The 71,222-nt window shown below is 52.0% G+C and overlaps 2 protein-coding genes across 6 annotated transcripts in view; both read right to left on the reverse strand.

Moving 5' to 3' along the window:
• Positions 1-8,163: 8,163 nt before the first annotated feature.
• Positions 8,164-47,372, reverse strand: smpd1 (sphingomyelin phosphodiesterase 1). Its single transcript, XM_085999851.1, has 6 exons — positions 47,183-47,372; positions 31,641-32,410; positions 20,329-20,500; positions 13,547-13,623; positions 13,294-13,439; positions 8,164-9,918 (listed from the first exon to the last, which is right to left on the reverse strand). Exons 1-6 carry the CDS (start codon positions 47,348-47,350, stop codon positions 9,515-9,517), a joined length of 1,737 nt encoding a protein of 578 aa, XP_085855977.1. The 5' UTR covers positions 47,351-47,372; the 3' UTR covers positions 8,164-9,514.
• Positions 47,373-68,345: 20,973 nt separating this feature from the next.
• ilk (integrin-linked kinase) overlaps positions 68,346-71,222 on the reverse strand; it is a 122,382-nt gene continuing 119,505 nt past the window's right edge. For all 5 annotated transcript variants that reach the window (XM_085999863.1, XM_085999859.1, XM_085999860.1 and 2 more), the window contains one exon: positions 68,346-71,222. This exon is cut by the window's right edge and continues 622 nt beyond it. The gene's annotated coding sequence lies outside the window, so the exon portion shown is untranslated.

Below are 71,222 nucleotides of genomic sequence, written 5' to 3' on the forward strand. Positions count from 1 at the left end.
GTAAACCTATCATATATTTCCTAGTTGCAGGGTTTGTGACCAACAGTTTAAAACTGCGACAAAATTAATCAACTAGGGCAGTGCAAGAAAGCGGAGTCAGGAATCGAGACACAAGCCTGTTTATTGCAGCCATCCGTGAACCACGAGGCTGTGATAACGTTGAATCATTACACGGAGACACAGCTTCCGTGCTCACCGAGTGCAAACCAGCAAAGGAGCTCAAAGCAATGCTCTCAGCTCCCAGACACACACAGTGCAATAGGACGCTGTTATTATTTGTGCAAATTTTCAAGTTCATCAAAGTGAAGGACATCAGTGCAGGGATAACAGAAAATATTTCAAACACTCCCTGGGCAGGTACAGCACGGATTAGATACAGAGTAAAGCTCCCTCTACCCTGTCCCATCAAACACTCCCAGGGCAGGTACAGCACGGGTTAGATACAGAGTAAAGCTCCCTCTACACTGTCCCATCAAACACTCCCAGGGCAGGTACAGCACGGGTTAGACACAGAGTAAAGCTCCCTCTACACTGTCCCATCAAACACTCCCAGGGCAGGTACAGCACGGATTAGATACAGAGTAAAGCTCCCTCTACACTGTCCCATCAAACACTCCCAGGGCAGGTACAGCACGGGTTAGACACAGAGTAAAGCTCCCTCTACACTGTCCCATCAAACACTTCCAGGGCAGGTACAGCACGGGTTAGATACAGAGTAAAGCTCCCTCTACACTGTCCCATCAAACACTTCCAGGGCAGGTACAGCACGGGTTAGATACAGAGTAAAGCTCCCTCTACACTGTCCCATCAAACACTCCCAGGGCAGGTACAGCACGGGTTAGATACAGAGTAAAGCTCCCTCTACACTGTCCCATCAAACACTCCCTGGGCAGGTACAGCACGGGTTAGATACAGAGTAAAGCTCCCTCTACACTGTCCCATCAAACACTCCCAGGGCAGGTACAGCACGGGTTAGATACAGAGTAAAGCTCTCTCTACACTGTCCCATCAATCGCTCCCAGGGCAGATACAGCACGGATTAGATACAGAGTAAAGCTCCCTCTACACTGTCCCATCAATCGCTCCCAGGGCAGATACAGCACGGATTAGATACAGAGTAAAGCTCGCTCTACACTGTCCCATCAATCGCTCCCAGGGCAGATACAGCACGGATTAGATACAGAGTAAAGCTCCCTCTACACTGTCCCATCAATCGCTCCCAGGGCAGATACAGCACGGATTAGATACAGAGTAAAGCTCGCTCTACACTGTCCCATCAATCGCTCCCAGGGCAGATACAGCACGGATTAGATACAGAGTAAAGCTCCCTCTACACTGTCCCATCAAACACTCCCGGGGCAGGTACAGCACGGGTTAGATACAGAGTAAAGCTCCCTCTACACTGTCCCATCAAACACTCCCAGGGCAGATACAGCACGGATTAGATACAGAGTAATGCTCCCTCTACACTGTCCCATCAAACACTCCCAGGGCAGGTACAGCACGGATTAGATACAGAGTAAAGCTCGCTCTACACTGTCCCATCAAACACTCCCAGGGCAGGTACAGCACGGATTAGATACAGAGTAAAGCTCCCTCTACACTGTCCCATCAAACACTCCCAGGGTAGGTACAGCACGGGTTAGATACAGAGTAAAGCTCCCTCTACACTGTCCCATCAAACACTCCCAGGGCAGGTACAGCATGGGTTAGATACACAGTAAAGCTCCCTCTACACTGTCCCATCAAACACTCCCAGGGTAGGTACAGCACGGGTTAGATACAGAGTAAAGCTCCCTCTACACTGTCCCATCAAACACTCCCAGGGCAGGTACAGCACGGGTTAGATACAGAGTAAAGCTCCCTCTACACTGTCCCATCAAACACTCCCAGGGCAGGTACAGCACGGATTAGATACAGAGTAAAGCTCCCTCTACACTGTCCCATCAAACACTCCCAGGGCAGATACAGCACGGATTAGATACAGAGTAATGCTCCCTCTACACTGTCCCATCAAACACTCCCAGGGCAGGTACAGCACGGATTAGATACAGAGTAAAGCTCCCACTACACTGTCCCATCAAACACTCCCAGGGCAGGTATAGCACGGGTTAGATACAGAGTAAAGCTCCCTCTACACTGTCCCATCAAACACTCCCAGGGCAGGTATAGCACGGGTTAGATACAGAGTAAAGCTCCCTCTACACTGTCCCATCAAACACTCCCAGGGCAGGTACAGCACAGGTTAGATACAGAGTAAAGCTCCCTCTGCACTGTCCCATCAAACACTCCCAGGGCAGGTATAGCACGGGTTAGATACAGAGTAAAGCTCCCACTACACTGTCCCATCAAACACTCCCAGGGTAGGTACAGCACGGGTTAGATACAGAGTAAAGCTCCCTCTACACTGTCCCATCACACACTCCCAGGGCAGGTACAGCACGGATTAGATACAGAGTAAAGCTCCCTCTACACTGCCCCATCACACACTCCCAGGGCAGGTACAGCACGGATTAGATACAGAGTAAAGCTCGCTCTACACTGTCCCATCAAACACTCCCAGGGCAGGTACAGCACGGGGTTAGATACAGAGTAAAGCTCCCTCTACACTGTCCCATCAAACACTCCCAGGGCAGGTACAGCACGGATTAGATACAGAGTAAAGCTCGCTCTACACTGTCCCATCAAACACTCCCAGGGCAGGTACAGCATGGGTTAGACACAGAGTAAAGCTCGCTCTACACTGTCCCATCAAACACTCCCAGGGCAGGTACAGCATGGGTTAGATACAGAGTAAAGCTCCCTCTACACTGTCCCATCAAACACTCCCAGGGTAGGTACAGCACGGGTTAGATACAGAGTAAAGCTCCCTCTACACTGTCCCATCAAACACTCCCAGGGCAGGTACAGCACGGGTTAGATACAGAGTAAAGCTCCCTCTACACTGTCCCATCAAACACTCCCAGGGCAGATACAGCACGCATTAGACACAGAGTAAAGCTCCCTCTACACTGTCCCATCAAACACTCCCAGGGCAGGTACAGCATGGGTTAGATACAGAGTAAAGCTCCCTCGACACTGTCCCATCAAACACTCCCAGGGCAGGTACAGCACGGATTAGATACAGAGTAAAGCTCCCTCTGCACTGTCCCATCAAACACTCCCAGGGCAGGTACAGCACGGGTTAGATACAGAGTAAAGCTCCCTCTGCAGTTGTACAGGGCCTTGGTGAGACCACAGCTTGAGTATTGTCTGCAGTTTTGGTCGCCTTATCTGAGGAAGGATGTTCTTGCCATGGAAGGAGTGCAGCAAAGATTCACTAGGCTGATACCTGGGATGGCAGGAATGACGTATGAGGAGAGATTGGGTCGATTGGGCTTGTACTTGCTGGAGTTTAGAAGAATGAGAGGGGATCTCATCGAAACTTATAAAATTCTAACAGGACTAGACAGACTGGATGCTGGAAGGATGTTCCCGATGGTCGGGGAGTCCAGAACCAGGGGTTACAGTCTAAGGATAAGGGGTAAGCCATTTAGGACAGAGATGAGGAGGAATTTCTTCACCCAGAGAGTGGTGAACCTGTGGAATTCTCTACCACAGAAGGCAGTAGAGGCCAATTCATTAAATATATTCAAGAAAGAGTTGGATATATTTCTTAAGGCTGAAGGGATCAAGGGATATGGGGAGAAGGCAGGGACAGGGTACTGAATTTGGATGATCAGCCATGATCTCATTGAATGGCGGAGCAGGCTCGAGGGGCCGAATGGCCTACTCCTGCTCCTATCTTCTATGTTTCTATGTTACACTGTCCCATCAAACACTCCCAGGGCAGGTACAGCACGGGTTAGATACAGAGTAAAGCTCCCTCTACACTGTCCCATCATGGTGTGGAGATGCCGGAGTTGGACTGGGGTGGACAAATGTAAGAAGTCACACAACACCAGGTTATAGTCCAACAGCTTTATTTGACGAAGGAGCAGCGCTCTGAAAGCTTGTGATTTCGGCAGCGGGTGGAGGCGGAGCTGAGTGGCAGAGCGACTACAAGAGGCCCCAGAGGCTCAGGTAGGCCCCAGTGCGGCATCGGCAGCGGGTGGAGGCGGAGCTGAGCGGCAGAGCGACTACAAGAGGCCCCAGAGGCTCAGGTAGGCCCCAGTGCGGCATCGGCAGCGGGTGGAGGCGGAGCTGAGCGGCAGAGCGACTACAAGAGGCCCCAGAGGCTCAGGTAGGCCCCAGTGCGGCATCGGCAGCGGGTGGAGGCGAAGCTGAGCGGCAGAGCGACTACAAGAGGCCCCAGAGGCTCAGGTAGGCCCCAGTGCGGCATCGGCAGCGGGTGGAGGCGGAGCTGAGCGGCAGAGCGACTACAAGAGGCCCCAGAGGCTCAGGTAGGCCCCAGTGCGGCATCGGCAGCGGGTGGAGGCGGAGCTGAGCGGCAGAGCGACTACAAGAGGCCCCAGAGGCTCAGGTAGGCCCCAGTGCGGCATCGGCAGCGGGTGGAGGCGGAGTCGGGAGCAGCGAGGAGGAGCTCGGGAGAAAACCCAGCGACCAGCGAGGCCCGAGACCAGTCGGGAGCAGTGAGTCGGAGCCCGGTATAAAAACCGGAGAGAGGCGAGGCCCGAGACCACAGCTGGGGCAGTCGGGAGAGCAGGAGGCCAGTAACTGCTGGGGCAGTCGGGAGAGCAGGAGGCCAGTAACTGGTGAGTTTAAAAGCTCACCTTTCGCGGGCTTTTTCTTTCACAGCTGGTGCAGTCGGGAGAGCAGGAGGCCAGTAACTCTTATATAGGTGGAGCTGTTGCTAAACCCGAAATACTACAGTGTAGTGTCTCCCACCCTTCCACCTCCTCTAACCTTTTAGGGGTTAGGGGAAGTTGAAAAGGTAGGTTCAATTTATTTTATTTCAGGAGCCTAACCTAGGTGGAAAAGGTTCCAGGACAGGAGGCGGCAGTGAAAATACAACACCAGAAAACAGGTAGGTGACTGGTTGGTGAGTACTTTCACAAACTTATTCTAAGTAGAATTCAATAATCAAGCTAAATCGTAGTAAATAAAAGGGTATTGTAAGGGTTAAGTCATGGAAGGGCAGCTCGGACCCGTGTCATGCTTCTCCTGTGCCATGTGGGAAATCAGGGACACTGTCCCTGACAACTATGTGTGCAGGAAGTGTGTCCAGCTGCAGCTCCTAGCGGACCGCATGGCGGCGCTGGAGCTGCGAATGGACTCACTCTGGAGCATACGCGATGCTGAGGATGTTGTGGATAGCACATTCAGTGAGTTGGTCACACCGCAGGTAAAGGCTAGCTCAGACAGTAAATGGGTGACCAAAAGGCAGGGTAAAGGCAGGAAGGTAGTGCAGGAGTCACCTGCGGTCATCTCCCTCCAAAACAGGTTTACCGTTTTGGGTACTGTTGGGGGAGATGACTTATCAGGGGAAGGCACCAGCAGCCAGGTTCAGGGCACCATGACTGGCTCTGCTGCACAGAAGGGCGGGAAAAAGAGGGATAGAGCTATAGTGATAGGGGATTCAATTGTAAGGGGGATAGATAGGAGTTTCTGTGGCCGAGACCGAGACTCCAAGATGGTATGTTGCCTCCCTGGTGCAAGGGTCAAGGATGTCTCGGAGCGGGTGCAGAGCATTCTGAAGGGGGAGGGGGATCAGCCAGTTGTCGTGGTACATGTAGGTACCAACGATGTAGGTAAAAAGAGGGAGGAGGTCCTACAAGCTGAATTTAGGGAGTTAGGAGCTAAATTGAAAAGTAGGACCTCAAAGGTAGTAATCTCTGGATTGCTACCAGTGCCACGAGCTAATAAGTTTAGAGAGAGTAAGATAGATAAGCTAAATACGTGGCTTGAGCAGTGGTGCAAGGGAGAGGGATTTAAATTCTTGAGGCATTGGAACCAGTTCTTGGGGAGGAGTGACCTGTACCAAGGGGACGGTCTACACCTGAACTGTGAGGGAGCCGATGTCCTCGGGGTAATATTTTCTAGGGCGGTTCGGAAGGATTTAAACTAATTTGGCAGGGGGATGGGAACCTAGGTAGTGGAAAAGAGGGCAGTCATATGAAGTTAGAAATAGATGGTAGAAAGGTGAGAAGCAATAAGCAAAGGAGAGAAACACAAAGGGCCAAACTAATTCATAATGAGAGTGTGAAAAAAGCAAGCCTGAAGGCTTTGTATCTTAATGCTAGAAGCATTAGGAACAAGGTGGATAAATTAGTTGTGGAAATAGAGGTAAACAAGTATGATTTGATTGGGATTACAGAAACGTGGCTGCAGGGTGGGCAAGGCTGGGAACTTAACATCCAGGGATATACAATATTTAGGAAGGATCGGCAAAAAGGTAGGGGAGGTGGGGTAGCATTGCTGGTAAAGGAGGGGATTAATGCAATGGAAAGGAAGGATATTAACTCGGATGAAACGGAATCTGTATGGGTAGAAATGAGAAATAGCAAGGGGAGGAAAACGTTAGTGGGTGTGATATATAGGCCTCCAAATAGTAATATGGAGGTGAGGGAAGGCATAAAAAGGGAAATTAGAGAAGCGTGCGATAAGAGCACAGCTGTCATCATGGGTGACTTTAATTTACATATTGATTGGACTACCCAAATTAGTAAAAATTCTGAGGAGGAGGAATTCCTGGAATGTTTTCGGGACGGTTATCTGGACCAATATGTCGAGGAGCCGACTCGAGATCAGGCCATTTTAGACTGGGTATTGTGCAATGAGAAGGGACTTATCAGCAATCTTCTTGTACGAGGCCCCTTGGGTCAGAGCGATCATAATATGATCGAGCTCTCAGTCGAGATGGAGAGTGAGGAAATTGAATCAGAGACTAAGGTCCAGAACTTAAATAAAGGGAATTACGAGGGTATGAGACGGGAATTGGGTAAGATTGATTGGGTGGTGTTTCTGGGGGGATTGACAGTGGAGAGACAATGGCAAGCATTCAAAGATAGAATGGAAGAATTCCAGAACATGTTTATACCGGTTTGGCATAAAAATAAACCTAAAAAGGTGACTCAACCGTGGATAACGAGGGAAATTAGGGACAGCATAAAATCAAAAAAAAGGGCATATCAACTGGCAAAAAAAAGCACCAGACCGGAAGATTGGGGGCAGTACAAGATACATCAAAAGAGGACAAAGGGATTAATCAGGAAGGGGAAAATAGAATACGAAAGTAAACTTGCAGCAAACATAAAGACAGACTGCAAAAGCTTTTATCGGTATATCAGGAGGAAAAGACTGGTAAAATCCCAAGTCGGTCCCTTGCAGTCCGATTCGGGAGAATATATAATGGAGAATAAGGAAATGGCAGACCAATTAAACTCATACTTTGGTTCTGTATTCACAAAGGAGGACACAAATAACCTCCCAGGAATATCGGCAAACATAGGGACTAATGAGAGGGAGGAGCTGACAGAAATTAGTATCTCTAGGGATATGGTGTTGGGTAAGTTGAGGGGACTGAAGGCCGACAAATCCCCGGGGCCTGATAAACTACATCCTAGGGTACTTAAGGAGGTGGCCCTGGAGATAGCAGATGCTCTAAGGATCATCTTCCGGAACTCCATTGACTCGGGAACAGTACCCGTGGATTGGAGGGTAGCTAATGTTACCCCAATATTTAAAAAGGGGGGTAGAGAGAAAGCAGGGAATTATAGACCAGTAAGCCTTACATCGGTTGTGGGCAAAATGCTAGAGTCCATTATTAAGGATAAAATAGCGGAGCACTTGACAAATGGGGAAAGGATCGGACAGAGTCAACATGGATTTACAAAGGGTAAATCGTGTTTGACTAATCTGCTGGAATTTTTTGAGGAAGTAACTGGTAAAATAGATGGGGGAGAGCCAGTGGATGTGGTGTACCTTGACTTCCAGAAAGCCTTCGATAAGGTTCCACACAAAAGATTATCATGCAAAATTAAGGCTCATGGGATTGGGGGCAAAGTATTAACGTGGATAGAGAACTGGCTGGCGGATAGAAAACAGAGAGTTGGAATAAACGGCTCGTTTTCGGAGTGGCAGGCAGTGACCAGCGGGGTGCCGCAAGGATCTGTCCTGGGACCCCAGCTGTTCACAATATATATAAATGATCTGGATCAGGGAATTGGATGCAATATTTCCAAATTCGCTGACGACACTAAACTAGGAGGAGGGGTGGGCTCTGATGAGGATGTCAGGAGGCTACAGTGCGATTTGGACAGGTTGGGGGAATGGGCGGATACGTGGCAGATGCACTATAATGTGGATAAATGCGAGGTTATCCACTTTGGGGGTAAAAACAGGAGGGTGGATTATTATCTAAATGGCAATAGATTGGGAGATGGGGAAGTGCAGAGGGACCTGGGTGTTCTTGTGCACCAGTCACTGAAGGAGAGCATGCAGGTGCAACAGGCGATTAAGAAGGCAAATGGTATGTTGGCCTTCATATCAAGGGGGTTCGAGTATAGGAATAGGGATACCTTACTACAGCTGTACAAGGTGCTGGTGAGACCGCATCTGGAGTATTGTGTACAGTTTTGGTCGCCCCATCTGCGGAAGGATGTTCTTGCCATGGAAAGAGTGCAGCGGCGATTCACCAGGCTGATACCTGGAATGGCGGGAATGACCTACGAGGAGAGATTGAATAGTTTGGGCTTGTACTCACTGGAGTTTAGAAGATTGAGAGGGGATCTCATCGAAACATATAAAATTATGGCAGGCCTGGACAGGCTGAATTCAGAGAGAATGTTTCCAATGGCGGGGTAGCACAGAACCAGGGGCCACAGTCTAAAAATAGCGGGCAAATCATTTAAAACAGAGATGAGGAAGAATTTCTTCACTCAAAGAGTGGTGAGCCTGTGGAATTCCCTGCCACAGAGGGCTGTGAAGGCTAATTCAATAAATATTTTCAAGAGAGAATTGGATATATTTCTGAAGGCTAAGGGGATTAAGGGTTACGGAGAAAAGGCGGGGACGGGGTACTGAACTGGTAAGATCAGCTATGATCTCAGACGAAGATCAGCCATGATCTCATTGAATGGCGGAGCAGGCTCGAAGGGCCGAATGGCCTACTCCTGTTCCTATCTCTATGTCTATGTTTAAACACTCCTGGGGCAGGTACAGCACGGGTTAGATACAGAGTAAAGCTCCCTCTACACTGTCCCATCAAACACTCCCAGGGCAGGTACAGCACGGGTTAGATACAGAGTAAAGCTCCCTCTACACTGTCCCATCAAACACTCCCAGGGCAGGTACAGCACGGGTTAGATACAGAGTAAAGCTCCCTCTACACTGTCCCAACAATCCACCAAAGCCCCACCCTCAGAACAGCATCTGTAACTGCACCACTGTCGGTTTTCCTAGGCCAGTGAGCCCATCGCCGGTCATGTTACGTCACCTCAGCCTGCCATGATCAACCTGTCACGCAGAAGATTGTTAAAATATTAATTTCTGATCATCTCCCAAAATTAAATGGATCATAAAACCTATGGAGTTTGGGGGGTGGGGGGATCCGGACTGCTTTTCCAGGATGATCTTAGCACATTCGCCGCAGCCTCCAGAGTCTCCGGGTTTCCCTGTACGTCACCTCCTTGTGCAAGTCCTTGCACAGGTCGGGATCGTCCGTTCGGCCTGTACGCAGGGCACAGATGGTGGCCGTCTTGCACGCTTCCAGACACACCTGTGTGGTGTGCCCCTTGTGGTACAGGAACCAGTACCGTTGGAAGAGGCGGTCGTCTTGCACGAAGCGGCTGATGAGCGCGTCCAGGTCGGCGGGGAACACGGTGTCCATCCCGTAGGCCTCCCGCAGTCTGTACAGGAAGACCCACTTCGGGTTCTCACTCTGATTGGCCTCGGTCAGGTTCAGGATGTATGTCTCATGATCGAGCACTGAATGCGAACTCTCCGGATAATTCCCGTCAATCTGATAAACGCGATATCCTGTGGAGCAACAAAATGATGATTTTTTTTAAAGTGCCAATACTGACTCTAGCAGACAGACAGATACGGGGCAGAAAACGATAGTGGGAGTTGTATATAGACCCCCAAACCGCAAACAGTAATGCGGGGGTTGGGGATGGCATTAAGCGGGAAATTAGAGACGTGTGCAATAAGGGCACAGCAGTTATCATGGGTGACTTTACATATAGATTGGGCTAACCAAATTAGTAACAATACTGTGGAGGAATTCCTGGAGTGTATACGGAATGGTTTCCTGGACCAATATGTCAAGGAACCAACCAGAGATCAGGCCATCTTAGACTGGGTATTATGTAATGAGAAAGGATTAATTAGCAATCTTGTTGTGCGAGGCCCCTTGGGGAGGAGTGATCATAATATGATCGAATTCTTCATTAAGATGGAGAATGAAATAGTTGACTCAGAGACTAGAGTCCTGAATTTAAATAAAGGAAACTACGATGGTATGAGGCACGAGTTGGCTAGGATGGATTGGGGAATGTCACTTAAAGGGTTGACGGTGGATAGGCAATGGCAAACATTTAAAGATCACATGGATGAACTACAGAATTTGTTCATCCCTGTTTGGCATAAAAATAACACAAAAAAGGTGACTCAACCGTGGCTAACAAGGGAAATTAGGGATAGCATAAGTTCCAAGGAGAGGACATATAAATTGACCAGAAAAAGCAGCAAACTTGAGGATTGGGAGCAGTTTAGGATTCAGCAAAGGAGGACAAAGGGATTAATTAAGAGGGGGAAAATAGAATGAGAGTAAGCTTGCAGGGAACATAAAAACTGACTGTAAAAGCTTCTATAGCTGTGTGAAGAGAAAAAGATTGGTGAAGTGTAGGTCCCTTGCAGTCAGAATTGGGAATTTATAATGGGGAACAAAGAAATGGCAGACCAATTAAATACATACTCTTCACAAAGGAGGACAGAATAACTTTCCAGAGATTTTGAGGAACATAGGGTCTAATGAGAGGGAGGAATTGAATGAAATCAGTATTTGTAGAGAAATGGTGTTAGGGAAATTGACGGGATTGAAGGCCGATAAATCCCCAGGGCCTGATAATCTACGTCCTAGGGTACTTAAGGAAGTGGCCCTAGAAATAGTAGATGCATTGCTGGTCATCTTCCACAATTCTATAGACTCTGGAACAGTACCCATGGATTGGAGGGTAGCTAATGTAACTCCACTATTTTAAAAAGGTGGTAGAGAGAAAACGGGGAATTATAGACCGGTAAGCCTGACATCGGTAGTGGGGAAAATGCTAGAGTCCATTATAAAAGATGTAATAGCAGAGCACTTGGAAAACAGTGACAGGATCGGACAAAGTCAACATGGATTTACAAAAGGTAAATCATGCTTGACTAATCTACTGGAATTTTTTGAGGATGTCACTGGTAGAATAGATAAGGGAGAACCAGTGGATGTGGTGTATTTGGACTTTCAGAAGGCTTTCGATAATGTCCCACATAAGAGATTGGCGTGCAAAGTTAAAGCACATGGGATTGGGGGTAAGGTACTGACTTGGATAGAGAACCGGTTGGCAGACAGGAAGCAAAGAGTTGGAATAAACGGGTCTTTTTCCGAGTGGCAGGCAGTGACTAGTGGGGTACTGCAGGGATCGGTGCTAGGACCCCAGCTATTCACAATATATATTAATGATCTAGACGAGGGAAGATGATGTAATATCTCCAAGTTTGCAGACGACACAAAGCTGGGTGGGCGTGTGTGCTGTGAGGAGGATGCAGAGAAACTCCAGTATGATTTGGACAAGTTGGGTGATTGGGCAGATGCATAGCAGATGCAGTATAATGTGGATAAATGTGAGGTTATCCACTTTGGTGTCAAAAACAGGAAGGCAGATTATCTGAACGTCAATAGATTGGGAAAAGGGGAAGTGCAACAAGACCTGGGTGTCCTTGGCACCAGGCGCTGAAGGTAAGCATGCAGGTGCAGCAGGCGGTTAAGAAGGCAAATGGTATGTTGGCATTCATAGCGAGAGGATTCGAGTACAGGAGCAAGGATGTCTTGCTGCAGTTGTACAGGGCCTTGGTGAGACCACATCTTGAGTATTGTGTGCAATTTTGGTCGCCTTATCTGAGGAAGGATGTTCTTGCCATGGAGGGAGTGCTGCGAAGATTCACCAGACTGATACCTGTGATACAGGAATGACGTATGAGGAGAGATTGGGTCGATTAGGCTTATATTCGCTAGAGTTTAGAAGAATGAGAGGGGATCTCATTGAAACTTATAAAATTCTAACAGGACTAGACAGACTAGATGCAGGAAGGATGTTCCCGATGGCGGGAGTCCAGAACTAGGGGTCACAGTCTAAAGATAAGGGGTAAGCCATTTAGGACTGAAATGAGGAGGAATTTCTTCACCCAGCGAGTGGTGAACCTGTGGAATTCTCTACCACAGAAGGCTGTTGAGGCCAATTCATTAAATATATTCAAGAAAGAGATATATTTCTTAAGGCTAAAGGGATCAAGAGATATGGGGAGAAAGCAGGGACCGGGTACTGAGTTTGGATGATCAGCCATAATCGCATTGAATGGCAGAGCAGGCTCGAGGGGCCGAATGGCCGACTCCTGCTCCTATCTTCTATGTTTCTATGTTTCAGATACAGTGACTGAAGTTCAAAGCCTTCCAGGGCACTTTGAGAATTTAAATTAAATTTTTAAAAAGCTGGTGTCTGTAAAAGTGACCATGAAGCTGTCAGATTGTTTTAAAAATCCAACTGGTTCACGAATGTCCTTTAGGGAAGGAAACCTGCCATCCTTACGTTAAGATTCAACGACATTGGTGTGGGACTGGAGTCACCTATAGGCCCCGACTGGATAAGGACTCAGACTGCCTTGGATTTTAACTCCTGTTCTCTGGATTATTTATTTTTAAAATTCGATCCAGGGATGTGGGCGTCACTGGCAAGGCCAGCATTTATTGCCCATCCCTAGTTGCCCTTGAGGTGGTGGTGGTGAGCCGCCTTCTTGAACTGCTGCAGTCCGTGTGGTGAAGGTGCTCCCACAGTGCTGTTAGGGAGGGAGTTCCAGGATTTTGACCCAGCGACGATGAAGGATCGGCCGATATATTTCTAAGTCAGGATGCTGAGTGACTTGGAGGGGAACTTGGAGGTGGTGATGTTCCCACGCGCCTGCTGCCCTTGTCCTTCTAGGTGGAAGAGGTCGCGGGTTTGGGAGTTGCTGCAGTGCCCAGTAACAATCACTACACAACCGTACCGGGTACTCCAGACATGCCAATCAGGCCCTCGTACACTCTACATTCCACCCACCCACCCACAGAGAGTACAACCCCCCCCCCCCAAAAGTACGGCCCCTCCCACCTACCCGGGTTGAGGTCGATGTACGTGGTAACGCTCGGTGCAATGAAGGCCACAGACACGGCCCGGCTCAGAGTCTCCTCATCGTAGAAAACCTCAAACTCATCAGTGTGGGTGTGGCCAAAAAACTGGGCGGCGATTGTCCCCTCGTACCTGGGGGGCAAGGAGAGGATTAACAGACTGAGGGGGCAAGGAGGGGGTTAACAGAATGACGGGGGCAAGGACAGGGTTAAGAGAGCGTCTCTCTCGGTCCCACTTACCTATTAACGATTCGGTAATAGTTCCAGCTCCAAACCTTCATGCAGAGCCCCGGTGGGATGTGACCGATGATGTGAACCTGGAGGAACAAAATGTTTGAAACTGTGGTGAGACTGAGTGTGATAGGGAGGCAGTCCCAATAACACCTCGCCTTCATTACCTGCCCAGGAACAGCAACCGGGCTCCGGGGAAAGCATTCCCTGTGCTGAGGGTCACACACACGGTAAAAATGAGTCATAACGGCACAGAAGGAGGCCATTCAGCCCATCGAGTCGGTGCCGGCTCTCTGTACAGCGATCCAGTCAGTCCCATTCCCCCGCTCTATCCCCGCAGCCCTGCAAGTTTATTTCCCTCAATTGCCTATCCAGTCTCCCCTTGAAAACATTGAGTGTCTCCGCTTCCACCACTTCCGTCGGCAGCAAGTTCCAGGTCCTCGCCACTCGCTGCGTAAAAATGTTAACCTCCCATCCCCCCCCTGTATTTCTTGGCCAAAACCTTAAATCTGTGTCCCCTAGTCCTTGAACCATGGACTAGTGGGAACAGCCTTTCCCCGTCTAGCCTGTCCAAACCCGTCATAATCTTGTACACCTCTATCAAATCACCCCTCAACCTCCTTTGCTCTAATGAAAACAAATCCAGCTTCTCCAGCCTGTCCTTGTAGCTAAGATCCCCCATCCCCAGAACCATTCTGGTAAATCTCCTCTGCACCCTCTCAAGGGCCTTCACATCCTTCCTAAAGTGTGGTGGCCAGAACTGGACACAATAATCCAGTTGTGGCCTAACCAGCGCTTTATAAAGGTTCAGCATAACTTCTCTACTTTTCCCTTTCCCCTAGCATTATCCCAATCGATATTTGGGTAATTAAAGTCCCCCAATATCACCACACTCTAGCTCTTGCATATCTCTGCGATTTCCCTGCGGATTTGCTCCTCTACCTCCCTCTCACTATTTGGAGGCCTGTAGAATACACTCTAGCTCTTGCATATCTCTGCGATTTCCCTGCGGATTTGCTCCTCTACCTCCCTCTCACTATTTGGAGGCCTGTAGAATACCCCCAATAGCGTGATCATACCCTTTTTGCTCCTCAACTCTAACCAAATGGATTCTGTCCTTGTCCCCTCAAGAACATCCTTCCTTTCCAACACTACAATGTCTTCCTTAATCAGCACTGCCACCCACCTCCCTTTTTTCCTTCCCTATCTTTTCTGAACACCTTGTACCCTTGAATATTAAGTGCCCAGTCCTCACCGTTTTTAAGCCACGTTTCCGTTATTGCCACAACATCATATTGCCACACGGCTAATTGTGCTTGTAGCTCACCAACCTTATTCACTACGCTTTGTGCGTTTACATATATACATTCCAAACCTGTCTTCTGGATCTGGGGGTCCTTGTACTTGAATCACAAAAAGTTAGCCAGCAGATACAGCAAGTAATTAGGAAGGCAAATGGAGTGTTGGCCTTTATTGCAAAGGGGTTGGAGTATAAAAATAGGGAAGTCCTGTTACAACTGTACAAGGCATTGGTGAGACCACTCCTGGAGTACTGCGTACAGTTTTGGTCTCCTTATTTAAGGAGGGATATACTTGCATTGGAGGCAGTTCAGAGAAGGTTCACGAGGTTGATTCCGGAGGTGAAGGGCTTGTCTTATGAGGAAAGGTTGAGCAGGTTGGGCCTATACTCATTGGAGTTTAGAAGAATGAGAGGGGATCTTATTGAAACATATAAGATTCTGAAGGGGCTTGACAGGGTAGATGCAGAGAGGATGTTTCCCCTCGTGGGGGAATCTAGAACTAGGGGGCATAATTTCAGAATAAGGGGGCACCCATTTAAATCGGAAATGAGGAGGAATTTCTTCTGAGGGTGGTGAATCTGTGGAATTCTCTTCCCCAGAGAGCCGTGGAGGCGGGGTCATTGAAGATACAAGGTGGAGAGAGACAGATTTTTGAATGATAAGGGAGTCGAGGGGTATGGGGAACAGGCAGGGAAGTGGAGTTGAGGCCAAGATCTCATTGAATGGCGGAGCAGGCTCGAGGGGCCAAATGACCGACTCCTGCTCCTATTAATTATGTTCTTCCTCGTAGTCCTTCTTAGTCTGCTCCTATCTAATATGGTACTACTCCCTTCTCCAGTACTAGCCAACACGCTCCCTGCTTTAGGCACCTTATTCCTCTTTTCTACTTCTCTATGCTGGTGCCCATCCCCCGGCCAATTTTGTTTAAACTGAGGGAATTAGGGTTAGAGGGGAAGTCGAGGGGAACCTTTCCACCCAAAGGAGAATTGAATTGGCGAATCAGTTCCCCGGGAGTGGACATTGAAGCGGAGAGTCAGTGGGGTCAGGAGAGAATTAGATGTGTTTCTGGAGTGAGAAGATATGGGGAGAAGGTGGGGTTGAGGGATATGGGGAGAAGGTGGGGCTGGGGGATATGGGGAGAAGGTGGGGCTGGGGGATATGGGGAGAAGATGGGGCTGGGGGATATGGGGAGAAGGTGGGGCTGGGGGATATGGGGAGAAGGTGGGGCTGGGGGATATGGGGAGAAGATGGGGCTGGGGGATATGGGGAGAAGATGGGGCTGGGGGATATGGGGAGAAGATGGGGCTGGGGGATATGGGGAGAAGGTGGGGTTGAGGGATATGGGGAGAAGGTGGGGTTGAGGGATATGGGGAGAAGGTGGGGTTGAGGGATATGGGGAGGTGGGGTTGAGGGATATGGGGAGAAGGTGGGGTTGAGGGATATGGGAAGAAGGTGGGGTTGAGGGATATGGGGAGCAGGTGGGGTTGAGGGATATGGGGAGGGGGCGGGGTTGGGGGATATGGGGAGGGGGCAGGGTTGAGGGATATGGGGAGGGGGCGGGGTTGAGGGATATGGGGAGGGGGCGGGGTTGAGGGATATGGGGAGGGGGCGGGGCTGGGGGATATGGGGAGAAGGTGGGGTTGAGGGATATGGGGAGAAGGTGGGGCTGGGGGATATGGGGAGAAGATGGGGCTGGGGGATATGGGGAGAAGGTGGGGCTGGGGGATATGGGGAGAAGGTGGGGCTGGGGGATATGGGGAGAAGATGGGGCTGGGGGATATGGGGAGAAGATGGGGCTGGGGGATATGGGGAGAAGGTGGGGTTGAGGGATATGGGGAGAAGGTGGGGTTGAGGGATATGGGGAGAAGGTGGGGTTGAGGGATATGGGGAGGTGGGGTTGAGGGATATGGGGAGAAGGTGGGGTTGAGGGATATGGGAAGAAGGTGGGGTTGAGGGATATGGGGAGCAGGTGGGGTTGAGGGATATGGGGAGGGGGCGGGGTTGGGGGATATGGGGAGGGGGCAGGGTTGAGGGATATGGGGAGGGGGCGGGGTTGAGGGATATGGGGAGGGGGCGGGGTTCACAGAATCACAGAAACCCCACAGTGCAGAGAGGGGCCATTTCGGCCCATCGAGCCTGCACCGACACATATCCCACCCGATCCCCGTAACCCCTACACCAACACATATCCCACCCTATCCCCGTAACCCCACGTATTTAATCCCCCTAACACTAAGGGTCAATTTATCATAGCCAATCAACCTAACCTGCACATCTTTGGACTGTGGGAGGAAACCGGAGCACCCGGAGTAAACCCACGCAAACACGGGGCTGGGGGATATGGGGAGAAGGTGGGGCTGGGGGATATGGGGAGAAGGTGGGGCTGGGGGATATGGGGAGAAGGTGGGAATAGTAAGAGATTCAGGCAGGAGACCCGAGGCTGATCACTCGCTGGTGACTCCGGTTGGGACAGTACGTGTGCTGACATTGGGTTCAGTGATGATCTCGTGCGCCCTGAACAGTTGAATAGCGGATGGAACTTTACCCTAGCCAGGAATCAAAGCCTTGAGGTGTCGAACAAGAGGGTAGGTGGGAAGAAACTCTGTCCAAAGGGATTATTTCTTTTACCAAATTGTGGTGTGTAGTTTTACACCGCCTCCCGTGTCTCAGCTCACTGCCAGAGCCTCCACTCGCTGCATCTCAGAGCGACATCACACAACCACAGCAGGATGTGAGACAGTCAAGTGTGCGGAGAAATAACTCCTGCACAAAATCAGCCACAGCCCTTCCCCTAAATACAGACAGTAGACCAGGCACCTGCCTCATCCCTGCTCGTCCTCTCATCAAACACAGATTGTACCTGGCACCCAGTGCAGTACAGACAGGTGCCCCTCCCTCTCTCCCCCAGCTCATGCTAGATACTCGCTGCATTTCTCAGCGAGCTGTTGCGTGCGAGGTGCTGTGCAGGAGTGGACGAGGTGTTATATAAATTCACGTCTCTCGCTCACTCATGGTGGAGCCACGTGCGTCACAGTGCCTGCACTCCGCCTCCAGGGTCCCTTTGAGAAACCACAATGTTGAAATAAACTGCTGCTCAAAGCAGGGTCTTGCCAAATGTCAGAACGATCTGATCTTCACACCATAGTTGTTACTGAGCGGGTCAGCAGGAAGCAGGCATTGCAACAGTTAACGGCACCAAAACTAACACAATGTGCAATGAGAGGGTGTTGAAGCAATCCATTCCCCACTCCCACCAGCTCCTGTACAACCTGCACTGTCCCAAACACCCCCCGATTTACCTAACCTCCAGGGGGAAGGCGAGGGATCGCAGTGGAGATTGTGGGGGTGGGGGATGAACCTCAGAGGGATTCTCTCCGAGCGTGAAGGTCATGGAGAGAATCCACAGCCTAATCGCAGAGTCCCAGTGACAAACAGGCACCGAGTGTGGGACTGCACTGCTCGAGTGGGTCCCTCCCCCAATCCCCTTCTAAACTCCAGGCCTCGTCTACTCAATCTCCCCTCATAGGACAACCCTCTCAACCCAGGAATCAATCTGGTGAACACTTGTTGCACTTCCTCTGAGGCAACTATACTCTTCCTCAGATAAGGAGACAAACTGTGCACAGTAATCCGGGTACTGGATACTGAAATTGCTTTTCTTGATATAGATCAATGACTTAGACTTGGGTGTACAGGGCACAATTTCAAAATTTGCAGATGACACAGAACTTGGAAGTATAGTGAACAGTGAGGAGGAGAGGGATAGACTTCAGGAAGACAGACAGGCTGGTGGAATGGGCGGACACGTGGCAGATGAAATTTAACGCAGAAAAGTGCGAAGTGATACATTTGGTAGGAAGAACAAGGAGAGGAAATATAAACTAAAGGGTACAATCCTAAAGGGGGTGCACGAACAGAGAGACCTGGGGGTATATGTGCACAAATCGTTGAAGGTGGCAGGGCAGGTTGAGAAAACAGTTAAAAAGGCTTACAGGATCCTGGGCTTCATAAATAGAGGTACAGAGTACAATAGTGTGGAAGTTATGATGAACCTTTATAAAACACTGGTTCGGCCTCAACTGCAGTATTGTGTCCAATTCTGGGCCCCGCACTTTAGGAAGGATGTGAAGGCCTTAGAGAGGGTGCAGAAAAGATTTACGAGAATTGTTCCAGGGATGAGGGACTTCAGTTACATGGATAGACTGGAGAAGCTGGGGTTGTTCTCCTTGGAGCAGAGAAGGTTGAGAGGAGAACAGAAAATGCTGGAAACACTCAGCAGGCCAGGCAGCATCCGTGGAGAGAGAAACAGAGTTAACGTTTCAGGTCTGGGACCCTTCATCAGAACTGGAAAAAGCTGGAGAGGTAACAGATATGAAGCAGGTGCAGGGAGGGGGGGGTGTTTTAGGAGGGGAGGAAGGAATTGAAAGAACATCCTGTGCTTATGTAAGAGGCAAGAAAGATAAAATGTTGCAAATGGGAATGGCAAAATAATTCAGCATGAAAAATGGGGGCAGGGGTTATAGTTTGAAATTGTTGAACTCAATGTTGAGTCCGGCAGGCTGTAACGTGCCTAATCGAAAGATGAGGTGCTGTTCCTCGAGCTTACGTTGGGCTATTGCATTGTTCCAATGAAGCTCGAGGACAGAGAGCTCAGAGCGGGAGTGGAGCGGTGAATTAAAGTGACAGGCGACCGGAAGCTCAGGGTCACCCTTACGGACTGAACGGAGGTGTTCCGCAAAGCGGTCGCCCAATCTGCGTTTGGTCTCCCCAATGTAGAGGAGACCGCATCGTGAGCAGCGAATACAGTATATTAAATTGCAAGAAGTACAAGTAAATCGCTGTTTCACCTGGAAGGGGTGTTTGGGGCCCTGGACAGTGGGAAGGGGGGAGGTAAAAGGGCAGGTGTTGCATTTCCTGCGCTTGCACGGGAAGGTGCCAGGTGAAGGAGCAGGGCTGTTGGGGGTGATAGAGGAGTGGACCAGGGTGTCTCGGAGGGAGCAGTCCCTTCGGAATGCTGAAAGGGGAGGGGAAGATGTGTTTGATGGTGGGATCACGTTAGAGGTGGCGGAAATGGCGGAGGATGATCCGTTGAATGTGGGGGCTGGTGGGGTGAAAGATGAGGACAAGGGGAACCCTATCGTGGTTCTGGGAGGGAGGGGCAGGGGTGAGGGCAGAAGTGCGGGAAATGGGACGGACACGGTCGAGGGCCGTGTCAACCACAGTAGAGGGGAATCCTCGGTTGAAAAAAATGGAAGACATGTCGGAAGCACTGGTGTGGAAAGTGGCATCGTCGGAGCAGATGCGGCGGAGACAGAGAAACTGGGAGAATGGAAGAGTGTCCTTACAGGAGGCGGGGTGGGAGGAAGTGTGGTCCAGGTAGCTGTGGGATTCAGTGGGCTTGTAGCCGTTCCCCCCCCCCCCCCAAACACCGGGGCCGTCCCCCCCACCACCCCGCCGCCCCCCCCGTCACCGCTCCCCACTCCCGCCTACCTTGTCGCCGCTGTTCTCCGCGTCCTGCAGGATGCCGATCAGCCACTGCAGTTGGCCAGCCGGGTCCGTCGAGTTCACCAGCAGCCAGAAGTTTTCATGGGAGCAGAAGTTCATGTTGAGAGAAATGAGTCGCAAACCAGGCCCCAGTTTCACCACATAAAACCCCACCCTCCTGGGAGTGAGGAACACACAGCGGTCAGTGACCAGGAGCACATCGGCCTCCCCGCTCCCCCCCACTTTACCTCAACATTCCCCAGCGCCATCACACTGTGGACTCCTCCCCTCCCTCACTCTCCCCTCCCAGGGCCATCACACTGTGGGACTCCCCTCCCTCACTCTCCCCTTCCCAGGGCCATCACACTGTGGACTCCTCCCCTCCCTCACTCTCCCCTCCCAGGGCCATCACACTGTGGACTCCTCCCCTCCCTCACTCTCCCCTTCCCAGGGCCATCACACTGTGGACTCCTCCCCTCCCTCACTCTCCCCTTCCCAGGGCCATCACACTGTGGGACTCCCCTCCCTCACTCTCCCCTTCCCAGGGCCATCACACTGTGGGACTCCCCTCCCTCACTCTCCCCTTCCCAGGGCCATCACACTGTGGGCTCCTCCCCTCCCTCACTCTCCCTTCCCAGGGCCATCACACTGTGGACTCCTCCCCTCCCTCACTCTCCCTTCCCAGGGCCATCACACTGTGGACTCCTCCCCTCCCTCACTCTCCCTTCCCAGGGCCATCACACTGTGGGACTCCCCTCCCTCACTCTCCCCTTCCCAGGGCCATCACACTGTGGACTCCTCCCCTCCCTCACTCTCCCCTTCCCAGGGCCATCACACTGTGGACTCCTCCCATCCCTCACGCTCCCCTTCCCAGGGCCATCACACTGTGGACTCCTCCCCTCCCTCACTCTCCCCTTCCCAGGGCCATCACACTGTGGGACTCCCCTCCCTCACTCTCCCCTTCCCAGGGCCATCACACTGTGGGACTCCCCTCCCTCACTCTCCCCTTCCGAGGGCCATCACACTGTGGACTCCTCCCCTCCCTCACTCTCCCCTCCCAGGGCCATCACACTGTGGGACTCCCCTCCCTCACTCTCCCCTTCCCAGGGCCATCACACTGTGGGACTCCTCCCCTCCCTCACTCTCCCCTCCCAGGGCCATCACACTGTGGGACTCCCCTCCCTCACTCTCCCCTCCCAGGGCCATCACACTGTGGGACTCCCCTCCCTCACTCTCCCCTCCCAGGGCCATCACACTGTGGGACTCCCCACCCTCACTCTCCCCTTCCCAGGGCCATCACACTGTGGGACTCCCCTCCCTCACTCTCCCCTTCCCAGGGCCATCACACTGTGGGACTCCCCTCCCTCACTCTCCCCTTCCGAGGGCCATCACACTGTGGACTCCTCCCCTCCCTCACTCTCCCCTCCCAGGGCCATCACACTGTGGGACTCCCCTCCCTCACTCTCCCCTTCCCAGGGCCATCACACTGTGGGACTCCTCCCCTCCCTCACTCTCCCCTCCCAGGGCCATCACACTGTGGGACTCCCCTCCCTCACTCTCCCCTCCCAGGGCCATCACACTGTGGACTCCTCCCCTCCCTCACTCTCCCCTCCCAGGGCCATCACACTGTGGACTCCTCCCCTCCCTCACTCTCCCCTCCCAGGGCCATCACACTGTGGGACTCCCCACCCTCACTCTCCCCTTCCCAGGGCCATCACACTGTGGGACTCCCCTCCCTCACTCTCCCCTTCCCAGGGCCATCACACTGTGGGACTCCCCTCCCTCACTCTCCCCTTCCCAGGGCCATCACACTGTGGGACTCCCCTCCCTCACTCTCCCCTTCCCAGGGCCATCACACTGTGGGACTCCTCCCCTCCCTCACTCTCCCCTCCCAGGGCCATCACACTGTGGGACTCCCCTCCCTCACTCTCCCCTCCCAGGGCCATCACACTGTGGGACTCCCCTCCCTCACTCTCCCCTCCCAGGGCCATCACACTGTGGACTCCTCCCCTCCCTCACTCTCCCCTTCCCAGGGCCATCACACTGTGGACTCCTCCCCTCCCTCACTCTCCCCTTCCCAGGGCCATCACACTGTGGGACTCCCCACCCTCACTCTCCCCTTCCCAGGGCCATCACACTGTGGGACTCCCCACCCTCACTCTCCCCTTCCCAGGGCCATCACACTGTGGACTCCTCCCCTCCCTCACTCTCCCCTTCCCAGGGCCATCACACTGTGGACTCCTCCCCTCCCTCACTCTCCCCTTCCCAGGGCCATCACACTGTGGACTCCTCCCCTCCCTCACTCTCCCCTCCCAGGGCCATCACACTGTGGACTCCTCCCCTCCCTCACTCTCCCCTTCCCAGGGCCATCACACTGTGGACTCCTCCCCCTCCCTCACTCTCCCCTTCCCAGGGCCATCACACTGTGGGACTCCTCCCCTCCCTCACTCTCCCCTCCCAGGGCCATCACACTGTGGGACTCCCCACCCTCACTCTCCCCTTCCCAGGGCCATCACACTGTGGGACTCCCCTCCCTCACTCTCCCCTTCCCAGGGCCATCACACTGTGGACTCCTCCCCTCCCTCACTCTCCCCTCCCAGGGCCATCACACTGTGGACTCCTCCCCTCCCTCACTCTCCCCTTCCCAGGGCCATCACACTGTGGGACTCCTCCCCTCCCTCACTCTCCCCTTCCCAGGGCCATCACACTGTGGGACTCCCCTCCCTCACGCTCCCCTTCCCAGGGCCATCACACTGTGGGACTCCCCTCCCTCACTCTCCCCTTCCCAGGGCCATCACACTGTGGGACTCCTCCCCTCCCTCACTCTCCCCTCCCAGGGCCATCACACTGTGGACTCCTCCCCTCCCTCACTCTCCCCTCCCAGGGCCATCACACTGTGGGACTCCCCTCCCTCACTCTCCCTTCCCAGGGCCATCACACTGTGGACTCCTCCCCTCCCTCACTCTCCCTTCCCAGGGCCATCACACTGTGGGACTCCCCTCCCTCACTCTCCCCTTCCCAGGGCCATCACACTGTGGGACTCCCCACCCTCACTCTCCCCTTCCCAGGGCCATCACACTGTGGGACTCCTCCCCTCCCTCACTCTCCCCTCCCAGGGCCATCACACTGTGGACTCCTCCCCTCCCTCACTCTCCCCTTCCCAGGGCCATCACACTGTGGGACTCCCCTCCCTCACTCTCCCCTTCCGAGGGCCATCACACTGTGGACTCCTCCCCTCCCTCACTCTCCCCTCCCAGGGCCATCACACTGTGGGACTCCCCTCCCTCACTCTCCCCTTCCCAGGGCCATCACACTGTGGGACTCCCCTCCCTCACTCTCCCCTTCCCAGGGCCATCACACTGTGGGACTCCTCCCCTCCCTCACTCTCCCCTCCCAGGGCCATCACACTGTGGGACTCCCCTCCCTCACTCTCCCCTCCCAGGGCCATCACACTGTGGGACTCCCCTCCCTCACTCTCCCCTCCCAGGGCCATCACACTGTGGGACTCCCCACCCTCACTCTCCCCTTCCCAGGGCCATCACACTGTGGGACTCCCCTCCCTCACTCTCCCCTTCCCAGGGCCATCACACTGTGGGACTCCCCTCCCTCACTCTCCCCTTCCCAGGGCCATCACACTGTGGGACTCCCCTCCCTCACTCTCCCCTTCCCAGGGCCATCACACTGTGGGACTCCTCCCCTCCCTCACTCTCCCCTCCCAGGGCCATCACACTGTGGGACTCCCCTCCCTCACTCTCCCCTCCCAGGGCCATCACACTGTGGGACTCCCCTCCCTCACTCTCCCCCTCCCAGGGCCATCACACTGTGGACTCCTCCCCTCCCTCACTCTCCCCTTCCCAGGGCCATCACACTGTGGACTCCTCCCCTCCCTCACTCTCCCCTTCCCAGGGCCATCACACTGTGGGACTCCCCACCCTCACTCTCCCCTTCCCAGGGCCATCACACTGTGGGACTCCCCACCCTCACTCTCCCCTTCCCAGGGCCATCACACTGTGGACTCCTCCCCTCCCTCACTCTCCCCTTCCCAGGGCCATCACACTGTGGACTCCTCCCCTCCCTCACTCTCCCCTCCCAGGGCCATCACACTGTGGACTCCTCCCCTCCCTCACTCTCCCCTTCCCAGGGCCATCACACTGTGGACTCCTCCCCTCCCTCACTCTCCCCTTCCCAGGGCCATCACACTGTGGGACTCCCCACCCTCACTCTCCCCTTCCCAGGGCCATCACACTGTGGGACTCCCCTCCCTCACTCTCCCCTTCCCAGGGCCATCACACTGTGGACTCCTCCCCTCCCTCACTCTCCCCTCCCAGGGCCATCACACTGTGGACTCCTCCCCTCCCTCACTCTCCCCTTCCCAGGGCCATCACACTGTGGGACTCCTCCCCTCCCTCACTCTCCCCTTCCCAGGGCCATCACACTGTGGGACTCCCCTCCCTCACGCTCCCCTTCCCAGGGCCATCACACTGTGGGACTCCCCTCCCTCACTCTCCCCTCCCAGGGCCATCACACTGTGGGACTCCCCTCCCTCACTCTCCCCTTCCCAGGGCCATCACACTGTGGGACTCCTCCCCTCCCTCACTCTCCCCTCCCAGGGCCATCACACTGTGGGACTCCTCCCCTCCCTCACTCTCCCCTTCCCAGGGCCATCACACTGTGGGACTCCTCCCCTCCCTCACTCTCCCCTTCCCAGGGCCATCACACTGTGGGACTCCTCCCCTCCCTCACTCTCCCCTCCCAGGGCCATCACACTGTGGACTCCTCCCCTCCCTCACTCTCCCCTCCCAGGGCCATCACACTGTGGACTCCTCCCCTCCCTCACTCTCCCCTCCCAGGGCCATCACACTGTGGGACTCCCCTCCCTCACTCTCCCTTCCCAGGGCCATCACACTGTGGACTCCTCCCCTCCCTCACTCTCCCTTCCCAGGGCCATCACACTGTGGGACTCCCCACCCTCACTCTCCCCTTCCCAGGGCCATCACACTGTGGGACTCCTCCCCTCCCTCACTCTCCCCTCCCAGGGCCATCACACTGTGGACTCCTCCCCTCCCTCACTCTCCCCTCCCAGGGCCATCACACTGTGGGACTCCCCTCCCTCACTCTCCCCTTCCCAGGGCCATCACACTGTGGGACTCCTCCCCTCCCTCACTCTCCCCTTCCCAGGGCCATCACACTGTGGACTCCTCCCCTCCCTCACTCTCCCCTTCCCAGGGCCATCACACTGTGGACTCCTCCCCTCCCTCACTCTCCCTTCCCAGGGCCATCACACTGTGGGACTCCCCACCCTCACTCTCCCCTCCCAGGGCCATCACACTGTGGACTCCTCCCCTCCCTCACTCTCCCCTCCCAGGGCCATCACACTGTGGGACTCCCCTCCCTCACTCTCCCCTTCCCAGGGCCATCACACTGTGGGACTCCCCACCCTCACTCTCCCCTTCCCAGGGCCATCACACTGTGGGACTCCTCCCCTCCCTCACTCTCCCCTTCCCAGGGCCATCACACTGTGGGACTCCCCACCCTCACTCTCCCCTTCCCAGGGCCATCACACTGTGGACTCCTCCCCTCCCTCACTCTCCCCTTCCCAGGGCCATCACACTGTGGACTCCTCCCCTCCCTCACTCTCCCCTTCCCAGGGCCATCACACTGTGGACTCCTCCCCTCCCTCACTCTCCCCTCCCAGGGCCATCACACTGTGGACTCCTCCCCTCCCTCACTCTCCCCTCCCAGGGCCATCACACTGTGGGACTCCCCACCCTCACTCTCCCCTTCCCAGGGCCATCACACTGTGGACTCCTCCCCTCCCTCACTCTCCCCTTCCCAGGGCCATCACACTGTGGGACTCCTCCCCTCCCTCACTCTCCCTTCCCAGGGCCATCACACTGTGGACTCCTCCCCTCCCTCACTCTCCCCTCCCAGGGCCATCACACTGTGGGACTCCTCCCCTCCCTCACTCTCCCTTCCCAGGGCCATCACACTGTGGACTCCTCCCCTCCCTCACTCTCCCTTCCCAGGGCCATCACACTGTGGGACTCCCCTCCCTCACTCTCCCCTCCCAGGGCCATCACACTGTGGACTCCTCCCCTCCCTCACTCTCCCCTCCCAGGGCCATCACACTGTGGACTCCTCCCCTCCCTCACTCTCCCCTCCCAGGGCCATCACACTGTGGGACTCCCCTCCCTCACTCTCCCCTTCCCAGGGCCATCACACTGTGGACTCCTCCCCTCCCAGGGCCATCACACTGTGGACTCCTCCCCTCCCTCACTCTTCCCCTCCCAGGGCCATCACACTGTGGACTCCTCCCCTCCCAGGGCCATCACACTGTGGACTCCTCCCCTCCCTCACTCTCCCCTCCCAGGGCCATCACACTGTGGACTCCTCCCCTCCCTCACTCTCCCCTCCCAGGGCCATCACACTGTGGACTCCTCCCCTCCCTCACTCTCCCCTCCCAGGGCCATCACACTGTGGACTCCTCCCCTCCCTCACTCTCCCCTCCCAGGGCCATCACACTGTGGACTCCTCCCCTCCCTCACACCCTGATCCAGTCTAATCTATATTGCTATCCATCGTGACAGTGAAAGTCCCTCAATAAAAGGCCCTGTAGGTTTAATAGGGGGATTTCCTGGCTGCTATGAAAGCTATGGCTGTGAGGCTCTCCCAGCAACATCTTTCTTTCTCATGTTCCAGGTGAAACAAAGCAGAACAAATGCCCAGAACTACCAGCAAGCCCAAACCAGGCAACTGTGTCGATCAGGCCTCGGCACTCAGTGCTCAGCACCCTCGCTGGACCTCGGAAGCCGATTGGCTGAGGGACTATTTTAACACCTTTTTTGTCATCTCTTTGAAGTGTCAGCCGTTGCTCAGTGAGTCGCACTCACATCTCGGATACAGAAACTGGAGCCCATAGTCCAGGCCCCGCGGCACCGAGGGGGCCCCGCACTGTCGGAGGGGCGGCGCCGAGGGGGCCCCGCACTGTCGGAGGGGCGGCGCCGAGGGGGCCCCGCACTGTCGGAGGGGCGGCGCCGAGGGGGCCCCGCACTGTCGGAGGGGCGGCACCGAGGGGGCCCCGCACTGTCGGAGGGGCGGCACCGAGGGGGCCCCGCACTGTCGGAGGGGCGGCACCGAGTGAGCGCCGCACTGTCGGAGGGGCGGCACCAAGTGAGCGCCGCACTGTGGGAGGGGCGGCACCGAGGGAGCGCCGCACTGTGGGAGGGGCGGCACCGAGGGAGCGCCGCACTGTGGGAGGGGCGGTACCGAGGGAGCGCCGCACTGTCGGAGGGGCGGTACCGAGGGGGCCCCGCACTGTCGGAGGGGCGGTACCGAGGGGGCCCCGCACTGTCGGAGGGGCGGTACCGAGGGGGCCCCGCACTGTCGGAGGGGCGGTACCGAGGGAGCGCCGCACTGTCAGAGGGGCGGTACCGAGTGAGCGCCGCACTGTGGGAGGGGCGGTACCGAGTGAGCGCCGCACTGTGGGAGGGGCGGTACCGAGGGAGCGCCGCACTGTGGGGGGGGGGGGGCGGTACCGAGGGAGCGCCGCACTGTGGGGGGGGGGGGCGGTACCGAGGGAGCGCCGCACTGTGGGGGGGGGGGGGGGGGGGGGGGGGCGGTACCGAGGGAGCGCCGCACTGTGGGGGGGGCGGTACCGAGGGAGCGCCGCACTGTGGGGGGCGGTACCGAGGGAGCGCCGCACTGTCGGAGGGGCGGTACCGAGGGAGCGCCGCACTGTCGGAGGGTCTGTACCGAGGGAGCGCCGCACTGTCGGAGGGGCGGTACCGAGGGAGCGCCGCACTGTGGGAGGGGCGGTACCGAGGGAGCGCCGCACTGTCGGAGGGGCGGTACCGAGGGGGCCCCGCACTGTCGGAGGGGCGGTACCGAGGGGGCCCCGCACTGTCGGAGGGGCGGTACCGAGTGAGCGCCGCACTGTGGGAGGGGCGGTACCGAGGGAGCGCCGCACTGTGGGAGGGGCGGTACCGAGGGAGCGCCGCACTGTGGGAGGGGCGGTACCGAGGGAGCGCCGCACTGTGGGAGGGGCGGTACCGAGGGAGCGCCGCACTGTGGGAGGGGCGGTACCGAGGGAGCGCCGCACTGTGGGGGGGGGGGGGCGGTACCGAGGGAGCGCCGCACTGTGGGGGGGGGGGGGGCGGTACCGAGGGAGCGCCGCACTGTCGGAGGGTCTGTACCGAGGGAGCGCCGCACTGTCGGAGGGGCAGTACCGAGGGAGCGCCGCACTGTCGGAGGGGCAGTACCGAGGGAGCGCCGCACTGTCGGAGGGGCAGTACCGAGGGAGCGCCGCACTGTCGGAGGGGCAGTACCGAGGGAGCGCCGCAGTGTCGGAGGGGCAGCACTGTGGGAGCGCCGCACTGTGGGAGGGGCAGTACTGAGGGAGCGCCGCACTGTGGGAGGGGCAGTACTGAGGGAGCGCCGCACTGTCGCAGGGGCAGTACTGAGGGAGTGCCTCACTGTTGGATGTACTATCTTTCGGATGAGACGTTAAATCGAGTGGCCAGCACGGTGGCATAGTGGTTAGCACTGTTGCCTCACAGCGCCAGGGACCCGGGTTCGAATCCGGCCTCGGGTGACTGTCTGTGTGGAGTTTGCACATTCTCCCCGTGTTTGCGTGGGTTTCCTCCGGGTGCTCTGGTTTCCTCCCACAGTCCAAGATGTGCGGGTTAGGTTGATTGGCCATGATAAAAATTGGCCCTTAGTGTTAGGGGGGATTAAATACGTGGGGTTACGGGGATAGGGCTTGGGTGGGATGGCTGTCGGTGTAGGGACCGGGTGCTAGGGTTTGGATGATCAGCCATGATCTCGTTGAATGGCGGAGCAGGCTCGAAGGGCCGAATGGCCTACTCCTGCTCCTATCTTCTATGTTTCTATGAGTTCCCATTGGTGGTCATGCCTTCTGTTGCCTGGGCCCTAAGCTCTGGAATTCCCTGCCTAAACACCTTTGCCTCTCGTTTCACCTTTAAGATGCTCCTTAAAACTGACCTTTGACCAAGCTTTAGGTCACCTGTCCTAATATCTCCTTACGTGGCTCAGTGTGAAATGTTTTGTCTTATAATACCCCCCCGATTTATCCCTTAACCAACATCACTGAAAGCAGATTCTCAGCTGTTTGTGCTCAGCTTGTGAAAGGCACGATATAAATGTCCTTCCGTCCACGAGGAACGGTCAGCTCCCGAGAAGGGCACGGAGCAGAGAGGCCGCCACACGTCTGATGGCCTTGGAGAGGGAAGGGAGCTGGGAGGTGGGGTGGGAGCGAGGGGGCTTTGAGTAGGGGGTGAGGACGGGGTTTTGGGGAGAGTGCCGGTGCCCTGACTGCGGGAAACCCCAGAGAAACTGGCCAGACTCCCCAAGCAGTGCTGCCATTTAAAGGGGCACTCACTCCAAGGAAGAGTGTTTGGCCAAACTTTCTATTGCCAGGTAGAAGCAAGTTTGTGCTTCTGTTTCTGGATATTAAGTTTGAAACGATTGTACTTCATCCTGGGCCGTTCCCACCCCATTCGAGCTACTCCAGGATTCCCCTCCCCCCCGAGCACGAATGGGAAGAGTTAGACTCCCCCAACACATGCTGCTGGGAGTTCAAAGGTGGAAGGTCATCACACGGAGAGGCAGTTTGCTGGACGTGTCTGTTTTTGGAAGATACTGAAATTATCTCCCCACCCACAGAAACTGCACCACAGGATGAGCAGACTGCCTGAGTCACCCGCTGCTGTGGTCTCGCAGTTTCCGCTCTCGAACCACAGTAGCTGCGAATGTTTTGAGTAATCAGATGGGTCAGATGCAGCAGCTTTAAAGTGGCACTGACAGAATAAAAACTTGGGCCAAACACTCGTCCCCCTCCCCCCGCCCAAGAGACACCACCCCTTTAGACTGGAGAAGCTGGGATTGTTCTCCTTACAGCAGAGAAGGTTAAGGGAAGATTTAATAGAGGTGTTCAAAATCATGAGGTGTCTGGACAGAGTAAATAAAGAGAAACTAGCAGGAGGTTGGGTAACCAGAGGACACAGATATAAGATGATTAGCAAAATAACCAGAGGGGAGGAGGAGGAGAATGTTTTTTACACAGCAAGTTGTGATCTGGAATGCACTGCCTGAAAGGGCGGTGGAAGCAGATTCATATATTAACTTTCTCCCCTTCTCTAGCCCAGGGTGCTAAGGGCAATTGCGGTGCCCCCACTGAAATCAGCCAACTAAACTGAGAGCGCAAACCAGGGACCGTGTACTCGGTGCTGCTCAGCACCAGGCTTAAACCCAGAGGCACAGGGGACGATCACAGTCTGTGATAGGGGAGAGTGTCCATGGGCTGTGGGAGGGGATTGAATGGGTGGGTAGAGTCCGTGATAGGGGAGTGTCCATGGGCTGTGGGAGGAGATTCAATGGGTGGGTAGAGTCTGTGATAGGGGAGAGTGTACATGGGCTGTGGGAGGAGATTCAATGGGTGGGTAGAGTCTGTGATAGGGGAGAGTGTACATGGGCTGTGGGAGGAGATTCAATGGGTGGGTAGAGTCTGTGATAGGGGAGAGTGTACAGGGGCTGTGGGAGGAGATTGAATGGGTGGGGAGAGTCCGTGATAGGGGAGAGTGTACATGGGCTGTGGGAGGAGATTCAATGGGTGGGTAGAGTCCGTGATAGGGGAGAGTGTACATGGGCTGTGGGAGGAGATTAAATGGGTGGGTAGAGTCTGTGATAGGGGAGAGTGAACACGGGCTGTGGGAGGGGATTGAATGGGTGGGTAAAGTCTGTGATAGGGGAGAGTGTACACAGGCTGTGGGAGGGGATTGAATGGGTGGGGAGAGTCAGTGATAGGGGAGAGTGTACACAGGCTGTGGGAGGGGATTGAATGGGTGAGGAGAGTCCGTGATAGGGGAGAGTGTACACGGGCTGTGGGAGGAGATTCAATGGGTGGGTAGAGTCTGTGATAGGGGAGAGTGTCCATGGGTTGTGGGAGGAGATTCAATGGGTGGGTAGAGTCTGTGATGGAGAGAGTGTACACGGGTTTTGGGAGGGGATTAAAGGGGTGGGTAGAGTCCATGATAGGGGAGAGTGTGCACGGGCTGTGGGGGGGGGGGTGGGGGGCGGGGGAGGGGTAGGATCAATTGGTCCAATGGCCCTTTCTCATGCTGAAGTGCCCAATGTCCTTTCTGATTAACGGGCACCACTGCCACTATCAGGAGGGACCATCTCTTTATACTCACAAACAGAGGAACTGCCCTCACCGAGGTGAGCAGAGCTCTCAGTATCGGAGTACTCCCTGTTCCCCCTCCCCTCCCCATACTCAGGTTCCGAAGCAGAGTCCCGTTTACCGGAGTGTTTCCTGGGCTTCTGTCGGCAGCCAGATTTTCCAAGCCTCCACCATGGCGTGGTAGAGCCAGGCGGAGGACTGGTTGCCGTGGATGAACGGAGGGGGGAAGCTGTTGACCGGCGTGCTCTCGTGGTTACCGATGGACGGGTAGACGGGAATGTTGCCCAGGTGCCGCCGGATGAGTGTGCTGATGGTGTCGAGGACCATGACCTGGTCTCTCCGAGTCTGGTGCCAGACATTGTGCGCTGGGATGTCCCCTGTCCAGTACACTAGGTCGAAATGTCTGGACTGGAGGTGCTGGAGCAGGTTCTCGATGGTGCGCAGGGGAATGTCACACTTGCTGTACTCGCCCCACTTGCCGGCCCCTTTCTGATGGCGGGGCGGTAAACCCGAGCCCTTCCGACAGCACAGGGGGTCTTTGCAGTTGGGGTTGTTCCCGGGTGTGTATTCCTTGTCCCAGTGGATGTCCGTGAGGAAGAGCACCTTCGTGACGGGTGCGCCGGGTCGCGGTGGTTTCGGGGGAACAACAGGCGGCTTTGGCGTGTCTGGAAGAGTCACGTTCCAGTCAGAGTAGATGTCCCAACGCCCGCAGTCAACACCCAGCAACAGTCCGCATATCTCCGAGGGCTTTAAGATGGAATTGATCCAGGCAGCAATCACGTCGTGCTTGAAGAGCCCAATAGCCTGGGCACAGATATCCTGAGGCGCGAGTTTCAGATCAATGCACAACTTCGTGGCGACATTAGCCACTTGATCCAAGTTACTGTTGAACTGTTGGAGCAGAAAACGCAAATTAGCACAAAGAATGAATTGCCAATCTGTGGAATAATAGAGGGCCATTACACCCAGTAACAGTGTGTTACAATATACACTGGTATTACACCCAGTAACAGTGTGTTACAATATACACTGGTATTACACCCAGTAACAGTGTGTTACAATATACACTGGTATTACACCCAGTAACAGTGTGTTACAATATACACTGGTATTACACCCAGTAACATTGTGTTACAATATACACTGGTATTACACCCAGTAACACGCCATTACAATATGCACAGGGATGCTACATCCAGTAACAATGTGTATTACAGTACACCAGGGATATTACACTGTCTTAATGTATACACGGGAATGTTACAGTCCACATAAGAAATAGGATCAGGGGATGCCATTCGGCCCCTCGAGCCTGCTCCGCCATTCAATAAGATCATGGCTAATCTTCAACCTCAAATCCACTTTCCTACTCGGTCCCCATAGAGTCCAAAAATCTATCGATCTCAGCCTTGAATATATTCAACGACTGAGCATCCTCAGCATTTAGCTGGACCTCGGGGGAAGTGTTCTCAGGATGTGGGTGGCGCTATTGGGATTTTACTTACTGCCCAACCCCAGTCACCCTGGGGAGGAGCGATCATAATATGATGGAATTCTTCATTAAGATGGAGAGTGAAGTAGTTGACTCAGAGACTAGGGTCCTGAATTTAAATGAAGGAAACTACGATGGTATGAGGAGCGAGTTGGGTAGGATTGATTGGGGAATGTCACTCAAAGGGTTGATGGTGGATAGGCAATGGCAAACATTTAAAGATCGCATGGATGAACTACAGAATTTGTTCATCCCTGTTTGGCATAAAAATAAAACAAAAAAGGTGACTCAACTGTGGCTAACAAGGGAAATTAGGGATAGCATAAGATCCAAGGAGAGGACATATAAATTGGCTAGATAAAGCAGCAAACCTGCGGATTGGGAGCAGTTTAGGACTCAGCAAAGGAGGACAAAGGGATTAATTAAGAGGGGGAAAATAGAATATGAGAGTAAGCTTTCAGGGAACATAAAAACTGACTGTAAAAGCTTCTATAGATATGTGAAGAGAAAAAGATTGGTGAAGTCAAGCGTAGGTCCCTTGCAGTCAGAATCAGGTGAATTTATAATGGGGAACAAAGAAATGGCAGACCAATTAAATACATACTTTGGTTCTGTCTTCACAAAGGAGGACACAAATAACCTCCCAGAGATGTTGGAGAACATAGGGTCTAATGAGAGGGAGGAATTGAATGTAATCAGTATTTGTAGGGAAATGGTGTTAGGGAAATTGACAGGATTGAAGGCCGATAAATCCCCAGGGCCTGATAATCTACATCCTAGGGTACTTAAGGAAGTGGCCCTAGAAATAGTAGATGCATTGCTGGTCATCTTCCAACATTCTATAGACTCGAACAGTTCCCATGAATTGGAGGGTAGCTAATGTAACTCCACTATTTAAAAAAGGTGGTAGAGAGAAAACGGGGAATTATAGACCGGTAAGCCTGACATCGGTAGTGGGGAAAATGCTAGAGTCCATTATAAAAGATGTAATAGCAGAGCACTTGGAAAACAGTGACAGGATCGGACAAAGTCAACATGGATTTACAAAAGGTAAATCGTGCTTGACTAATCTACTGGAATTTTTTGAGGATGTAACTAGTAGAATAAATAAGGGAGAACCAGTAGATGTGGTGTATTTGGACTTTCAGAAGGCTTTCAATAAGGTCCCGCATAAGAGATTAGCGTGCAAAGTTAAAGCACATGGGATTGGGGGTAAGGTACTGACTTGGATAGAGAATTGGTTGGCAGACAGGAAGCAAGAGTTGGAATAAATGGGTCTTTTTCCGAGTGGCAGGCAGTGACTAGTGGGGTACCGCAGGGATCGGTCCTAGGACCCCAGCTATTCACAATTATATATTAATGATCTAGACGAGGGAACTAGATGTAATATCTCCAAGTTTGCAGACGACACAAAGCTGGGTGGGCGTGTGTGCTGTGAGGAGGATGCAGAGAAACTCCAGTATGATTTGGACAGGTTGGGTGATTGGGCAGATGCAGTATAATGTGGATAAATGCAAGGTTATCCACTTTGGTGGCAAAAACAGGAAGACAGATTATTATCTGAACGGCAATAGATTGGGAAAAGGGGGAGTGCAACGAGACCTGGGTTTCCTTGTGCACCAGTCGCTGAAGGTAAGCCTGCAGGTGCAGCAAGCGGTTAAGAAGGCAAATGGTATGTTGGCCTTCGTAGCGAGAGGGTTCGAGTACAGGAGCAAGGATGTCTTGCTGCAGTTGTACAGGGCCTTGGTGAGACCACACCTTGAGTATTGTGTGCAGTTTTGGTCGCCTTATCTGAGGAAAGATGTTCTTGCCATGGAGAGAGTGCAGTGAAGATTCACCAGACTGATACCTGGGATGGCAGGAATGACGTATGAAGAAAGGTTGGGTCGATTAGGCTTATATTTGCTAGAGTTTAGAAGAATGAGAGGGGATCTCATTGAAACTTATAAAATTCTAACAGGAGTAGATGCAGGAAGGATGTTTTGGATAGCCGGGGAGTCCAGAACCAGGGGTCACAGTCTAAGGATAAGGGGTAAGCCATTTAGGACTGAGATGAGGAGGAATTTCTTCACCCAGAGAGTGGTGAACCTGTGGAATTCTCTACCACAGAAGGCAGTTGAGGCCAATTCATTAAATATATTCAAGAAGGAGTTAGATATATTTCTTAAAGCTAAAGGGATCAAGGGATATGGGGAGAAAGCAGGGACAGGGTACTGAATTTGGATGATCAGCCATGATCTCATTGAATGGCGGAGCAGGCTCGAGGGGCCGAATGGCCTACTCCTATCTTCTATGTTTCTATGTGGTGGTGAGCCGCCTTCTTGAACCGCTGCAGTCCGTGTGGTGAAGGTGCTCCCACAGTGCTGTTAGGGAGGGAGTTCCAGGATTTTGACCCAGCGACGATGAAGGAACGGCCGATACATGCCCAAGTCGCGACAGTGTAAGAATTGGAGATTAGGCACCATTTCTGCTCGTCCTTCTCAGTAGTGGGGGGTCGCAGGGGGCGGAGGTGCTGCTGTTCTAACTTTGGCCAGTTGCTGCAGTGCATCCTGTAGATAGCACACACTGTACTGTGGAAGGGCTACACTATGGAATCACAGAGGGAGTCCTGGGCTTTGGAGTAATGGAATTAAAGGCTGTGAGAAGTACGTCACACACAGGATGGTGATTGTTGTAGATAAACAGGACTATTTACACAGCGAGCCGACAGTTTCAGCGAAGGACATTGCATGCAACGCTGGACACATACAATCAAACCACAGTGTTTCAAAACTCCACTATTGCACATTTTTAGATCCTGATTTTAGTTCTCTAAAATGTCATAAAAATGTAGCCCATTCACAATTCACCCACATAGACAAATTCTGTCCTGAGCCTGCACATCCCCGTATCTTTGGGTCTTGTTTATCGTGTCAGAAACCAAACCCATTGCACCCAAGCTGCAAATCGCAAACGTCACCACTTCTGGAATCCGCCTGCCTCAGAGACAGGTCAATAGCAAATCAGGAAGCAAATGCACGTCTTTATTTAACGCCACTGACACCTTTAAAGCAGGTAACAGGAGGTTGGAGAGCAAAACCCAGGCAGTTTAAAGAAAAAGATACACGGTCGAAAAAAATTGAAGTTAAAAAATAAAAACAGGACCAACAGAAAATGGGAAAGAATGAAGGTTGGAGGAAAGGCAGAGCCGAGGCCAGTGTGAATTGTTTTTTATGCAGTGTGGATCTTGCGTTTGAGCAGGTTTGTTACTGGAATATTGCACAGGGCTGGAGCTAAAGGTCGGTCGAAGGAGAGGGAGATTTCTCGGCCCCTGCCTGGGCTCCGAGGACTGGCTGCTCGTTCCGCCAGTAACTGAGCTGATATATAACTGAGTGTCAGCTTGGCCGAGTGATCGCATTCTCACTGACCTACCGTTACCTGGTCTTGATCAGGTTTTACATCGACTACTCTCCAGTCCCACGGCACAACTAGACTGATCCCTGGGATCAGAGAGTTGACCTACGAGAAGAGATTTTGTTTTTTATTCGTTCATGGGATCTGGGCGTCGCTGGCAAGGCCAGCATTTATTGCCCATCCCTAGATTGAGTAAATTGGGCCGATACTCTCTGGAGTTTAGAAGAATGAGAGGTGATCTAATTGAAACACAAGATTCTGAGGGGGATTGACAGGGTAGATGCTGAGAGGTTGTTTCCCCTTGGCTCGAGAGTCTAGAACCAGGGGTCACAGTCTTGGGATAAGGGGTCGGCCATTCAGGACTGAGATGAGAAGAAATTTCTTCACTCAGAGGGTGGTGAATCTTTGGAATTCTCTGCCCCAGAGGGCTGTGATGCTCAGTCGTTGAGTATATTCACGGCTGAGATCGATTTTTTGGGCACTTGGGGAATCGAGGGGAGCGGGCGGGAAAGTGGAGTTGAGGTAGATGTTCAGCTAGGATCTTATTGAATGGCGGAGCAGGTTCGAGGGGCCGAATGGCCTCCTCCTGCTTCTTATGTGGCCCAGGATACTGTGCTCAGCGCCCACGGACTGGACCACCTTCAGTTCTGCTCATTTCTTCAGAACTAGTCTCTTTACTCCAGTTAACTGTAACAATTGCTCCACATTCTGCCCTAGTACACTATCACTGTCACTGTAAAATCCAGCGCCAAATATTTCATATAAAATGTATTTATTTAATATCTCCACTATCAAGACACGTTCCTTCCTCACAGAGATCCTCCCTTCTCTTTAAATGTTCTTTTACTTTATATATTATAAAAGCCCTGACTATTTCCTTTACAATATTTGCTAGTCTTTCTTCAGCTCTCCTTTAGTCCTGGTTTTATCACGCTTCTTTTTTAACTTTATTTACATTTAATCTATTTATCCGTGGCGTTCAGCGGACACGAGTACAGTACTGGAGTGATTGTTACAGGATTAATAATCCAGAGAATGCGAGCTCATATCTCACCAGGGCAGTTTGAGAATTTGAATTCAGTGTAAAATGAATCTGGAAATAAAAAGCTGGTCTCGGTAAAAGAGACCATGAAGCTGTCAGATTGTCGTACAAACCAAACTGACGTCCTTGAGGGAAGGAATCCTGCTGTCCTGACCCGGTCTGTGCCGAGATGTGACTCCAATCCCACACCAAGGTGATTGATTCTCAACTGCCCTGTGAAGTGGCCCGGCGAGACCCTCAGTTGCATCAAAACCAATGGTTGAAGACCACCCACCACCACCTTCTCCGGGCAACTAGCGATGGGCAATAAACACCGGCATTGCCAGCAACACCCACACCCTGAAAATGAATAAAATGATTAACTTAAATGCTGCACTCTCCTATTGTCTAAAGGGAATATAATTCTTTTGTACTCTATCCAGCTGATTTCCCACTGATCCATGGAACCATTTGCTAACGTTTGTGCCCAGTTAATTTGACCAGGCTCATATTATCTCACTGAACTTGGCATTTTCCCAGTCCAACGCCGCAGCTACCAAAGACTGAGGGCCATTCACCTTCCTGCTGTCTGCAAAACCACTGCAAGTCATTGGTCTCTCTCTCTCTCTCTCCCCCCCCCCGTCTCTCTCTCTCTCCCCCCGTTTCTCTCCCTCTCTCAAATTCAAATCGCTTTATTGGCATGACAAAGTACATCTTATGTTGCCAAAGCATCGAAAAACATTCATGGTTGTACACAAAAATACAGATCTATTCATACAGTGTATAAACAGATATATCCCTGTGTGTATAAATATACATTCATATAATTTGTATATTTCCTTTTTCTTATATTTAGTGGTTGTCCCTCTGTTTATGGCAAGCTGTAACATAGTGTGCCGCTAAGGTTACACAATTTCTCTCTTCCCGTAGTAGGTATGGGAGTTTTTGGTCGTCATTCAAATTTCTGAATTCCGGGCATATTTTTGTGAATTTTGGGTAGAAATTCTCCCTTATGCCCTGATATTGGGATTTCTATTTGGATTGATTTTTAAATGGCATAGAAAGTCCCTCTCTCTCTCTCTCTGTCTCTCTCTCTCTGTCTCTCTCTCTCTCTGTCTCTGTCTCTCTCTCTCTCTCTGTCTCTCTCTCTCTCTCTCTGTCTCTCTGTCTCTCTCTCTCTCTGTCCAATTCCAATTCCAATTCAAATGCTTTATTGGCATGAAAGTTTACAGAGAACCATATTGCCAAAGCTTACATAGCAAAAAGGTAGTTTTCCAACATTCTGTAGGTGTCAATCGATTTGACATTTGTTGGGTACATACAATATTACTTTTAAACAATATTAATTTTAAACAGTCTTTGTACTTCATTTGGTACGTTCAATATTAATTTTAAACAGTCTTAATTTTAAACAGTCCTCAGGTTGTGACATGTTGTTACATATTTGGCCCCAAGGTATGGTCTGTCTCCTTCTCCTAGGACTAATCTCAATTTTGACAGGTCATCCAATTCCTTGAAATCTGGGGTTGTTTGGCTTAGCTTGTTGAATAATATGTTTCTTGATGTGTTGAATTTTTCGCATTTTAGGAGGAAATGCATCTCTGTTTCAACCTCGCCGGCCAGACATTGATCGCATATTCTATTCTCTCTAGGCTGCCAGGATTTCTTGTATCTGCCTTTTTCAATTTCCAGTTGGTGGTCGCTTAGTCTGTACCTGGTGAGGGTCTGTCTCTGTTTTGTGTCTCTGATGGTCGTGAGGTAGTCTGCCAGTTTATATTCTCTTTTTAGGGCCCGGTAACATTCTAATCTGCTTTGGCTTTCGGTTATTTTGTTCCAATGTTCCAGGTAGGTTTCTTTGCATTTTTTAATGATTTGGTTCACTCGGATTGGTGTTTGGACGGCTGTGTTGGTCTGGGGCTGGTCAGGGTCCGGCTGGGTACTTAGTTTCAGTAGCAGCTGACTCAGGGGGCTCTTTTCTGGGTTTAGCTCTTGGGTCTGAAAGGCTTTGAAATGAAGGGTGTCTGGGGAGCTAGATTTGAGGTGATTTAGGAAGTTTAGTGCTCGTTTTTGGATGTTTATTATCAGTGGGTATCTGCCTAGTTCGGCTCTGCATGCATTTGTTGGCGTTTTTCTTTGGATGCGAAGGATGCTTCGGCAGAATTCTGCATGTAGGGCTTCTATTGTGTGTTTTTCCCATTTAGTGTAGCTTTGGTGATTTAGCGGGCCCCATACTTCACTACCGTACAGTGCAATGGGCAGGATTATGCTGTCAAATATTTTGAGCCAGATTTTGATTGGGATTTGGATGTTGTAGAATTTTCTTTTTATTGCATATAGGGCTCTTCGTGCTTTTTCTTTTAGTGCATTCACTGCTATGCTGAAGCTCCCTGATGCTGTAATAGTTAGACCAAGGTAGGTGTAGCTCATAGTGTGTCCTATAGTGGTATCACTGAGGGTAAACTGGTATTTGTTTTCCTGACATCTGGGCCTTTTTTGAAAAATCATGATGTTGGTTTTCTTTAGATTTACTGTTAGAGCCCAATTTTGGCAGTATTTGTCGAGTAGGTCTAGTTGTTGCTGTAATCCCTGTTCTGTGGGAGACAGCAGAACCAGGTCGTCCGCATAGAACAGGGATTTCACTTCTCCATCCAGGAGACGGAGACCTGGTGACTCGCTTTGCTCCAGCATGTCTGCTAATTCATTTATGTATATGTTGAACAGGGTCGGGCTCAAATTGCAGCCCTGCCGGACGCCTCTTCTCTGGGTGAAGAAATCGGTGCGTTTGTCTCCAATTTTGACCCCGCATTTGTTTTTCAGATACATTGATTTAATAAGGTCATAGACTTTGCCCCCTATTCCACACTGAAGGAGTTTATAATAGAGCCCTTCGTGCCATATAGAGTCAAAGGCTTTCTTGAAGTCGATGAAACAGGCGAATATTTCTCTCTCTCTCTCTGTCTCTCTCTCTGTCTCTCTCTCTCTGTCTCTCTCTCTCTCTCTCTCTGTCTCTCTCTCTCTCTGTCTCTCTCTGTCTCTCTCTGTCTCTCTCTGTCTCTCTCTCTCTCTGTCTCTCTCTGTCTCTCTCTCTCTGTCTCTCTCTCTCTCTCTCTGTCTCTCTCTCTCTCTCTGTCTCTCTCTCTCTCTCTCTGTCTCTCTCTCTGTCTCTCTCTCTGTCTCTCTCTCTGTCTCTGTCTCTGTCTCTCTCTCTCTCTGTCTCTCTCTCTCTCTCTCTCAATTCAATTCAATTCAAATGCTTTATTGGCATGAAAGTTTACAGGGAACCATATTGCCCAAGCTTACATAACAAAAAGTACAGTTTTCCAACATTCTGTAGGTGTCAAACAATTTTGACCTTCGTTGGGTACATACAATATTAGTTTAAACAATATTAATTTAAACAGTCGTTGAACATCGTTGGGTACATTCAGTATTAATTTTAAACAGTCCTCAGGTTGTGACATGTTGTTACATATTTGGCACCAAGGTATGGTCTGTCTCCTTCTCCCCAGGACTGATCTTAATTTTGACAGGTCATCCAATTCTTTGAAATCTGAGGTTGTTTGGCTGAGCTTGTCAAATAATATGTTTCTTGTTGTGTTGAATTTTTCGCATTTTAGGAGGAAATGCATCTCTGTCTCAACCTCGCCGGCCAGACATTGATCACATATTCTATTCTCTCTAGGCTGCCAGGATTTCTTGTATCTTCCTTTTTCAATTGCTAGTTGGTGGTCGCTTAGTCTGTACCTGGTGAGGGTCTGTCTCTGTTTTGTGTCTCTGATGGTCGAGAGATAGTCTGCCAGTTTATATTCTCTTTTTAGGGCCCGGTAACATTCTAATCTGCTTTGGCTTTTGGTTATTTTGTTCCAATGTTCCAGGTAGGTTTCTTTGCATTGTTTAATGATTTGGTTCACTCGGATTGGTGTTTGGACGGCAGTGTTGGTCTGGGACTGGTCAGGGTCCGGCTGAGTAGGAGTACTTAGTTTCAGTAGCAGCTGACTCAGGGGACTCTTTTCTGGGTTTAGCTCTTGGGTCTGGAAGGCTTTAAAATGAAGGGTGTCTGGAGAGCTAGATTTGAGGTGATTTAGGAAGTTTAGTGCTCGTTTGTGGATGTTTATTATCAGTGGGTATCTGCCTAGTTCGGCTCTGCATGCATTTGTTGGTGTTTTCCTTTGGGTGCGAAGAATGCTTCGGCAAAATTCTGCATGTAGGGCTTCTATTGTGTGTTTTTCCCATTTAGTGTAGCTATGGTGATTGAGCGGGCCCCATACTTCACTACCATACAGCGCAATGGGCAGGATTATGCTGTCAAATATTTTGAGCCAGATTTTGATTGGGATTTGGATGTTGTAGAATTTTCTTTTTATTGCATATAGGGCTCTTCGGGCTTTTTCTTTTCGTGCATTCACTGCTATGCTGAAGCTCCCTGATGCTGTAATGGTTAGACCAAGGTAAGTGTAGCTCATAGTGTGTCCTATGATGGTATCACAGAGTAAACTGGTATTTGTTTTCCTGACACCTGGGCCTTTTTTGAAAAATCATGATGTTGGTTTTCTTTAGATTTACTGTTACGGCCCAATTTTGGCAGTATTTGTCGAGTAGGTCTAGTTGTTGCTGTAATCCCTGTTCTGTGGGAGACAGCAGAACCAGGTCGTCCGCATAGAACAGGGATTTCACTTCTCCGTCCAGGAGACAGAGACCCGGTGACTTGCTTTGCTCCAGCATGTCTGCTAATTCATTTATGTATATGTTGAACAGGGTCGGGCTCAAATTGCAGCCCTGCCGGACGCCTCTTCTCTGGGTGAAGAAACCGGTGCGTTTGTCTCCAATTTTGACACCGCATTTATTTTTCAGGTACATCGATTTAATAAGGTCATAGACTTTGCCCCCTATTCCACACTGAAGAAGTTTATAATAGAGCCCTTCGTGCCAGATAGAGTCAAAGGCTTTCTTGAAGTCAATGAAACAAGCGAATATTTTCCCATTTTTTGTTTGGTGTATATGTTTTTCAATGAGAGTGTGAAGGGTATAGATATGGTCGGTGGTGCGGTGTTTTGGAAGAAAGCCTATTTGATTTTTTCTAAGGATATTATGTTTGTTAAGAAAATCCAGTAATCTACTATTTAGAATACTGCAGAATAACTTCCCTAGACAACTGTTGACACAGATGCCGCGGTAGTTATTTGGGTCTGATTTGTTTCCACTTTTATATATGGGAGAGATGAGTCCTTGGCACCAGATATCGGGAAAACAGCCTGAACGTAATATGATGTTGAATAACTTGAGTACAGCACCCTGCATCTCCATACTGCTGAACTTGAGCATTTCATTTTTGATGTTGTCTGGACCACAGGCTTTCTTTAGGTGGAGAGATTTTGTTTTTGTGGCTAGTTCTTTCCATGTGATTGGGGAGTCTAGAGGGTTTTGGTTGTCTTTAATTGTTGCTTCTAATGTGTGGAGTTTTTCTGTGATATGATGTTGACTTGGGTTTGTTTCGTTTATTGGGATGTCTTTGTAGAGGTTTTCAAAATGTGTTCTCCAGATGTCGCCATCTTGGATTGGTAATGCTTGCAATTGTGTTGTACTCAGGTTATTCCACATATCCCAGAATTGATTTGGATTAATGGAGTTTTCAATTTCTTCGAGTATTTTGTGGGTATAATTTTGTGTTTTTTTCCTAATGGTGTGTTTATATCTTTTGAGGGTCTCATTGTATCTAATACGTAGGTCTGGATTGTTTGGTTGGCGATGCTTTTGGTTTGATATTTTTCTCAGGTCTTTTCTGGCATTTTTGCATTCGTGGTCAAACCATTTCTCATTTTTATTTTGTCTTTTGTAACGTTTCCTCTTCTGTTTCACAAGGTCGGCTTTTACAGCTGCCTCATGGAAGATCATATTTATATCATCTATGGCCATGTTTACACCATCTCTGGTGATCTCATATAGATTTTCTTTAAATTTTGATATTTTACTTGTGAGATCAGGTGAATTTAGTGCTGTGATGAATTTATCTCCACTGTCTGGTTTATTTTATGGAGCTTACTGGGTTCCTTTTTTGTGTCTGTAGTTTGGGCAGAAAGTTTAAGGTACACATTTATTTGGTTATGGTCTGAGAGGGGGGATTGCTGCCTGACAGTGAATGCGTTGATATCGCAGGGGTCCAGGTCAGTGATTGTATAATCCACCACACTAGACCCAAGAGTTGAGGAATATGTGAGTCTCCCTAAGGAGTCCCCTCTGAACCTACCGTTAACTATGTACAGGCCTAAGGCTCGGCAGAGTTGCACTACCTCCCTACCGCTTTTATTTATTTCACAGTCAAGGTTGTTCCGATTTGCGATGGCTGGTGCGACATATAAAGGGGTCTGGCCAAACACATGGTTGTTGCCCTGTGGGTCTATGAAGTCGGGTTCATAAGTAGACATCTTTTTTTTGTTATTCCTATATTTTTATCTAATTTTAGCCATACATGTGATTTTCCCTGTTTTATTGGTGAGATGTGTTTGTCCAGTTCTCTTTTATACCACACCCAGATTCCCCCGGAGGTTCTGCCCTTGCGTGTCTTAGTGTTCTTTACTGAGGGCACAATGATTTCATGGTACATTGGAGGACAGTGGGTGGGCACGTCCTTTTGGCACCATGTTTCTGTTAACACAATTATATCAATGTCTTTTATAGCTTTTAGGAATTCAGGGTCTGTACTCTTCATCCCAAAAGTTGAGGAGCGGAGACCCTGGATATTCCAGCAGCTTATGTGGAAAGAACGCATTTATATAGTTCAAAAACGAAATAAAATGGACCTATTTTGTGGGACGAGTGTGAAAACACTAGTTTCTATAATGCTAATTGACGATTTAGTATAAATTTCATGAGGCATGCACATACTGCTATCTAATAATAGTAATAGCAATGATAAAATAACAATATTAATAATTTAGTGCATTCCTCTCCGGCTTTCCAATCAGGGTGCTTAACATCGTCCTGATCTTTCTCAGTTCTTCGTCTACAGTCTGTGGTCTAGAGGGGGGTCTGGGGTCAGGTACAAAAGCACGGTTCTGTTGTTGGTTTTGTATAGGGGGGTGGGGGACAGTGGTGGTCCTGTTTGGGTTATAGCTCCCAATGGTAGAGGGGGTGGGAGGGGTGCGTCTTTTGGCAGTGTTTATGAGGTTTTTTGCGAAGACCCACATCCGCTGTTTGAGTAGATGTATTTCGTCGTAGAGGTCCCTTGTGTTGATGTTTGGGTGATGGGCCAGGTAGACGTTGGGGAGGGCAGTACATCTCGTGTCGATCTCCCTGTTGGTGTTGTGGATTACATAGGCTGGGGTGTCCTTTCTGGGCAGTAGTGTGGAGATCACGATCCGCGCCTCGGGGAATTCCCTGCTGGCCTTTTCCGCCATCCTGCTCACCGCCCTAGCAGTGCCTTCCCGTAGGGTGCGTAGGTCGTTTGTGCCTGTGTGGATCACAAGCCATTTGAGGCTTCCAAGGGATTCTTTGTTCAGGACCTTCATTGCATGGCCTGTGTTGCTGCACCATTTTTTCAGGACTTGCTGACCTGGGAACATCCTCTGGGGGTCCAAAAACTTCACGTTGGAGTCGGTCAGCAGGACCGCCTGAGGGGCTGGCTTTTCAGACTGGGTAGCAGTAGTCTGGGCAGGACTCGACTGAGGGCTGGTTGTTGGCTGGGTTTCTGGGATAGGCTGTGTGGCAGGAGCAGGGTTTGGGGCCTTCGGTGTGTTGTCGCAAGGTGGGGGTGTGACATCCTCGTGTGGGGGGGCATCCGACGGGTTCTGTGTCCCTGTGTGTGTTGTTTTTGTGTCATCAGGTTTTTGGACCTAGAGGTTTGTGTTGCCTGCTGAGTTCAATTTTCTGCCTTTCTACGGCCTCCATTGTTTTGTTTAGCTGAGTACGGAGTTCTTTGATCTCATTTCTTTGCTCCTCTACGGTCTTTCTCAGCTCGTGGATGGCGGACTCGTTTTCTGTTTTCAGCTGTTTGAGTTCCTCCTTCAAGTTCTTGGCCTGTGTTTCCCTGTATTCGTTGAAATCGAGTTCTAGTTTGGACAGATTCTCCTTCAGCAGTTTGTTTGCGTTGAGAGGTGTTGGGGGGGGGGGGGGGGGGTGGGTGGAGATGGTCAGGGAGGTGTTTGCCTCTGCTGGCCTCGCTTCTTCCTCCGCTTGGCTCTCTTCATTCTCTGTTCGGCTCTCATTTGCCTCCTGTCCATTGGTCCTCTTTGTGTCTGCCTTAGTTTTCAACTGGGGGAATTCCTTTTCAAAGGAGTCCAGATTTTCTACATTCCCCTGTATCATGATCTTTCCTTTTTTGTTGTAGTAGCTTATGGTTAGCAGGGGGTCATCTTTATCTAGATTTCCATCTTTACATATTTTCAGTCTGCCTCCCTTGCTAATACCTTCCTGGAGACGTGTGCGTAGTGTTTTTGTAAAGTCTCCTTCCATGAGGGAACGGAGTCGGTGTAGAATATGAGGTTGTTCTTCATCTTAGTCCCTTTGTGTGTGGTATAGTCAACGTAGAGGACCTCTGTTTTTTTTTGTAGTGTTATGTCCTTGTGTTTATCCTTTGCCTTATTACTTTTGCATTGCTCAGGATATTTCACTTCCCTGCTCTGTGTCATTGTAGTCATTTGTTTTTGTCGTAGCTAGATAACTTTTTTTTTCTCTTTTTTTTGTGTCGTGTTCCACCTTATCCCACTTTTAGGTCCAAAATTGAGAGTTTTTCAGGGGTTCATCTTTGATATAGCTGCTCTTAAAAGTTTCTCTCTCTCTCTCTCTCTCTCACACACACAGGCTCCTGGTTCGGGTTGTTTACCGTTTCTCTCGGGGTTTCTATTCCTTTTTCTTGCAGGTTTGTTGTTCTTTTTTCAGGTTTTTTTTTCCGAACTAAATTTAAATAAAATTAAACTTAGGTAGAATTAGGTAAAACTTTTTTTTTCCCCGGACCCGGTGTTTTCCTCTTCCGACTCTCTCACTCGCTCTCCGGGCCTCGGACTCGCTCTCTCTCCGTGCCCCAGACTCGCCCACTCTCCGTGCCCCGGACTCGTTCGCTCTCCGCGCGGATCTCCTCGCGTCGTCGCGTCGGTCTCAGGCCCCCGGTTTTTCTGACTCACCAGGCTGTTTTCTGCCCTGGTCCCAGCCCCTCGGCTCGGCTGTGCAGGCCCGGTGTTTGTCCGAGTTTCTCCGGCCCCGGAGTTTCTCAGGTTTCAGGCTCCGGGCTTGCTCGCTCTCCGGGCCCGACAGTCCCGACCCGGCCCGGCCCAGTACCCCTACCTCTCCACTCGCCTCTTCGACTGGCTCGGGCCGTTCCTCCCGGTCTGGGTCTGCTCCAGTTGCTGCTCGCTCTCCTTCTCTTCGGTGCCTCGCTCGGCCCGGCTCCTCGGGCCTTTCTCCGGCTTCAGGCTCCGTGCTCCGGTTGCTGCTGGGGCTCTGCTGTGGTGCTTCAGGCTCCCAATCTCTCTCTCTCTCTCACACTCCCAATCTCTCTCTCTCTCTCACACTCCCAATCTCTCTCTCTCTCTCACACAATACAATACAATACAATACAAATCGCTTTATTGGCATGATAAGGTACATCTTATGTTGCCAAAGCATCAAAATACATTTATGGTTGAACACATAAACGCGGTTCCATTCATAGTGTATAAACAGGTACATCTCACACACTCCCAATCTCTCTCTCTCTCTCTCTCACACTCCCAATCTCTCTCTCTCACACTCCCAATCTCTCTCTCTCTCTCTCTCTGGACCTTACCTCAAGTGCGATGTCCAGGGCGGTGAAGATCGCTCTGCAGGTCGAGCAGGTGATGTTTTCCCAGGTGAGGCGGAGTGGGGCTGGGAGCGGGGTGAAGCCCGCGGTCAGGGGTCCAAGAGCCCCGAGCCCGGCGAGCAGAGAGACCAGAGAGAGGAGCCGCCGCGCCATCGCTGCTCGCTCACTGAGTGTGGTGACGGGGTCAGGGGGCGGGGCCTGGTGACGGGGTCAGGGGGCGGGGCCTGGCCAGGTGACGGGGTCAGGGGGCGGCGCTCATCCAGGGGGCAAGTCAGTGGGACAAATATTCCCGGTGCGATGTCCCGGGGCGGTATTCCCAGTGAGATGTCCGGGGGCGGTATTCCCAGTGAGATGTCCCGGGGCGGTATTCCCGGGGCGGTATTCCCGGTGCGATGTCCCGGGGAGGTATTCCCGGGGCTGTATTCCCGGTGCGATGTCCCGGTGAGGTATTCCCGGGGCGGTATTCTCGGTGCAATGTCCCGGGGAGGTATTCCCGGTGCGATGTCCCGGGTAGGTATTCCCGGGGCGGTAATCACGGTGCGATGTTCCGGGGCGGTATTCCCGGTGCGATGTCCCGGGGAGGTATACCCGGGGCGGTATTCCCGGTGCGATGTCCCGGGGAGGTATTCCCGGGGCTGTATTCCCGGTGCGATGTCCCGCGGAGGTATACCCGGGGCGGTATTCCCGGTGCGATGTCCCGGGGAGGTATTCCCGGTGTGATATGCCGGTGAGGTATTCCTGGTGCGATGTCCCGGGTAGGTATTCCCGGTGTGATATGCCGGTGAGGTATTCCTGGTGCGATGTCCCGGGGAGGTATTCCCGGTGCGATATGCCGGTGAGGTATTCCTGGTGCGATGTCCCGGGTAGGTATTCCCGGTGCGATGTTCCGGGGAGGTATTCCCGGTGCGATGTCCCGGGGAGGTATTCCCGGGGCTGTATTCCCGGTGCAATGTCCCGGGGCGGTATTCCCGGTGCGATGTCCCGGGGAGGTATTCCCGGGGCTGTATTCCCGGTGCAATGTCCCGGGGCGGTATTCCCAGTGCGATGTCCCGGGGAGGTATACCCGGGGCTGTATTCCCGGTGCGATGTCCCGGGGAGGTATACCCGGGGCGGTATTCCCGGGGCGATGTCCCGGGGAGGTAATCCCGGTGTGATGTCCCGGGGCGATATCCCGGGGCGGTATTCCCGGTGAGATGTCCCGGGGAGGTATTCCCGGTGCGATGTCCCGGGGAGGTATTCCCGGGGCTGTATTCCCGGTGCGATGTCCCAGGGAGGTATACCCGGGGCGGTATTCCCGGTGCGATGTCCCGGGGAGGTATTCCCGGGGCTGTATTCCCGGTGCGATGTCCCGGGGAGGTATTCCCGGGGCGGTATTCCCGGTGCGATGTCCCGGGGCGGTATTCCCGGTGCGATGTCCCGGGGAGGTATACCCGGGGCGGTATTCCCGGTGCGATGTCCCGGGGAGGTATTCCCGGGGCTGTATTCCCGGTGCGATGTCCCGGGGAGGTATACCCGGGGCGGTATTCCCGGTGCGATGTCCCGGGGAGGTATTCCCGGTGCGATGTCCTGGGGAGGTATACCCGGGGCGGTATTCCCGGTGCGATGTCCCGGGGAGGTATTCCCGGTGTGATATCCCTGTGAGGTATTCCTGGTGCGATGTCCCGGGGAGGTATTCCCGGTGCGATGTTCCGGGGAGGTATTCCCGGTGCGATGTCCCGGGGAGGTATTCCCGGGGCTGTATTCCCGGTGCGATGTCCCGGGGCGGTATTCCTGGTGCGATGTCCCGGGGAGGTATACCCGGGGCTGTATTCCCGGTGCGATGTTCCGGGGAGGTATTCCCGGGGCTGTATTCCCGGTGCGATGTCCTGGGGAGGTATTCCCGGTGCAATGTCCCGGGGAGGTATTCCCGGGGCTGTATTCCCGGTGCGATGTCCCGGGGCGGTAGTCCCGGGGCGGTATTCCCGGTGTGATGTCCCGGGGAGGTATTCCCGGTGCGATGTCCCGGGGAGGTATTCCCGGTGCGATGTCCCGGGGAGTTATTCCCAGGGCTGTATTCCCGGTGCGATGTCCCGGGGAGGTATTCCCGGGGCTGTATTCCCGGTGCGATGTCCCGCGGAGGTATACCCGGGGCGGTATTCCCGGTGCGATGTCCCGGGGAGGTATTCCCGGTGTGATATGCCGGTGAGGTATTCCTGGTGCGATGTCCCGGGTAGGTATTCCCGGTGTGATATGCCGGTGAGGTATTCCTGGTGCGATGTCCCGGGGAGGTATTCCCGGTGCGATATGCCGGTGAGGTATTCCTGGTGCGATGTCCCGGGTAGGTATTCCCGGTGCGATGTTCCGGGGAGGTATTCCCGGTGCGATGTCCCGGGGAGGTATTCCCGGGGCTGTATTCCCGGTGCAATGTCCCGGGGCGGTATTCCCGGTGCGATGTCCCGGGGAGGTATTCCCGGGGCTGTATTCCCGGTGCAATGTCCCGGGGCGGTATTCCCGGTGCGATGTCCCGGGGAGGTATACCCGGGGCTGTATTCCCGGTGCGATGTCCCGGGGAGGTATACCCGGGGCGGTATTCCCGGGGCGATGTCCCGGGGAGGTAATCCCGGTGTGATGTCCCGGGGCGATATCCCGGGGCGGTATTCCCGGTGAGATGTCCCGGGGAGGTATTCCCGGTGCGATGTCCCGGGGAGGTATTCCCGGGGCTGTATTCCCGGTGCGATCTCCCGGGGAGGTATACCCGGGGCGGTATTCCCGGGGCTGTATTCCCGGTGCAATGTCCCGGGGCGGTATTCCCGGTGCGATGTCCCGGGGAGGTATACCCGGGGCTGTATTCCCGGTGCGATGTCCCGGGGAGGTATACCCGGGGCGGTATTCCCGGGGCGATGTCCCGGGGAGGTAATCCCGGTGTGATGTCCCGGGGCGATATCCCGGGGCGGTATTCCCGGTGAGATGTCCCGGGGAGGTATTCCCGGTGCGATGTCCCGGGGAGGTATTCCCGGGGCTGTATTCCCGGTGCGATGTCCCAGGGAGGTATACCCGGGGCGGTATTCCCGGTGCGATGTCCCGGGGAGGTATTCCCGGGGCTGTATTCCCGGTGCGATGTCCCGGGGAGGTATTCCCGGGGCGGTATTCCCGGTGCGATGTCCCGGGGCGGTATTCCCGGTGCGATGTCCCGGGGAGGTATACCCGGGGCGGTATTCCCGGTGCGATGTCCCGGGGAGGTATTCCCGGGGCTGTATTCCCGGTGCGATGTCCCGGGGAGGTATACCCGGGGCGGTATTCCCGGTGCGATGTCCCGGGGAGGTATTCCCGGTGCGATGTCCTGGGGAGGTATACCCGGGGCGGTATTCCCGGTGCGATGTCCCGGGGAGGTATTCCCGGTGTGATATCCCTGTGAGGTATTCCTGGTGCGATGTCCCGGGGAGGTATTCCCGGTGCGATGTTCCGGGGAGGTATTCCCGGTGCGATGTCCCGGGGAGGTATTCCCGGGGCTGTATTCCCGGTGCGATGTCCCGGGGCGGTATTCCTGGTGCGATGTCCCGGGGAGGTATACCCGGGGCTGTATTCCCGGTGCGATGTTCCGGGGAGGTATTCCCGGGGCTGTATTCCCGGTGCGATGTCCTGGGGAGGTATTCCCGGTGCAATGTCCCGGGGAGGTATTCCCGGGGCTGTATTCCCGGTGCGATGTCCCGGGGCGGTAGTCCCGGGGCGGTATTCCCGGTGTGATGTCCCGGGGAGGTATTCCCGGTGCGATGTCCCGGGGAGGTATTCCCGGTGCGATGTCCCGGGGAGTTATTCCCAGGGCTGTATTCCCGGTGCAATGTCCCGGGGAGGTATTCCCGGGGCGGTATTCCCGGTGCGATGTCCCGGGGAGGTATACCCGGGGCGTTATTCCCGGTGCGATGTCCCGGGGAGGTATTCCCGGTGCGATATCCCGGTGAGGTATTCCCGGTGCGATGTCCCGGGGAGGTATTCCCGGTGCGATGTCCCGGGGAGGTATTCCCGGTGCGATGTCCCGGGGAGGTATACCCGGGGCGGTATTCCCGGGGCGATGTCCCGGGGCGATATCCCGGGGCGGTATTCCCGGTGAGATGTCCCGGGGAGGTATTCCCGGTGCGATGTCCCGGGGAGGTATTCCCGGGGCTGTATTCCCGGTGCGATGTCCCAGGGAGGTATACCCGGGGCGGTATTCCCGGTGCGATGTCCCGGGGAGGTATTCCCGGGGCTGTATTCCCGGTGCGATGTCCCGGGGAGGTATTCCCGGGGCGGTATTCCCGGTGCGATGTCCCGGGGAGGTATACCCGGGGCGGTATTCCCGGTGCGATGTCCCGGGGAGGTATTCCCGGGGCTGTATTCCCAGTGCGATGTCCCGGGGAGGTATACCCGGGGCGGTATTCCCGGTGCGATGTCCCGGGGAGGTATTCCCGGTGCGATGTCCCGGGGCGGTATTCCCGGTGCGATGTCCCGGGGAGGTATTCCCGGTGCGGTATTCCCGGTGCGATGTCCCGGGGAGGTATACCCGGGGCGGTATTCCCGGTGCGATGTCCCGGGGAGGTATTCCCGGTGTGATATCCCGGTGAGGTATTCCTGGTGCGATGTCCCGGGGAGGTATTCCCGGTGCGATGTCCCGGGGAGGTATTCCCGGGGCTGTATTCCCGGTGCGATGTCCCGCGGTGGTATACCCGGGGCGGTATTCCCGGTGCGATGTCCCGGGGAGGTATTCCCGGTGCGATATGCCGGTGAGGTATTCCTGGTGCGATGTCCCGGGTAGGTATTCCCGGTGTGATATGCCGGTGAGGTATTCCTGGTGCGATGTCCCGGGGAGGTATTCCCGGTGTGATATGCCGGTGAGGTATTCCTGGTGCGATGTCCCGGGTAGGTATTCCCGGTGCGATGTCCCGGGGAGGTATTCCCGGGGCTGTATTCCCGGTGCAATGTCCCGGGGCGGTATTCCCGGTGCGATGTCCCGGGGAGGTATACCCGGGGCTGTATTCCCGGTGCGATGTCCCGGGGAGGTATACCCGGGGCGGTATTCCCGGGGCGATGTCCCGGGGAGGTAATCCCGGTGTGATGTCCCGGGGCGATATCCCGGGGCGGTATTCCCGGTGAGATGTCCCGGGGAGGTATTCCCGGTGCGATGTCCCGGGGAGGTATTCCCGGGGCTGTCTTCCCGGTGCGATGTCCCGGGGAGGTATTCCCGGGGCTGTATTCCCGGTGCGATGTCCCGGGGAGGTATTCCCGGGGCGGTATTCCCGGTGCGATGTCCCGGGGAGGTATTCCCGGGGCTGTATTCCCGGTGCGATGTCCCGGGGAGGTATACCCGGGGCGGTATTCCCGGTACGATGTCCCGGGGAGGTTTTCCCGGTGCGATGTCCCGGGGAGGTATACCCGGGGCGGTATTCCCGGTGCGATGTCCCGGGGCGATGTCCCGGGGAGGTATTCCCGGTGCGGTATTCCCGGTGCGATGTCCCGGGGCGGTATTCCCGGTGCGATGTCCCGGGGAGGTATACCCGGGGCGGTATTCCCGGTGCGATATCCCGGGGAGGTATTCCCGGTGTGATATCCCAGTGAGGTATTCCCGGTGCATTGTTCCGGGGAGGTATTCCCGGTGCGATGTCCCGGGGAGGTATTCCCGGGGCTGTATTCCCGGTGCGATGTCCCGGGGAGGTATTCCCGGGGCTGTATTCCCGGTGCGATGTCCCGGGGCGGTATTCCCGGTGCGGTATTCCCGGTGCGATGACCCGGGGAGGTATTCCCGGGGCTGTATTCCCGGTGAGATGTCCCGGGGAGGTATTCCCGGGGCTGTATTCCCGGTGCGATGTCCTGGGGAGGTATTCCCGGTGCAATGTCCCGGGGAGGTATACCCGGGGCGGTATTCCCGGTGCGATGTCCCGGGGAGGTATTCCCGGGGCTGTATTCCCGGTGAGATGTCCCGGGGAGGTATTCCCGGTGCGATGTCCCGGGGAGTTATTCCCAGGGCTGTATTCCCGGTGCAATGTCCCGGGGAGGTATTCCCGGGGCGGTATTCCCGGTGCGATGTCCCGGGGAGGTATACCCGGGGCGGTATTCCCGGTGCGATGTCCCGGGGAGGTATTCCCGGGGCTGTATTCCCGGTGAGATGTCCCGGGGAGGTATTCCCGGTGCGATGTTCCGGGGAGGTATTCCCGGTGCAATGTCCCGGGGAGGTATTCCCGGGGCTGTATTCCCGGTGCGATGTCCCGGGGCGGTATTCCCGGTGCGATGTCCCGGGGAGGTATTCCCGGTGCGATGTCCCGGGGAGTTATTCCCAGGGCTGTATTCCCGGTGCAATGTCCCGGGGAGGTATTCCCGGGGCGGTATTCCCGGTGCGATGTCCCGGGGAGGTATACCCGGGGCGTTATTCCCGGTGCGATGTCCCGGGGAGGTATTCCCGGTGCGATATCCCGGTGCGATGTCCCGGGGAGGTATTCCCGGTGCGATGTCCCGGGGAGGTATACCTGGGGCGATGTCCCGGGGAGGTATACCTGGGGCGTTATTCCCGGTGCGATGTCCCGGGGTGGTATTCCCGGTGAGATGTCCCGGGGCGGTATTCCTGGTGCGATGTCCCGGGGAGGTATTCCCGGGGCTGTATTCCCGGTGCGATGTCCCGGGGAGGTATTCCCGGTGCGATGTCCCGGGGAGGTATTCCCGGTGCGATGTCCCGGGGAGGTATTCCTGGTGCGATGTCCCGGGGAGGTATTCCCGGTGCGATGTCCCGGGGAGGTATTCCCAGTGTGATGTCCCGGGGAGAATCATAGAAATTTACAGCACAGGAGGCGGCCATTCGGCCCATCGTGTCCGAGCTATCCAAAGAGCTCTCCAGCCTAATCCCACTTTCCAGCTATTGGTCCGTAGCCCTGTAGGTTCCGGCACTTCAAGTGCACAGCCAAGTACTTTTTAAATGTGATGAGGGTTTCTGCCTCTACCACCCTTTCAGGCAGTGAGTTCCAGACCCCCACCACCCTCTTGGTGAAAAAAGTTATCCTCAACTCCCCTCTAATCGTTCCACCAACTGTGATGGCAGGATTGTTGTATGAGGAGAGATTGGGTCGATTAGGCCTGTATTCACTAGAGTTTAGAAGAATGAGAGGGGATCTCATTGAAACGTATAAAATTCTGACAAGGCTAGACAGACTGGATGCAGGGAGGATGTTTCCCTTGGCTGGGGGTTCTAGAACAAGGGGTATCAGTCTCAGGATACAGGGTAGGACATTTAGGACTGAGATGAGGAGAAATTTCTTCACTCAGAGAGTGGTGAACCTGTGGAATTCTCTACCACAGAAGGCTGTGCAGGCCAAGTCACTGAATATATTTAAGGAGATAGATAGATTTCTAGACGCAAAAGGCGTCAAGGAGTATGGGGAGAGAGCGGGAATATGGTATTGTGATAGAGGATCAGCCATGATCATATTGAATGGCGGAGCAGGCTCGAAGGGCCGAATGGCCTACTCCTGCTCCTATTTTTCTATGTTTCTACTTTAAATCTATGCCCCCTGGTTACTGACCTCTCTGCTGGGGGAAACAGGCCCTTCCTATCCACTCTATCTAAACCCATCATTTTATACAGCTCAATTAAGTCTCCCCTCAGCCTCCTCTGTTCCAAAGAACACAGCCCCAGCCTATCCGATCTTTCCTCATAGCTAAAATTCTCCAGTCCTGCCAACATTCTCGTAAATCTCCTCTGTACCCTCTCCAGTGCAATCACGTCTTTCCTGTAATGTGGTGACCAGAACTGCACGCAGTACTCTAGCTGAGGCCTAACTAGTGTTTTATACAATTCAAGCATAACCTCCCTGCTCTTATATTCTATGCCTCGGCTAATAAAGGAAAGTATCCCGTGTGCCTTCTTAATCGCTTTATCTACCTGTCCTGCTAACTTCAGGGATCTGTGGACATAGATACATAGATACATAGAAGATAGGAGCAGGAGTAGGCCATTCGGCCCTTCGTGCCTGCTCCGCCATTTAATGAGATCATGGCTGATCCTTTAATTCAGTATCCCGTCCCCGCCTTCTCTCCGTAACCCTTAACCCCTTTTGCCCGTAGAAATATATCTAATTCCCTCTTAAATATATTTAATGAGTTGGCGTACACTGCCCTCTGTGGCAATGAGTTCCACAGGTTCACCACTCTCTGAGTGAAGAAATTCCCCCTCATCTCTGTCCTAAATGGTTTAGCCCTTATCCTTAAATTATGTCCTCTAGTTCTGTTCTCACCCGCCAAGGGAAACATTCCTTCTGCATCCAGTCTGTCTAGACCTGTCAGAATTTTATACACTTCTATGAGGTCCCCTCTCAATCTTCTAAACTCCAGTGTGTACATCCCTAAACTACATAGTCTCTCCTCATAGGTCATTCCCGCCATTCCTGGTATCAGCCTGGTGAATCGCCGCTGCACCCCCTCCATGGCAAGAACATCCTTCCTCAGATGAGGCGACCAAAACTGTACACAGTACTCGAGGTGTGGTCTCACCAGTGCCCTGTACAGCTGCAGCAAGGTATCCCTGTTCCTGTATTCTAACCCTTTTGCTATGAAGGCCAGCATACCGTTTGCCTTCTTGACCGCCTGTTGCACCTGCATGCTCGCCTTCAGTGACTGGTGTACAAGAACACCCAGGTCTCTCTGTACTTCCCCCTCTCCCAATCTATTGCCATTTAAATAATAATTTGCCCTCCCGTTCCTGCACCCAAGGTGGATAACTTCGCACTTGTCCACATTATAGTGCATCTGCCATTTATCCGCCCAATCGCCCAGTCTGTCCAAATCGCTCTGGAGCTTCCTGGTCTCTTCCTCTGAGCCCACCCCACCTCCTAGTTTAGTGTCGTCTGCAAATTTGGAAATGCTGCATCCGACTCCCTGATCCAGGTCATTAATGTAAATTGTGAACAGCTGGGGGCCCAGGACAGATCCCTGTGGTACCCCACTTGTTACTGCCTGCCATTCAGAAAATGAGCCGTTTATTCCAACTCTCTGTTTTCTATCTGACAGCCAGTTCCCTATCCACGCCAAAACTTTCCCCTTTATCCCATGAGCCTCAATTTTCCATGCTAATCTTTTATGTGGGACCTTATCGAAGGCCTTTTGGAAGTCCAGGTACACCACATCTACTGGCTCTCCCCCATCTATTCTACCAGTTACTCCCTCAAAAAATTCCAATAGATTAGTCAAGCACGATTTACCCTTTGTAAATCCATGTTGACTCTGTCCTATCCTGTCCCCATTTGCTAAGTGCTCCGCTATTTCATCCTTAATGATGGACTCCAGCATTTTGCCCACAACTGATGTAAGGCTTACAGGTCTGTAATTACCTGCTTTTTCCCTACCCCCCTTTTTGAATAGTGGGGTAACGTTAGCTACCCTCCAATCCATCGGCACTGTTCCCGAGTCTAATGAATTCTGAAAAATCATCCTTAGTGCATCCGCTATCTCTAGGGCCACCTCCTTCAGTACCCTAGGATGCATGTTATCCGGCCCTGGGGATTTGTCCACCTTCAATCCCTTTAGCTTCCTTAACACCATATCCTTAGAGATATTGATTTGCGTCAGTTCCTCCTTTGCCAATGTCCCTATTTTTCCCGATATCCCAGGGAGGTTTTTTGTGTCTTCCTTCGTAAAGACTGACCCAAAGTATGCATTTAGTTGATCTGCCATTTCCTTATTTCCCATTATATATTCCCCCGTATCTGACTGCAATGGACCAACTTTGGTTTTCACCAGTCTTTTCCTTTTGATATATTTATAAAAGCTTTTGGAGTTAGTTTTTATATTTTCCGCCAGCTTATTTTCGTAAGCTATTTTGCCCCTCTTGATCATGCCCTTTGCCCTCCTTTGCTCTATCTTAAACTGTTCCCAATCTTCCGCTCTGGCGCTTTTTTTGGCTATTTTATACGCCCTATCTTTGGATTTTATGCTGTCTCTAATTTCCCCTGTTATCCACGGTTGAGTCACCTTTTTAGATTTCCTTTTATGCCAGATTGGTATAAACAATTTTTGCAATTTTGTCATTCTATCTTTAAATGTTTGCCATTGTTTATCTACCTCCAGTCCTCTCAGGAACGTTGTCCAATCAGACCTACTCAGTTCCCGTCTCATGGCATCATAATTCCCCTTGTTTAAATTCAGGACCTTAGTCTCTGAGTCAATTTCTTCGCTCTCCATTTCGAGTGAGAAATCGATCATGTTATGATCGCTCTGACCCAAGGGTCCCCGTACAACAAGATTACTGATTAGTCCCTTCTCATTGCACAGTACCCAGTCCAATATAGCCTGTTCCCGAGTTGGTTCCTCGACATATTGATCCAGATAACCATCCCTTAAACACTCAAGGAATTCCTCCTCCTCATTATTTTTACTGATTAGGCTAGTCCAATCTATATGTAAGTTAAAGTCACCTATGATGACAGCTGTGCTCTTATTGCACGCTTCTCTAATTTCCCTCGTGATGCCCTCCCTAACCTCTATTTTACTATTTGGAGGCCTATATACCACTCCTATTAATGTTTTTCGCCCCTCGCTATTTCTTAGCTCCACCCATATAGATTCTGTATTAACTGAGTTAATATCCTTCCTTTCAATTGCATTTATCCCCTCTTTTACTAGCAATGCTACCCCTCCTCCCTTTCTTTTTTGTCGATCCTTCCTAAATACTGAATACCCCTGTATGTTAAGCTCCCAGCCCTGCTCACCCTGCAACCATGTTTCCGTAATCCCAATTAGATCATAATTATTAACCTCTATTTCCACAGCTAATTCATCTACCTTGTTCCTGACATAAGAAATAGGAGCAGAAGGAGCAGAAGTCGGCCATTTGGCCCCGCTCCGCCATTCTATAAGATCATATCTGATCTGGGTCTCAACGCCACTTCCCCGCCCGCTCCCCACAACCCTTGACTCCCCTATCGCCCAAAAATCTGTCTATCTCCACCTTAAATATATTCAATGACCCAGCCTCCACAGCTCTCCGGGGCAGAGAATGCCAAAGACTCACCACCCTCAGAGAAGAAATTCCTCATTTCCAGTCCAAATGGGTGCCCCTTTATTCTGAAACCATGCCCCCAGTTCCAGACTCCCCCAAGGGGAAACATCCTCTCCGCATCCACCCTGTCGAGCCCCCTCAGAATCCCACATGCCTCAATAAGATCCCCTCTCATTCCTTGAAACTCCAACGAGCATAGACCCAGGGAGGTATTCCCGGTGTGATGTCCCGGGGAGGTATTCCCGGTGTGATGTCCCGGGGAGGTATTCCCAGTGCGATGTCCCGGGGCGGTATTCCCGGTGCGATGTCCCGGGGAGGTACTCCCGGTGCGATGTCCCGGGGAGGTATTCCCGGTGTGATGTCCCAGGGAGGTATTCCCGGTGTGATGTCCCGGGGAGGTACTCCCGGTGCGATGACCCAGGGCGGTATTCCCGGTGTGATATCCCAGGGAGATACTCCCGGTGCGATGCCCCAGGGAGGTATTCCCGGTGATGGCACTAACAATAGATGTGGGAGTGTCTATGGATGTTGTCTATATGGATTTCCAGAAGGCATTCGATAAGATTCCACACAAGCAATTATTAGCAAAAGGAAGCGCGTATGGAATTGGAAGTATCCTTTTGACTTGGATTGGTAATTGATTGAGATAAGAGAGAGAGTCGGGAGAAAGGGAGCACAAGAATTAGGAGCAGGAGTCGGCCACACGGCCCCTCGAGCCTGCTCCGCCATTCAATAAGATCATGGCTGATCTTCGAACTCAACTCCACGTTCCCACTCGCCCAAAAAGGAAGCAAAGGGTATGGCTGAGGTATTAAATGAGTACTTTGCATCAGTCTTCACCAAGGAAGAGGATGCTGCCATCAACATAGTGAAGGAGGTGGTAGTGGAGACACTTGATAGGATAAAAATTGATAAAGAAGATGTATTAGAAAGGCTGCCTGAACATAAAGTAAATAAATCACCAGGAGCGGATGGGATGCATCCTAGGATGCTGAGGAAATTGAGGGCAGAAATCGTGGAGGTACTGGCCATAATATTCCAATCCTCCTTAGATACCGGGGTGGTGCCAGAGGACTGGAGAATTGCAAATGTTACACCATTGTTCAAAAAAGGGTGTAAAGATAAACCCAGCAACGTCGGTAATGGGGAAGCTTTTAGAAACAGTAATCAGGTATAAAATTAACAGTCACTTGGATAGGTGTGGGTTAATTAAGGAAAACCAGCACAGATTTGTCAAAGGTAAATCGTGTTTAACCAACCTGAGTTTTTTGATGAGGTAACAGAGAGGGTCGATGAGGGCAATGCGGTTGACGTAATGTACGTGGATTTCCAAAAGACGTTCGACAAAGTGCCACATAATAGGCTTACCAGCAACGTTGAAGCCCATGGAATAAAAGGGACAGTGGCAGCATGGATACAAAATTGGCTAAGTGACAGGAAACAGAGAGTAGTGGTGAACGGTTGGTTTGGACTGGAGGAAGATATACAGTGGTGTTCCCCAGGGGTCGGTTCCAGGACCACTGCTTTTCTTGATACAGGTTGAGCGTCCTGAATCCGGCAACCTCGGGACCGAGGCTGAGCCGGTTTTGGTGTTTTTCCAGACTTCGGAACGTGTTTCTGATGTCCGGAAATATCGCAACCTGGGCTCGGGCGTTTCCGGACTTCGGACATCAGAAACACGTTGCGAGTCCGGAAATGCCTGGGCCACTCTGCGTAGCGCTGACGTGTTTCTCCGCCCCTCCCCTTCTGTTAAAGGGGACGGACGCTGCGAGCTCTGCAGAGCATCCGATGGCCCACGCTAGGCCACCAGGGCGGTGTGGTGCCGTAGCCGCAGCCTGGTGGAAACACTTAGTGGAGCTGTGCAGATTAAGGAGGATAAAACACACTAAAGTTTTATTGCATCACTCGCATTTTTCAAAAAAAGACAACAAAAGTTAATGGCTTTTTGAAGTACAGGTTGAGTGTCCAAAATCCGGAGTTCCGGATGACCCTGCCACCAATTGTCCCGGAGTCCGGATTCCCAACCTGTATATATTAATGACTTGGATGTGGGTGCACAGGGCACAATTTCAAAATCTGCAGATGACACAAAACTTGGAAGTATAGTGAACAGTGAGGAGGAGAGTGATAGACTTCAGGAAGACAGGCTGGTGAAATGGGCGGACACGTGGCAGATGAAATTTAATGCAGAATAGTGTGAAGTGATACATTTTGGTAGAAAGGATGAGGAGAGGACATATAAACTGAAAGGTACAATCCTAAAGGGGGTGCACAAACAGAGAGACCTGGGGGTATGTGCACAAATCATTGAAGGTGGCAGGGCAGTTTGAAAAAGCAGCTAAAAAGACTTACGGGATCCTGGGCTTCATAAGTAGAGGTATAGAGTACAAAAGTGTGGAAATTATGATGAACCTTTATAAAACACTGGTTCGGCCCCAACTGGAGTATTGTGTCCAATTCTGGGCACCGCACTTTAGGAAGGATGTGAAGGCCTTAGAGAGGGTGCAGAAAAGATTGTTGAGAATAATTCCAGGGATGAGGGACTTCAGTTACGTTGATAGACTGGAGAAGCTGGGGTTGTTCTCCTTGGAGCAGAGAAGATTGAGAGGAGATTTGATCGAGGTGTTCAAAATCATGAGGGGTCTGGACAGAGTAGATAGAAACTGTTCCCATTGGCGGAAGGGTCGAGAACCAGAGGACACAGATTTAAGGTGATTGGTAAAAGAACCAAAGGCGACATAAGAGAAAACTTTTTTACGCAGCGAGTGGTTGTGATCTGGAATGCGCTGCCTGAAAGGGTGGTGGAGGCAGATTCAATCTTATCTTTCAAAAGGGAGTTGGATAAATATCTGAAGGAAAATAATTTGCAGGGCTACGGGGAAAGGGCGGGGGAGTGGGACTAGCTGAGAGCCAGTACGGGCTCAACAGGCCAAATGGCCTCCTTCCGTGGTGTAACCATTCTAAAAAGCTGTTGAGGTTGGGGGGTCAATTGAAAATGTCAAAACTCAGCTATATTTTGGTTGGTCAGGGATATGGAGCAAAGGCAGGTAGATGGAGTTGAGGTACAGGTTAGCCATGACCTACGTGAATGGCAGAACAGGCTCAAGGGGCTGAATGGCCATATCCTGTTCCCTATATATTCCCAGTGAGATGTATTGCAGTTTATGGAATCTTGCTGCAGGATTATACAGGGATGCTACAACTGTCCTGTGATTTAGGTTGTTGAAGCTGAGGGACTGACTGTGAGCTCCTGTGGGCATAGATAGGAACTGGGCTCTGGGTTAACACAGTTGTGAGGAGGAAGAGATGTCACTGGCAGGTTATTGCCGACTCTGCCCCTCAGTCACTGCCCACAAAGGTGCTGTACTTTTTCTTCGGATTGTCTCCCCTTTATTTCACCTGCCACAGTTGGTCACTCAGCCCTGTACGCCTGACCTACATTGGTTCCCGGTTAAGCAATGCCTCGATTTTAAAATTCTCATCCGCTTTCAAATCCCTCCATGGCCTCGCCCCTCCCTATCTCTGTAACCTCCTCCAGCCCTACAATGCTCCGAAATCTCTGTGCTCCTCCAATTCTGGCCTCTTGAGCATCCCCAATTTTCATCGCTTCACCATTGGCGGCCGTGCCTTCAGCTGCCTGGGCCCCGAGCTCTGGAATTCCCTTCCAAAACCGCTCTTTCCTCCTTTAAGACGCTCCTTAAAACCTACCTCTTTGACCAAGCTTTTGGTCACCTGTCCTAATATGTGGCTCGGTGTCAAATTTTGCTTATTGCTCCTGTGAAGCACCATGGGACTTTTTACTACATTAAAGGCACTGCCAATTATAGAGAAAAAAACAAGTCAGCTTGGTAGGCAGGGCAAATATATAAGGGCAGGGCTGGATGGCATCTATTTTAATGCAAGGAGTCTTGCAAATAAGGTGGATGAACTGAAGGTGTTGATAAACACATGGGAGTATGATATTGTTGCTATCACGGAGACATGGTTGAGGGAGGGGCAAGACTGGCAGCTCAATATTCCGGGGTACAGAATCTTCAGGCGAGACAGAGGGGGAGGTAAAAGGAGGGGGTGTCGCAATATTAATTAAGGACTCAATTACTGCAGTAAGGAGGGATGATATATTAGCAGGTTCCTCTAATGAGGCCATATGGGTGGAGCTTAAAAACAAAAAGGGGGCAAGCACTTTGCTGGGAGTGTACTATAGGCCTCCAAACAGTCAGGGGGAGATAGAGGAACAGATATGTAGGCAAATCTCAGAGAAATGTGCAAATAATAGGGTAATAATAATGGGGGATTTCAACTTCCCCAATATTAACTGGGATAGTCAAAGTGTGAAAGGCTCAGAGGGTGTAGAATTCTTAAAGTGCATCCAGGAGAGCTTTTTGAGCCAGCATGTAGAAAGTCCTACAAGAGAGGGGGCGGTACTGGACCTAATTAGTCAAAGGGTAAATCGTGTTTGACTAATCTGCTGGAATTTTTTGAGGAAGTAACTGGTAAAATAGATGGGGGAGAGCCAGTGGATGTGGTGTACCTTGACTTCCAGAAAGCCTTCGATAAGGTTCCACACAAAAGATTGTCATGCAAAATTAAGGCTCATGGGATTGGGGGCAAAGTATTAACGTGGATAGAGAACTGGCTGGCGGATAGAAAACAGAGAGTTGGAATAAACGGCTCGTTTTCAGAGTGGCAGGCAGTGACCAGCGGGGTGCCGCAAGGATCTGTCCTGGGACCCCAGCTGTTCACAATATATATAAATGATCTGGATCAGGGAATTGGATGCAATATTTCCAAATTCGCTGACGACACTAAACTAGGAGGAGGGGTGGGCTCTGATGAGGATGTCAGGAGGCTACAGTGCGATTTGGACAGGTTGGGGGAATGGGCGGATACGTGGCAGATGCACTATAATGTGGATAAATGCGAGGTTATCCACTTTGGGGGTAAAAACAGGAGGGTAGATTATTATCTAAATGGCAATAGATTGGGAGATGGGGAAGTGCAGAGGGACCTGGGTGTTCTTGTGCACCAGTCACTGAAGGAGAGCATGCAGGTGCAACAGGCGATTAAGAAGGCAAATGGTATGTTGGCCTTCATATCAAGGGGGTTCGAGTATAGGAATAGGGATACCTTACTACAGCTGTACAAGGTGCTGGTGAGACCGCATCTGGAGTATTGTGTACAGTTTTGGTCGCCCCATCTGCGGAAGGATGTTCTTGCCATGGAAAGAGTGCAACGGCGATTCACCAGGCTGATACCTGGAATGGCGGGAATGACCTACGAAGAGAGATTAAATAGTTTGGGCTTGTACTCACTGGAGTTTAGAAGATTGAGAGGGGATCTCATCGAAACATATAAAATTATGGCAGGCCTGGACAGGCTGAATTCAGAGAGAATGTTTCCAATGGCCAGGGAGCACAGAACCAGGGGCCACAGTCTAAAAATAGCGGGCAAATCATTTAAAACAGAGATGAGGAAGAATTTCTTCACTCAAAGAGTGGTGAGCCTGTGGAATTCCCTGCCACAGAGGGCTGTGAAGGCTAATTCAATAAATATTTTCAAGAGAGAATTGGATATATTTCTGAAGGCTAAGGGGATTAAGGGTTACGGAGAAAAGGCGGGGACGGGGTACTGAACTGGTAAGATCAGCTATGATCTCAGACGAGGATCAGCCATGATCTCATTGAATGGCGGAGCAGGCTCGAAGGGCCGAATGGCCTACTCCTGTTCCTATCTCTATGTTACTCTATGTTACTAATTCTAGGGAATGTGGCCGGCCAAGTGGAAAAAGTGCTAGTAGGTGAGCACTTTGGTGACAGTGACCATAATATGGTGAGATTTAAGGTGGTCATGGAAAAGGACAGGGATGGGCCGGAAATAAAGGTTCTAAATTGGGGGAAGGCCGATTTTAATAGGATAAGGCAGGATCTGGCCAAAATGGACTGGGATCAGCTACTTGTAGGAAAATCCGCATCGGAGCAATGGGAGGCTTTCAGAAGGGAGATTGAGATCATACAATGGCAACATGTTCCCGTAAAGGTCAAGGGTGGTTCCAAAAACCACAGGGAACCTTGGATGTCAGGGGACATACGAGAATGGATTAGGAAAAAAAGGAGGGCTTTTGGCAGATACAAAAGGCTAAAGACGGAGGAAGCCCTAGAGGAGTACAAAAAGTGCAGGGGGATACTTAAAAAAGAAATTAGGAGATCAAGGAGGGGCCATGAAATAACACTGGCGAGCAAAATAAAGGAAAATCCGAAGATGTTTTATAAGTATATTAAGGGTAAGAGGATAACTAGGGAAAAAATAGGGCCCATTAGGGACAAAAGTGGCAATGTGTGTGTGGAGCCGGAAGATGTAGGAGGGGTTTTAAATGAATTTTTTGCATCTGTTTTCACTATGGAGGACGATGTAGACATAGAAATAGGGCGGGGGGACTGTGATATGCTCGAACATATTAACATCGAGAGGGAGGAGGTATTGGCGGTTTTAGCAGGCTTAAAAATGGATAAATCCCCAGCCCCGGATGAAATGTATCCCAGGCTGCTGTGTGAGGCAAAGGAAGAGATTGCGGGGGCTCTAACACATATATTCAGGACCTCTCTGGCCACAGGGGATGTGCCAGAGGACTGGAGAACCGCTAATGTAGTACCATTATTCAAGAAGGGAAGTAGGGAAAAACCGGGGAACTACAGGCCAGTGAGCCTAACATCAGTGGTAGGAAAATTATTGGAAAAAATTCTGAGGGACAAAATTAGTCTCCACTTGGAGAGACAAGGATTAATCAGGGATAGTCAACATGGCTTTGTCAAGGGAAGATCATGTCTGACTAATTTGATTGAATTTTTTGAGGGGGTGACTAGGTGTGTGGATGAGGGTAACGCAGTGGATGTGGTATACATGGATTTCAGTAAGGCCTTCGATAAAGTCCCGCACAGGAGACTGGTCAAGAAGGTAAGAGCCCATGGAATCCAGGGTGCCTTGGCACATTGGATACAAAACTGGCTTAGTGGCAGAAGGCAGAGGGTGATGGTCGAAGGTTGTTTTTGTGACTGGAAGCCTGTGGCCAGTGGGGTGCCACAGGGATCGGTGCTGGGTCCCTTGCTGTTTGTGGTCTACATTAATGACTTGGATATGAATGTAAAAGGTATGATCAGTAAGTTCGCGGATGATACAAAAATTGGTACGGTGGTAAATAGCGAGGAGGGTAGCCTCAGTCTGCAGGACGATATAGATGGGTTGGTCAGATGGGCGGAACAGTGGCAAATGGAATTTAACCCGGAAAAGTGCTAAGTGATGCACTTTGGGGGGACTAACAAGGCAAGGGAATACACAATGAATGGTAAGACCCTAAGCAAGACGGAGGGGCAGAGGGATCTGGGTGTGCAAGTACACAGATCCCTGAAGGCGGCGGAACAGGTGGATAAGGTGGTAAAAAAGGCATATGGGATACTTGCCTTCATTAGCTGAGGCATAGAATATAAGAGCAAGGAGGTTATGATGGAGCTGTATAAAACACTGGTTAGGCCACAGCTGGAATACTGCAGTTCTGGTCGCCACACTGCAGGAAGGATGTGATCGCGTTAGAGAGGGTGCAGAGGAGATTTACCAGGATGTTACCAGGGCTGGAGCGCTTCAGCTATGAAGAAAGACTGGGCAGATTGGGTTTGTTTTCCTTGGAGCAGAGGAGGCTGAGGGGGGACATGATTGAGGTGTACAAAATTATGAGGGGCATAGATAGGATGGATACTGAGGAGCTTTTTCCCTTAGTAGAAGGGTCAATAACTAGGGGGCATAGATTCAAGGTAAAGGGCGGGAGGTTTAGAGGGGATTTGAGAAAGAACTTTTTCACCCAGAGGGTGGTTGGAGTCTGGAACTCATTGCCTGAAAGGGTTGTGGAGGCAGGAACCCTCACAACATTTAAGAAGCATTTGGATGAGCACTTGAAATGCCATAACATACAAGGCTACGGACCAAATGCTGGAATATGGGATTAGATTAGACAGGGCTTGATGGCCAGCACGGACACGATGGGCCGAAGGGCCTCTATCCGTGCTGTATAACTCTATGACTGTATAAATGCAAGTTGTTGTTGTTGAGTCAGAAGGTTACGGGTTCAAGAACACACTCCGGGACTTGAGCACACAATCTAGGATACTACAGAGGGAGTGCTGCACTATCAGAAGTGCCGAATTTCGGAAGTGGTTAGGTGGGTGTTAAAGATCCCCTGAAACTATTGGAAGAGGAGCAGGGGAGTTCTAGAAACATAGAAGATAGGAGGAGTAGGCCATTCGGCCCCTCGAGCCTGCTCCACCATTCAATGAGATCATGGCTGATCATCCAAATTCAGTACCCTGTCCCTGCCTTCTCCCCATATCCCTTGATCCCTTTAGCCTTAAGAAATATATCCAACTCCTTCTTGAATATATTTAATGAATTGGCCTCTACTGCCTTCTGTGGTAGAGAATTCCACAGATTCACCACTCTCTGGGTGAAGAAATTCCTCCTCATCTCAGTCCTAAATGGCTTACCCCTTATCTTTAGACTGTGACCCCTGGTTCTGGACTCCCCCGCCATCGAGAATATCCTTCCTGCATCTAGTCTGTTTAGTCCTGTTAGAATTTTATAAGTTTCAATGAGATCCTCACTCATTCTTCTAAACTCCAGCGAGTATAAGCCCAATCGACCCAATCTCTCTTCATACGTCATTCCTGCCATCCCAGGTATCAGCCTGGTGAATCTTCGCTGCACTCCCTCCATGGCAAGAACATCCTTCCTCAGATAAGGCGACCAAAACTGCACACAATACTCAAGGTGTGGTCTCACCAAGGCCCTGTACAACTGCAGCAAGACATCCTCTCACTATGAAGGCCAACATACCATTTGCCTTCTTAACCGCCTGCTGCACCTGCATGCTTACCTTTAGCGACTGGTGCACAAGGACACCCAGGTCTCGTTGCACTTCCCCTTCTCCCAATCTATTGCCGTTCAGATAATAATCTGCCTTCCTGTTTTTGCCACCGAAGTGGATAACCTCGCATTTATCCACATTATACTGCATTTGCCATGCATCTGTCCAATCACCCAACCTGTCCAAATCATACTGGAGTTTCTCTGCATCCTCCTCACAGCACACACGCCCACCCAGCTTTGTGTCGTTTGCAAACTTGAAGATATTACATCTAGTTCCCTCGTCTAGATCATTAATATATATTGTGAATAGCTGGGGTCCTAGGACCGATCCCTGCGGTACCCCACTAGTCACTGCCTGCCACTCGGAAAAAAGACCCGTTTATTCCAACTCTTTGCTTCCTGTCTGCCAACCAGTTCTCTATCCAAGTCAGTACCTTGCCCCCAATCCCATGTGCCTTAACTTTGCACGCTAATCTCTTATGCAGGACCTTATTGAAAGCCTTCTGAAAGTCCAAATACACCACATCCACTGGTTCTCCCTTATCTATTCTACCAGTTACATCCTCAAAAAATTCCAGTGGATTAGTCAAGCACGATTTACCTTTTGTAAATCCATGTTGACTTTGTCCGATCCTGTCACTGTTTTCCAAATGCTCTGCTATTACATCTTTTATAATGGACTCCAGCATTTTCCCCACTACCGATGTCAGGCTTACCGGTCTATAATTCCCCGTTTTCTCTCTACCACCTTTTTTGAAAAGTGGGGTAACATTAGCGACCCTCCAATCCATGGGAACCGTTTCAGAATCTATAGAATTTTGGAAGATGACCAGCAATGCATCTACTATTTCTAGGGCCACTTCCTTAAGTACCCTATGTCCTGGACAGCAGATAACTGTTTGTGGGATCTTGTACTTCAACCACCACCACCTCCAAGTCACACACCATCCTGACTTAGAAGTATATCGACGATCCTTCATTGTCACTGGGTCAAAATCCTGGAACTCCCTACCTAACAGCACTGTGGGAGTACCTTCACCACACGGACTGCAACGGTTCAAGGCGGCGGCTCACTACCACCTTCTCGAGGGCAATTAGGGATGGGCAATAAATGCCGGCCTTGCCAGCGACGCCCACATTCCATAAACAAATTTTTAAAAAGTGACTGATTGTACGTGGAGCGTTTCAAGATGTTTCAGTGATGTACGAAGATACGGTATAAATTAGAAATCTGTCTCTCTTCTAATGCAAAGTCCATAAAGTTATATTTTCAATAAAACAGCAGTGACTTGTAAGAAGAAATTGGAAATACATATGTTAGATAAATTACATAAACGATTATCACGTTCCATTTGAGTAATGCTGCCGAGCCCAGGGACTCGACAATAGTGAGTTTAGGATCCAGCAGGTGGCACCAGCGGGTAGGCAGGTTGGTGAAACATCGCACAGGTCGCAGCACAGGATAAGGAGGCAGGCACAAGGTCTCCAGATTTCCCACACATATACCAGTGATATCAGGACGTAAACAGCAAGGGCCCAGGCACAGGGATTGTTTGGAGTAACGCCACGGCCGTGGATAAATGGGAGACTCCCCCCCAGTCCAGCCTTGGTCTGATCCAGAGCTTCGAACTGCCAGGGGCTCCTCTCACTGATGAGGGGACAGGGAGGAGCAGTGGGTTAGACACTGACCCCTCACCCTCTGGAACCTGGGGTAAAATCCTGCCCCAGGCAGGCGGGGTGAAGGTCATATCTGCTGGTTGCTGGGACAGAGGAGGTTTGATAATGTTTATGAGTAGAGTTGCAGGCAGAGCCAGGAGGTTAGGCGAATGCGGTGAGGGATGGCTGGAAATGGCCTTTTACAACACCATACACTGTCAATGATGAAAGCAGGAACCAAGTCCCTGCACCAGTCCCACCCCAGAGAGCCAGAGTGAGACACACACAGAGACAGAGAGACACACAGAGACACAGTGAGACAGAGAGAGACACAGAGACAGAGAGAGACACAGAGACAGAGAGACACACACACACAGACAGAGTGACACACAGAGACAGAGAGACACACACACACAGAGACAGAGAGACACACAGAGACAGAGTGAGACAGAGACACACACACACAGAGACAGACACACACACAGAGACAGAGTGAGACAGACAGAGTGAGACACAGAGACAGAGAGAGCCAGAGAGAGACACACAGAGACAGAGAGACACACAGAGACAGAGTGAGACAGAGAGAGACACACACACAGAGACAGAGTGAGACACACACACAGAGACAGTGAGACAGAGACAGAGAGAGACACACACACAGAGACAGAGTGAGACAGAGAGAGACACACACAGAGAGAGTGAGACAGAGAGAGACACACACACAGAGACAGAGTGAGACAGAGACAGAGAGAGACACACACACAGAGTGAGACAGAGAGAGACACACACACAGAGAGAGACAGAGAGAGACACACACACAGAGAGAGACACACACAGAGACAGAGACAGAGAGAGACACACACACAGAGACAGAGTGAGACAGAGAGAGACACACACAGAGACAGAGTGAGACAGAGAGACACACATAGAGACAGAGAGAAAGAGAAAGAGAGAGACACACACGCAGAGCCAGAGTGAGCCAGAGAGAGAGAGAGCGAGATAGAGAGAGCGAGCAAGAGAGGGAGGGAACGGGAGAGACAGAGAGAGGAAAAGGGAGACAGAGAGAGGAAAAGGGCGAGACAGAGTGCCCGTGCACCAGTCCCACAGAGAGACAGTCAGTGCACCTGCACCAACCCCACCCTGGAGAGCCACACATAGACAGTGCCTCACAACCCCAGGAGGTTAGATGATAGAAGTGGGAGTGTTTTATAGATCGGAAGCTCCTGATCTTGGGTGGTGAGGGGCAGGAGGGGAGATGTTCAGGTGTGAGCACTCCACTGTCAATAACTTAACCAGCAAGCTGGTCTGAAAGAGAAGGCAGCACATTGCACGGAGCCACTCCAGACACAATGCTTTGATGTTCGAGTGTGTGCAGCATGGGGTTTAAACTGTGTGCTGACGGGACGTGGCTGATCCCGGGAGTGGGAGAGGGAAGGTTACAGCATGCGGGAGGTGATCCGCTAACTAAGGTGGGGGCTGGTCACGCTCTGTGATTGGGATCGGTCACGATTGGCCGGTGGGGACTCCGATTATCATCAGTCAACACAAACCGCATGCTGACTTTTCAGCGGGAGTCACTGGACAGTGATCTGGAGCAGGAACCCGGGCTGATTTTCCCTCTCTCTAACCCAGGGGTCACTGGACAGTGATCTGGAGCAGGAACCCGGGCTGATTTTCCCTCTCTCTAACCCAGGGGGTCACTGGACAGTGATCAGGAGCAGGAACCCGGGCTGATTTTCCCTCTCTCTAACCCAGGGGGTCACTGGACAGTGATCAGGAGCAGGAACCCTGGCTGATTTCCCCCTCTCTCTCTAACCCAGGGGTCACTGGGCAGTGATCAGGAGCAGGAACCCTGGCTGATTTCCCCTCTCTCTAACCCAGGGGTCACTGGACAGTGGTCAGGAGCAGGAACCCTGGCTGATTTTCCCTCTCTGTAACCCAGGGGTCACTGGACAGTGATCAGGAGCAGGAACCCTGGCTGATTTCCTCTCTCTAACCCAGGGGTCACTGGACAGTGATCAGGAGCAGGAACCCTGGCTGATTTCCCCTCTCTCTCTAACCCAGGGGTCACTGGACAGTGATCAGGAGCAGGAACCCGGGCTGATTTCTACTCTCTCTAACCACGGTGGCATACTGGTTAGCACTGTTGCCTCACAGCGCCAGGGACCCGGGTTCAATCTGGCCTCGGGCGACTGTCTGTGTGGAGTTTGCACATTCTCCCAGTATCTGCGTGGGTTTCCTCCGGGTGCTCCGGTTTCCTCCCACAGTCCAAAGATGTGCAGGTTAGGTTGATTTGGCTATGATAAATTGACCCTTAGTGTTAGGGGATTAAATACGTGGGGTTACGGGGATCGGGTGGGATATGTGTCGGTGCAGGCTCGATGGGCCGAAATGGCCTCTATCTACACTGTAGATTCTGTGATAACCCAGGGGTCACTGGGCAGTGATCAGGAGCAGGAACCCTGGCTG

The sequence above is a fragment of the Somniosus microcephalus genome, chromosome 10 (assembly GCF_052327205.1).
Source record: "Somniosus microcephalus isolate GS21.2 chromosome 10, FLI_Smic_1.0, whole genome shotgun sequence".
NCBI classification, from domain to species: Eukaryota; Metazoa; Chordata; class Chondrichthyes; order Squaliformes; family Somniosidae; genus Somniosus; species Somniosus microcephalus.

Excerpts from the sequence above, each read along its gene's own strand:
- smpd1 (XM_085999851.1), bottom strand. The coding sequence starts at position 47,350 with ATGGCGCGGCGGCTCCTCTCTCTGGTCTCTCTGCTCGCCGGGCTCGGG. Across the intron at positions 32,411-47,182 it reads CCCTGGACATCGCACTTGAG|TTCAACAGTAACTTGGATCA; the intron begins GTAAGGTCCAGA and ends CTGCTCCAACAG. Across the intron at positions 9,919-13,293 it reads GTACATCGACCTCAACCCGG|GATATCGCGTTTATCAGATT; the intron begins GTAGGTGGGAGG and ends GTTGCTCCACAG.